This window comes from Ostrea edulis, chromosome 9, assembly GCF_947568905.1.
Source record: "Ostrea edulis chromosome 9, xbOstEdul1.1, whole genome shotgun sequence".
Taxonomy (NCBI): Eukaryota; Metazoa; Mollusca; class Bivalvia; order Ostreida; family Ostreidae; genus Ostrea; species Ostrea edulis.
The window spans coordinates 55,006,827-55,078,915 of NC_079172.1; the positions used below are offsets into that span (position 1 = coordinate 55,006,827).

At 36.3% G+C, this 72,089-nt stretch overlaps 3 protein-coding genes across 9 annotated transcripts in view; 2 read left to right on the forward strand and 1 right to left on the reverse strand.

The window, feature by feature from the left end:
* Positions 1-10,760, forward strand: part of LOC125658087 (rho GTPase-activating protein 19-like) — a 16,881-nt gene extending 6,121 nt beyond the window's left edge. For 3 of the 4 annotated variants that reach the window (XM_048889186.2, XM_048889185.2, XM_048889187.2), the window contains 9 exons: positions 1,833-1,925; positions 2,098-2,307; positions 2,584-2,804; positions 3,956-4,042; positions 4,258-4,383; positions 7,645-7,875; positions 8,350-8,538; positions 9,410-9,721; positions 9,869-10,760. In XM_048889186.2, coding sequence (XP_048745143.1) covers positions 1,833-1,925; positions 2,098-2,307; positions 2,584-2,804; positions 3,956-4,042; positions 4,258-4,383; positions 7,645-7,875; positions 8,350-8,538; positions 9,410-9,721; positions 9,869-9,952 — 1,553 coding nt within the window. In that variant the 3' untranslated portion in view covers positions 9,953-10,760. Of the gene's footprint in view, positions 1-1,832; positions 1,926-2,097; positions 2,308-2,583; positions 2,805-3,955; positions 4,043-4,257; positions 4,384-7,644; positions 7,876-8,349; positions 8,539-8,804; positions 9,213-9,409; positions 9,722-9,868 lie in introns of those variants that run through there. The other variant, XM_056149649.1, reaches the window with a different exon arrangement.
* Positions 10,761-18,888: 8,128 nt separating this feature from the next.
* On the reverse strand, positions 18,889-51,612 carry LOC125658103 (cytosolic purine 5'-nucleotidase-like). Of its 3 annotated transcripts, none has more exons than XM_056149652.1 (18): positions 51,487-51,612; positions 43,609-43,725; positions 42,964-43,037; positions 42,604-42,721; positions 41,931-42,026; positions 40,954-41,042; positions 40,536-40,593; positions 36,301-36,394; positions 34,022-34,101; positions 31,933-31,993; positions 31,791-31,823; positions 30,563-30,664; positions 30,366-30,432; positions 29,987-30,209; positions 25,036-25,096; positions 24,864-24,921; positions 23,412-23,530; positions 18,889-20,607 (listed from the first exon to the last, which is right to left on the reverse strand). In XM_056149652.1, exons 2-18 carry the CDS (start codon positions 43,701-43,703, stop codon positions 20,389-20,391), a joined length of 1,647 nt encoding a protein of 548 aa, XP_056005627.1. In that variant the 5' UTR covers positions 43,704-43,725; positions 51,487-51,612; the 3' UTR covers positions 18,889-20,388. The 3 variants fall into 3 exon arrangements, with proteins under 3 accessions (XP_056005627.1, XP_056005625.1, XP_056005626.1); XM_056149650.1 differs by having other exon boundaries at positions 43,609-43,728; positions 51,487-51,606; XM_056149651.1 differs by lacking the exon at positions 51,487-51,612 and adding an exon at positions 44,000-47,840.
* A 19,384-nt stretch (positions 51,613-70,996) lies between these two features.
* The window catches only part of LOC125658080 (uncharacterized), a 72,128-nt gene continuing 71,035 nt past the window's right edge, over positions 70,997-72,089 (forward strand). Inside the window, exon 1 of one of the 2 annotated variants that reach the window (XM_048889167.2) lies at positions 70,997-71,055. The gene's annotated coding sequence lies outside the window, so the exon portion shown is untranslated. The remainder of the gene's footprint in view (positions 71,056-72,089) is intronic. The other variant, XM_056149655.1, reaches the window with a different exon arrangement.

Sequence of the window (72,089 nt, forward strand, 5' to 3'; positions counted from 1 at the left end):
CTATTGCTATCTGTTTTCATCCACTCTTCAAAAAATCTTCTTTACTCTTGGACATTAAGCAATCAAACTGTTTGCATGATTATGATAAGCAATAATTGAGAAATTCATAACCCTTGGGTTTAGGGTTCAGGATGAGGCTAAGTTGGTCTTATATTGAGATACATTAACTACTTCTTTACTTCTGGACATAAGGAGGAAAAATGATTATATTGAGCATCGATTCATCTACCATGATTGTGAAATTTATGTCTCCAGGGCAGGGTTTGACACTAAGGCACGTCTGACCAACTGAGTCTACTAAATGACGGGTAAAATGTCGATTTACTAGTCCGACTGGTCGTGTTGAAAAAGTAAACAAGAAACTTTAAACAATAAGATATTTTATTCTTAACTAAGAAAATAACTGTAAAGAGTTTGCGAGCAATTTTGAACCGCGTGATGACATAATTTCTATTATTTTCTAATTTTCTAATAAATAAGTCGCGATCGGAAGTGATGTTTTACGACATCTGCTCGATGATGGGTGTAAAGTTGCGTTTCAGATAAATAGATATAAATTGAATTCATTTTCATTTAAGATAAAACAGTTTATTTGAATTAAATATAAGAAAGTGTTTATCAAATTAATAAACTACGTCGTAAACAGCCATTTTTCGGTGTTGAGATATGTGCGGGAATGTCTCTATATATTCAAATACGACTTCTCGTCCTCGAGGAAAGATGTCCCAAGAAAGAAAAGAAAAAGGTTGGGAAGAAACAAAGCAGGGATTATGAAATAGAAATTCAAAAAAAACAATTGAGGTCATTTTATTCTAAATGAACTAAAGAATATCCGTGCCGGATAGAATTTAAAGAAACAGAAAATGTGTTTGAAAATAAAAGCATATCAGATTGATTGACAAGACTAAAGATTTTTTGTTGTTGAGACAATCAGATAAGGATTAGTTCAAACTGAACGTTTGTAATTCGAAGTAAGTAATTAAATATGGAGAAACTATCACTTTTTTCTGTACAGTTGGTCAGGGCTAGTGGATGTAAAGTCAGATCTAGTAAAAATCATTTGAAGTAGCCCGATTGGTCTAGTGCTCAAAAAAGTAAATGCCAAACCCTGATAGGGTTCAGGATTTATTATTACATGAGCAAGCAAGCATGATTGAGCTTTCTACTGAATATTCATAGAGAAGATTTGGACCCTATGATATGATGGAAATGTTTGTGTATTAGTGATTTTTATGCTTCCCTTAAGAGAAGAGGGGCATATTGCTTTACACCTGTCAGTATGTTAGTAGACCACATGTTGTCTGCCCAATATCTTGAGAACCATTCACTTGATCATAATGATATTTCAATTGTGGTTGGTTATGAGTAGAAGAGGACCCCTATTGATTTTGAAATCACATGGTCAAGAGTCAATCCATTCTGGACATAGGAAGATGCTGTCTCCACAATATCTTGAGAACCTTTGCTTGACAGACATCAAACATGGTACACTGGTACATCCTAAGGAGTAGGTGATCCCTATTGATTTTGAGGTCACATGGTCAAAGGTCAAGGGTCAATCCACCCTGGACATAGAAAGATATTGTCCACTCAATATCTTGAATTGTTTTGGCACTACTGTCAATTAAATGATACATGTGTAACATGTATATCCCTATTCAATTTTGCACCATGAGGGGGTACATGTTTCTGAAACATTTCTGTTTAAAATTTCATGCTCTGACAGAAGACATGGGCTTTGGAAAATGATGCATGGTGCTCGGGTGCTTGTTAAGGCCCATAGGCTTCTTCTTATAGTTAATTATTCTAAATGTATAAATTTTCTTTTCCAGATAAACACACCAGTGTTCTATTTGGGGCTCATTTAAGTGATGAAAATATCGCTCGTATATATCCGCTGATAGAGTTCCTTAGCCGTCCAGACAGTAAGTGCAGATAAGTCATAGGTGTACAAATTGAATATTTCCTGAATTTTGCATAAGACTTATTGACTGCTTTTGTGTGCATTTGATCTTGAATTAAGATTTTCAAGTCATTGTAGATAATAGTTTCACTTCAGCAATACTATAGATGTTTTGTGACTGCTGTGAATTTCAGATTTAAAGACTGAGGGTTTGTTCAGAAAGACAGGAAATGTTTCTCGCCAACGCTTGTTGAAGGAATGGCTAAATGAGGGGGTGGATCTGTGTTTTGACCAAGAAACTTTTACACCCCATGACTGTGCAACAATCCTGAAAAACTACCTGTCTGACCTCCCCGAACCTCTGCTCTTGGACAGACACTACCAGGCCCATCTACAAGTTGTTGGTAAGTGGGACACTCTTTCATGTTTCTGATTCAGTACATCTATTCCAAGATTATGGATATTTTAACCCTCAAATATATCGGGTTTTATGCAAACCATTATGATTTGCTTTTTATTAATGACTTTCCTTACTAAGTAATATAAATGCTGATTGAATACAGGTATATATATGAAACAGAATGGATAAAGTAATGGTCAAACTATTATAGCAATATCTTAGATCCGTAGCTCTTTAAGTAATGTTTTTTAGTAAGTATTGTTATCTTTATAATTATCAGACATGATGTCATGTGCTGTGTTGGAGACAGAGAAGATTAAGGCCCGCAGTAAACAGATGAAAGCTCTGCAGCTGATGTTTCTGGCTCTTCCCCCAACAAATGCCCTTCTCCTGGAGTGCCTCATTGATATGCTTCATCGAGTGTCAAGAATCTCGGAAAACATGATGACATCACAGTCGCTGGGAACTGTGTTTGCTCCTTGTTTATTGTGCCCAAGAAAGGTGAAGATCTGATGTTTAATACAGGGTTCGACACTCATCAGAATTTGGACTCGCCATTTGGGCAACCTAGGTACTAATCTCAGGTTGCCCGAATGGGTTTCAGGTTGCCCAAACAAATAGTACTTCAGATGTATTCCTAAAATTTATTGCATTTCTATTTCAGTTTCAAACAGAATCTCAATAACTCTCTTCTCGCAAACATCGCTTTCTCACTCTTAACCATCTCCTTACAGTCACTCTCATTCTCTCCAAAACTTTCCATGCTCTCTACCACTGCATTCTTCTCACTTCACTCTGAGCAACATTAGTCTATTTGCAACTTCATTCACACTATATTTCAGATGGAATAGCTGAATGGACCCAAAATTGAAAGAAAAAAACCCAATCAAACACTGTTTTCATTCTCAGATTTTTCACTTTGTTTCAACCTAAATTGCTGTTTCTGTCTTTAAAGTATACAATTGTCCTTGTCTTGTGTCTGGAATAGGTAGGTTATGTATTTTGTTTTACCACTTAAAGTCTGAACGATGATGAGCTAGGAATAAAGTCGGAGATAACGCAAGCATTTTGTCATCTTCATAAATGAGCCACAGACATCCCTGGGTGAATGGTGTCTCTTTAAGGTTTCCTTTATAGTTTATCCTTTTCTTAGATTGTTTAGGCATCGGTAACCCTGGTTTCTTTACCCCAACAAGATTGAATGTCCATGTTCTTTAACCGGATGTTTTGCTCTTGCGTAATAAAGTGCAAATTGGACATCTCCGGAATTCTTAAAGACGACTTCCGTTATCGCACCAGACCAAAATACTAATGAAGTATTACAGACTGGATTTATTTCTTTTCACATTATTTTGAATTGTATTCATTTTCTAAATGTATACAAATTTTGTCACAATCCAAACTCGTCACCAGCTTGCCATTTGGGCGAACTACCAGTAGGTTAACAAACGGGTCATCAAAAATCATTACTGGGTGGAAATGATGAGGTGACGAGTGTGAACCCTGTAATAGGTTTTAATGAATTACCCTTTGTAATACAAATTCTAGAGCTATTTTTTGATGGGGGTAAAATTTATGAGAATTCTTTTTATGATTACAATCAGTTGTGCAGTATATAAATCTTTCATTTCCTGATTATTTGGTTATTTCAGATGCCACCTGAAGAATTGCAAGTTATCACCCCTAAGCTTAGTCAAGCCATATCCTTTATGGTAGAAAATGGTTCTAAAATTTTTAAAGTGAGTCAAGCCTTTGACAGATATTAACAGATACTAGTATACAAGGCAAATATTAACAGATTTGTTATCATTTATTATGTAAATGTGTATATATGATAAATTTCATATATTGATTTTTAATGCAATTCTCTAAAAATATAATCAATTTACATCAATTGACAATTTGTTTTTAAAATTTATGTTCAAGTACATGTATGTGTACTTATATTCTGTAGCCACCAAAAGAACTAGCAGCAGACATAGCCAACTTTTGGCGAGAAATGGAAACACCTAGCAAGTGCAATAAGGTCAAGAGTGATGGTGACCATGAGAAATCCAGCTCCAGTCTGTACAGTGCCAAGGTACACTTTCATTGTGACACAATATTTCACAAATAGCTTTCATATGCTACAGAAAGGTATTTATTTATTGAAGGGAGACATTATAGAATATTTTGTGTCTGTCTATCTGCCTGTCTGTTTGTCATCATCTGTTTTGTTGTGACTCAATGTCTTGAACAGTTTTGAACAAATGTAGTTGATAATTAAAGGAAGATGTATACATTTTTTAGATATTTTTGAAGTCAAGGGTTGCAACAGACCTTCTCACTAAGTTTACAACACTTAGCGCTTTCATTTTTTATACAGAGGTAGTTGATCCTACAATTCTGCATGGAAATGTCAATCTAAGAAAAGAACCTACTCACTACTCTCTCTCTCATTACAAACATGAATGAATTCTGTTTCATTAGCTTTAGTAATACACATAGTTCTCCCCTTCATAACTGAGTCAGTTTAAAGGACACATCTCGTGTTTTCAAAGTATACAGAATTATATGCATTTGCCTTCCTTATGCTTATAGAAATTAATTGTAATAGTTTGTTCGCTGAAGTATTGCGATAATTAGCCACAATACGGACTCAAATCTAAGCCCCAATTTCAAAAACCCTAGTTGATTAGATAGGTAGTCACGTGGTACAGTGACATCATATGCGACCTTCGTCGATCAAGTTGTTGTAAAAGTAGTGTTAGATATTTTTTAAAACATAGGTTTTAGGCGCCTAATTTATTTACCATGGATAACATTTATTTCGATGTTGACAAATTTCCCGAGTCTTATATCTTTTAGCCACCCAAATGTAGCGAGGAAAGCGAGTATGTTCAATCTGCATTTGTGAGTAAATAATGTTTACATGGGATCGCTGTCTAAACACTATTTGGTAATGCCATTTCTTTAAACAACTGTAATTAGCGTTGTTACTTTTCTAAAATAAACAGTGCAATTATTATTAAATTATTTTTGGATAAGTTAGATAGGCCTATATTATGATACAATTATGTATCATTGACAACTAGGCCTATTGCCATGGGTGTATTTCGAAAAAGGAAAGAAAAAAAGAAAAATGATCAAATTTATAGTGAAAATCACAATACTTTTAAATCATTTTATTCAAGCAATTTTATTCATCATTTTTTTAATCTACACGTTGTTACTTTAATTAGGAAGTGGGAGCGCGGCGTGCTGTTATTATTATTATTATTATTATGTTTATTCAGGCAAAGCATCAGATAAATTACAAATCTTAATCACATACATTGTAAAATACATTAATAATGTCAATTAGGGATCACAAATGAATTTTTGGCACATTGCTATCATATGTACGCAATAGCACTCCAGATATTATCACAGCTATAGCCACCAACAACATCATTATAAAAAAAATACATGTTATTGTTACGTATGCGTTCCTTTAAAAAATGAAAGCATTATAATTCAATTCAAAGTTGGGAAATATCATATTTTATTATTTATAATTGAAAGTTCAATTATCTTTTATCTTTAAATTTCTTTTTTAAAACTACCAGTTGGTGGAAACTGCAAACACAAGTTCTGCCTATATGTTGTTACAAGGTGAAGGTCAGTTTGTGCGAGTGTGTATTGAATTTGAGAGCAGGACGGAAAGCATATGCCGTAGGCCTATATGTAACAGTGCGTAGCTTCGACAGAACCATTTTCTCACAGTTTATCTACATCTTTGTCCAAGTGCTTGTTTGAAAAAGTACTGGGACAAATTCTACTGATTTTTTTATGGCAAAGTCGTTGTGCCAACAAAAAATATTCACATTTTGTCCATACCTTCCTTCAAAAATTGAAAAAAACAGTCCAAATCCTCTCTACTGACAGCAAGTATATCCTTAAACGGCACAAAACATCCTAATGCAGTGTTATTTACAAGCCGTTAATGTGATAATTGGTTTTTTGTCAATTAAATCTAATCTGTTTATGAAATGGCTAACAACTGTTTTCAAATCGTCTCGCTCGAGGTCGCATATGACATCACAGATAATGGCGCGGAAAATATCGAAGAAAATATGCATATTGCAGGATTTGAATTTCATCGCTTTCAAACTCGAAAACTACACAAACTGTTTCATTTAAAACACATGTAAATTAGTTTTAGGCATGAAATGAATTAATTTTGCTGAAAAAATTAAAAAGTTTAGAAACATGCGATGTGTCCTTTAATAGTTTATGTGTGTGTTGGTTGATCAGCATTGTTGGATACGAGTGAGTGGAAGACGAGATCAGCTGCAGGTATCAGACAGTGGTTAATTTGCTGATTTTTTCTGTTTATACACATCTTTTTGAAGAACACATACATGTAAGATACATGACAAGATGCAAGTACCTGAATTCATTGTAAAGACATAAATAATGCAGTATTGCTAGACTAAGCCAGCTTTGATATCTACTGAATTCATTGTAAAGACATAAATAATGCAGTATTGCTAGACTAAGCCAGCTTTGATATCTACTGAATTCATTGTAAAGAGCGAGTAATTTATTGTCGGGTTCGACTTGCAGCCGCGACAAAATTGGCGAAGCGAAAAATGCATGCCTCGTCTGATACGGGTTTTCTTTTCACACCATGTATTTTTCCGTATCAGGTAACTAACTAACTGTGCAACGAATTTATCATGTCGAAGACTTCTAACTGTACATGTATATCGCTTTGCCATTTTGTCATGAAAACACCCTGTACCAGGTCTCTAGATGTGACAAATCTACCCCACTGATAATCATAATCATGCAGGAATAATACTGGGATGAGTCTTTACAACGATGAAGGAGATTTTAGACACTTTTTTTTCTTTCTGTCTCAGTGGTTCCAGAGAAAGGAAGATATCCGTTTGAAAGGACATGACCCTATATTCTAAATTGATTCCCCTATATTTTAAATTGAATCCCCTATATTTTAAATTGAATCCCCTATATTTTAGATTGATTCCCCTATATTTTAAATTGAATCCCCAATATTTTAGATTGATTCCCCTATATTTTAAATTGATTCCCATTTCCCCATGGATGGTTTATGCACAGTATACTATACTTGAAAGTAGTCCCAATGTCCAAAGTAGTCCCAATTTCAAATGTTTCAATCATTTGAAATGATTTTGCTGAAGAATGATCAGAGAAGCTTGGTCAAGCATCTGGTCCAGGTGAGCAAAGAAAAGAAAACATTTTTGTTGTAAGAAACACTTGCTTATATTTCAGCCACATGAAGTTTTTCATGTGTTTAATCACATTGCTAAATGTTATATTTGAGGGTTTTTTTTAGAAGTACGGAAGTACGCAGGCGGTAAACACAGTGATTTGTTTTGCTGAGAGGAAGTCCTCCAGTGACTCGGATTCTGATACCCAGGTTGCTCTGGCCAAACTGTATGCTCATGTACAAATGATGCCAGATTCCTCGAAAAAGAAGAAATTACTCAAGCAGTTCAACCAGGCCAGTGGTACAGCTCCTCCCAAAAAACACTCCAGGAGCAGGACTTTGGGGGAACAAATAAAGGTATCTATTTGTTCTACATTTAATTAAGCATTTGAGTTTTTATATGGAAAATATTCATACGTGTACCTTCTACACAAACATTCTATAGTATTGATGTGAATCAGGATTGTATTCCCTCACTGAATTGTTAGACTTCTACACAAACATTCTATAGTATTGACGTGAATCAGGATTGTATTCCCTCACTGAATTGTTAGACTTCTACACAAACATTCTATAGTATTGACGTGAATCAGGATTGTATTCCCTCACTGAATTGTTAGACTTCTACACAAACATTCTAAAGTATTGATGTGAATCAGGATTGTATTCCCTCACTGAATTGAATGACTTCTCACTTTGGTATAGTAAGCAGTAATTGTAGCTGAACATTCAGCTAATTTTATTTTGATGGACAAACATCGAGAGAGAATGCAATGTCCAGAGTTACACATGATTTATGTTTTAGTTTATTTTAATTGTTTTCCTCCACAGAAACATTTTGGAGGTTTACACAGGCATCACAAGAGGAGAAGCTCCAATGAAGCCAGTAAGCTGACAACAGATTTACCCTGGTCACTTACAAAAACCATCAACATTGATGAAAATGATAATAATATCCACCACAATGATGTGTTCATCACAAAAACTCCAGATGGCAAGACAAAGATAGGACTGAAACAGGTACACATCTTGTCAACAAAAATTCAGAGGCAAAAAATACATTCTTTGGTATTAAAAAGTTTGGATACGTTTTGTCTGAAAATTTATGTAACCATATACCATAGATGTCTGTATCTCATATAAATAGTTACAGTATAATGATGACAAGGCAAGGTATTTCTCTTCTCTGGAATTTAAAACTTTAATGTAAAAAATTATTTAATCTATTACATGTTTGTTGCTAAGTCTTTGTTTTGTCATTTCTTGTTTGTTTCTTTGTTTGTTAGCCTGGCAGTCCTGTTACATGTATGTTTGTTTCTTTGTTTATTAGCCTGGCAGTCCTGTTACATGTATGTTTGTTTGTTAGCCTGGCAGTCCTGTTACATGTATGTTTGTTTCTTTGTTTGTTAGCCTGGCAGTCCTGTTACATGTATGTTTGTTTCTTTGTTTGTTAGCCTGGCAGTCCTGTTACATGTATGTTTGTTTGTTAGCCTGGCAGTCCTGCCGTTACATGTATGTTTGTTTCTTTGTTTATTAGCCTGGCAGTCCTGTTACATGTATGTTTGTTTGTTAGCCTGGCAGTCCTGTTACATGTATGTTTGTTTGTTAGCCTGGCAGTCCTGTTACATGTATGTTTGTTTCTTTGTTTGTTAGCCTGGCAGTCCTGTTACATGTATGTTTGTTTGTTAGCCTGGCAGTCCTGCCGTTACATGTATGTTTGTTTCTTTGTTTATTAGCCTGGCAGTCCTGTTACATGTATGTTTGTTTATTAGCCTGGCAGTCCTGCCGTTACATGTATGTTTGTTTGTTAGCGTGGCAGTCCTGTTACATGTATGTTTGTTTGTTAGCCTGGCAGTCCTGTTACATGTATGTTTGTTTCTTTGTTTACCAGCCTGGCAGTCCTGCCGTTCATATAGTGGACCTGAGCAAAACCCCAACCCATCACAAAAAGGTTAAATCAAGAAAGAGGCAGAACAGTGGTAGTAGTGAGGGGAGTATTCCGGAAAAGCGACCTTCACCTGAAAAGATCACCAAGGTTCCCTGCACAGAGAATGAGATTAACTACCTTGCCAGCATACCCCATGAACGTAGACACTGCCCCTGTACCCCAAAACAGCTGCACATCAAACCCATAGCCATGGTGTCACCGATGAACCAGTCTCCAATATCCGAGTCTGTCAAAAAGATTTCCTCCAGATCACAAGTAAGACCTCATGCAATTGTTCCTGACTCAATAATTACTGATCCAGGCTTTATTTAAAGCGTCATTCCAAATTCACTGGAAAATATAGTGTGGGAGAATACACCTTTAAAACATGTGTTTATATTTACATGTATTTCCTTTTTCCAGAAAGCCATGCACACTCCTCGTTCCAGAACACCTCTTCTAGTCATCCAATCACCGACAAACATTTCTAGAGAAAGTGTGCTGTGAAAGATCTTATAGTGTCCAATAGCTAGTGCTAAACATTCCATATCAAAGTCACAAATATTTGTTGTGTGAAATTGTACAGAAAGTGCTGTGTATATCCTTTGTACAGTGTATATAAAATAGTGGTAAAATGGGGAGACAACTTCATAAGTTGCGGCATGTCTGTGAAGACAGTGGCAAAATCTCCCTGCATTATAATTATATGTAATGTGCCATTACAAACTTCTCACAGAGGATTAACATGTGATCATTAGACAAACTTCTCACGGAGGACTAACGTGATAATTAGACAAACTTCTCACAGGGGACTAACATGTGATCATTAGACAAACTTCTCACGGAGGACTAACATGTGATAATTAGACAAACTTCTCACAGGGGACTAACATGTGATCATTAGACAAACTTCTCACAGGGGACTAACATGTGATCATTAGACAAACTTCTCACAGGGGACTAACATGTGAAATGCATTAAAATGCTTTAAGCTCATTTAAAATGATGGGTGTTGAGAGAGATTTTTACATTGTAGTGCTTAGTTCTCTATGCTGATCTGTTCTCCTTTCTACCTTCACAATCTTATCTTCATCTATTCTTAGACTAAGGCACTTTGATAATCCACTGTTCCTCACACCAATACTCTATGAATAGCAACAATGCTGTATGATGAATTTATATGTAATATGGTCTTGGTGTGTATTCTTTTTGTCAGGAGATTACTAAGTACATGTATAAAATAATTATTACCTCATATAAATGTATTAATACTATTTTGTCTTCTGTTTAATACATAATTAAAGATGAAAATTACTGAATTTCTATTTTAATGTGTAAGGTTAAAGACTTGGAACACAACCACAATGGCAAAAAATTTAGCACATGCAGTGCACCATTGAATATTTAAGAAATGAACATCACTTTTGAGCTGTTCATGGTCAGTATGAACGGATTTGGATTTGAGGCAAATTCTGTGAATCGCGCTAGCGATTCACAGAGAATTTGCCTCAAATCCAAATCCGTTCATACTGACCATGAACAGCTCAAAAGTGATGTTCATTTCTTATATTCATATTCATTTACTAAAACATCGTTTGTTTACATTGCTTTTATTTTGTTGCATAAAACGAACTCCTAGCCTCTGTCACAGTAGTTATTGTGACGTACGTCAACACATAGATATGACGTCACATTTCGTCTCACCCTGCCTTTTATCAACATTGCAAGGTGCACTGTATTTTGGAGGTAGGAGACCGCAAGATTGGGATGATAATCCACGTAAGTTTACAATCTTAATCCAAAGGTGTGACTTGCGAGATCTTTGTAACAGATGTTCTATTTTTTTCAAACCATTACGCTCTCTCGGTCGTGTGCTTTAAGCTAGTTCATAATCCGTTCATAGTCAATGTGAACGGATTGTGTCGCGCGCTGAAATTTGTTGGTTCATAGAGGAAAATGTGATTTGCAATATAAATATTCTGTTATGAAAGCATTCTCATGTGCTTATGTAAACTCCAAATGCCAAATCATCAAGAAAGGATAAGGATGCACTTCTACTCGGTACACCTGATCAGTTATGCATCTTCACAAGCCAAAGGTTAAAAATGATTCACTCCTCTCTAGATAATAGCAAATTGGAACCATTGGCCAGTAAAGATGCAGTAAAACACACTTATAATAAAATCATGCTTATTGCAAAGTGATATTTATTCCCCTATGGGAGGAAAATATTGTATTGCATATAACAAAGTTTGGTTATAATCTGCCTTTATGCACCCATCTTTATGGTATAGTGACATCTGTCTGTTCATTTAGGGTTTTCTGTTTCTAATTTCATTTCTCTGTCACATATCAAGCTGGAACTTGCTATGTAGCTTCTTTGTGGATCACTCTAGGTCATGTTGCAATTTTGATCCATTTCAACCTCTCTTGCTGGAGTTTTGCCCCTTTGTTTGAAAATCATTGTCATATGGAGGGTAGATAATTTGTCCAGCAAACTCCTCCCACAATTTTCAAGTGAGGATTATCTTGTTTTACAGAGTGTTTGTATGGATATTGAAGATGTGCATGTGGCAAGGAAATTGATTGTCTTCAATTTTTTTTTAGAAAATTACAGGTTGAACTCAGTATTGAGGAATAGTTTAATAGAGAGTACATGATTTCTCTGTCTCTACAGTTTTAAATTGAGGACCTTATTTTACAGAGTATTTGTATGTGGAAGATGTGCACGTGGCTTGGATTTTGATTTTCTTCAACTTTTTTAAAGAAAATTACAGGTTGTTGAACTTGGTCCATTTTGAGGAAATATTATATTAAATAAAGGACATGGTTTGTCCTTATAACTCCTCACAGTTTAGAAGCTTGGGTATTTGTAAATAACTTGAAGATGCGCACAGTGCAAGGATTTTAATTCTCAACAATTTTTAATTTTCTAAGACATTTCGAATATTTACAGGTTGTTAAATTTGGGGAAATATTTTACACACAGAACTCTTGGTTTGTCTATCTACCACCTGTCACAGTTTTAGGCTAAGACCCTTTAATCATATTATGCAAAGAAAGTATGTCACAGCCTGGTGATGGCTGATACTACCTGAAGCAAGGTTCTACAAATTATGGCTTAAGATAAACACCTTATGTAAGCATTTTCACGGATGTATTGTGTACCGTTTGTGGTACTCTTGTTCGCTGTAGGTTTGCTATAATTGCGTTTTACAATACATGTAGTAAACAACAGTGCAAATACTATGAACTTAATTGAGACCCTACAGAAAGTTGAAGAAGCCTTATAGTTTTCAATTTGTCTACAATTTTTATGAGCATCAGTTTTCCTATAGCATACACAAGACTGCGGTAGCTGACTGTCGGATTACACCGAGGGGACAAGATTCGCAGTCTAGGACGAGGCTTTGCCGAGTTCTAGACAGCGAATCTTGTTCCAGAGGTAGAATTTCCCTATCCCACACAAGTAAATAATGAAGGATTATTTTTCATATTTTACCTACAGTTTAGTGCATAAATTTAGGAGCTTTGAGAAAATTAAAGATTATCAAAATCCTCAATTGAACTTCAATGCAAAAACTATTTAGACGGGCAGAAAGAGCATACCCGAAAATGGTTTACACTGCAAGTGTAAACTAAAAAACCCAAAGTTGTCCACCAGAAAGTATACTGCATTAGAATATAAAGAAAACAATGCAAAATATTTTACTTCACCATGTAACGTAAATCATAGAAAATATATGACTGCGACAGCAGTGCGAGACAGAAAATATCAGATGGCTGTCTTACATGAGTAAAGTCAATCTCACACTGGTAATTATGTGAGAAATTTACATCCTTTTAAGAGTCATTCGGGTGATTGCAATTGGCCTGTCATCATCTGTTATGTGTCGAGTGTTAGTAATTCATAAACATGTCTAACTTCTTGATTACTACCATTTCAATTCTTTCAAATATGTTATGAAGCATCTTTGGGACAAAGGAATATAAATTGTAAATTTCAAAACTCCTTCACCCCATGGCTTTAGGGGTGGTGCAAAAATTGACCACTTTTCACAAATCTTCTCTGTAAGACAATCTGATTAAAATCAGATCCTCGATCCGCTCCTCTTTCTTCATATTGTCGCTACAACGACAAGGGGAAAAAAAAGATGCAGAAAAAGGAGCGGATCAAGGATCCGATTTTAATCCGATGGCTCTGTAAGAAAAACTGAATGCATAGTAGTAGACCAGGAAGGATTTTACCAAAATTGTATAAATTTCATGATCTCTAGGGGTAGCAGTTCTGACTCCAGGGAGGGGCAAAACTTGTTATACAATAGTGTTTATGTGTAAAACAGGAATATATCAGCCCTGTAAATAAACTGGTAATCCGATGTCACCATGTCTGTACATAACGTTTCGTTTACTCAAATTCTCTAGTGTTTGGATATCGAGTATTTTTTCACAACATTTGTAGATTTCATTCTTTTGAAGTTCTAATATTCTTTCATATTTCTGTACTTTAATAACTTGGGCATGGTTGAATATCGTAAGCAATGATATACAAGTAATACACATGTGCTATAATTGTCTTTGAAATTTGAGGATCATGCCAGTTCCTATTTGACACGGTGGTTACTCATGGCATTCTTTTATGGTACAATCCAATACAAGTTTCTGATGCACAAATCAAAATTGTAAAAAATCTTGTAAGTTTTAAAGTGCGAGGGGGTTATGGTGTACCTGTCTAGGACACGCATTTAAATCAACCGTAAAACATGCTTATAGTGAACTGCTGGACATGAATCTTGATTCGTTATAAACAACATTCATTTCATCCCATGAGTTCATATAATTATACCCCCTGAACAAAGTTCTGGGGGGTATATAGGAATCACTCACTCTGTCTGTCTGTCTGTCCGTCCGTCCGTCTGTCTGTGCAGATTCGTGTCCGGGCCATAACTTCTTTGTTCTTTGACTTAGGCATACCATATTTGGCACACAGATAGATCACCATGAGACGATGTGTCGAGTACCTTCATGACCTTGACCTCGAGGTCAAAATTAAAGGTTTTTTACAATGGATTCGTGTCCGGGCCATAACTTCTTTGTTCTTTGACATAGGCATACCATATTTGACACATGAGTGTATCACTATGAGACGATGTGTGATGTACCTTCATGACCTCCATGTGACCTTGAACCCAAGGTCAAAATTAAAGGTTTTTACAATGGATTCGTGTCAGGGCCATGACTTCTTTGTTCTTTGACATAGGCATATCATATTTGACACATGAGTGTATCACCATGAGACGATGTGTTGAGTATCTATATGACCTTGAACTTTGACCTCAAGGTCAAAATTGATTATAGGGTTTTGACAGTCATACCATAAGACATGGGTGTATCACCATGAGACTATGTGTCATGTACATTCATGACCTCTTTATGACCTTGACCTTTGATATCAAGGTCAAAATTATAGGTTTATGCCATGGATTTGTGTTCGGACTATATCTTCAATTTTCTTCTACAAAGGCATACCATATTTTTACACTCAGGAAAGAGGTAATTTATACCTATTAACAACACCCTTTGGGAGATTGTGGTAAGCGGGGGGTATTCTTAGTGAGCATTGCTCACAGTACATCTTGTTTAAAACTACAGGGAATAAAAATCACTTTGCTGTAAGCACGAGTTTGCTGGAAGTGCAAGTTCATTATAAGCACAAGGTCGTAAGCATGAAATAATTATAAGCGTGTGTTCATTATAAGCGCATGTTCATTATAAGCACAAGTTTGTTGTAAGCATGAGATCATTCTTAGAGTTCGTTATAAACACAAGTTTGTTATAAGCACGTGTTCATTATAAACATGTGTTCATTATAAGCATGAGTTCATAAATATAAGCACGAGTTTGTTGTAAGCGTGAGTTCATTATAAGCGCATGTTCATTATATTAAGTGTTGTGTTCATTATAAGTGTGTGTTCGATGTAATCGTGTTTCACTGCTGGCATCGTTACATTGCTCCATATCATTCCCTCCCCAAACATTCAGAGTCAAAAACTTACCAGATAAGCAACTACCCTATAAGACGAGAATAAAAAACTTACCAGATAAGCAACTACCCTATAAGACGAGAATAAAAAACTTACCAGATAAGTGACTACTCTATCAAACAAGAATAAATAACTTACCAGATAAGTGACTACCCTATCAGACGAGTAAAAAACTTACCAGATAAGCGACTACCCTATCAGACAAGAATAAAAATTCCTTTTTAATCATTATGGATTCACCAAAAGCACCTTTAAGTTTTGTAAACTGAAATATTGTATCACAGTCACACATGCCACACAGGAAAACTTGGCTTCTTTTTAGCGAGTTTTTTGGTTTGTGAATACAAAACAATGTAATTCATTATAAGGAGGGAATGAAATTTTGAGCATTTTTTAACTTTATTTTATCCATTGTCACTGCTACATGATGCCCTGATAATGGATTCTTTTTCACTATTTGAAAATGTCCTGTATAGAAATAAGTTGTTTTCATTTATCAGAAACAGATTTAAAGTCACGGTCCTCTATCCAATTTGACATCAGAAGAAAAAAAAGTTCAAATCTCCATGAATATATTTTCATTTTACTTTTAATTATCCAAATTTTTGGTAGGAGGGTTTGTAAACCTTAAAAACAGCTGTCCTACTTTGACTTTGTGTGATTTCATGATATTTAATACAATGTTTCTGCTTTTGACATCTTTACAAATTGTAACCCGTTTTATTCACAATGTGCTGCAGTTGTGAACTATTCATGGATGAATCATGTTAAATATAGTACATATTTAATCCCATGGGGATCCGGGTTAGAATAGGTCCTCGGTACCCTTTGCTTGTAGCAAGAGAAGACTAAATTGGCAGTCCTTTGGATAAGACCGCAAGAACAGAGGTCCCATGTCACAGCAGGTGTGGCATGATAAAGATCCCTCCCTGCTCAAAGGCCACATGTGCTGAGCATAGGCCTAAATTTTGCAGCCCTTCAACAGCAATTGTGATGTCTCCATATATGAGTGAGATTCTTGAGATGAATGTTAAACAATATTAATCTATTTTTAACTTCTGGGGAATTCTGACAAAAATGGAAGTAGAATGTAGATATGAACAAGATGTGTTTGTGAAACACAAATGCCCTCGATAATGGCCAATTCCGAAGATGGCCAAGGTCACAAGGACAAATATCTTGGTACCAGTAGAAAGATCTTGTCACAAGAAATGCTCATGTACAATATGAAAGCTCTAATATTTACCATTTAGAAGTTATGACCAATGTAATTTTTTTGAAAGTAGGTCAAAAGGTTTAGTACCAACGGAAAGGTCTTGTCACAAGGAATATGCATGTGAAATATCAAAGCTCTACCACTTACTGTTCAAAAGTTATAAGCAAGGTTAAAATTTTCAAAAAGTAGATCAAACTCCAAGGTCACTAGGTCAAAAATGTTCAAAAGTTGTTAGCAAGGTTAAAGTTTTCAAAATATAGGTCAAACTCCTAAGGTTAAGGTCACAGGGTCAAAAATGTTGGTACCCACGGAAAAATCTTGTCACAAGGAATACTCGTGTGCAATATCAAAGCTTTATCGCTTACTGTTCAAAAGTTATTAGCAAGGTTAAAGTTTGTGACAGACAGGACAAAAACAATATGCCCCCCGATATTCGATCTCAGGGGCATAATAAATTTCATTTTTGAAAATACATGAGGATATCAACATGCAGCAGCACTTCACACTAGCATACTTTTCATTAAGCTTGAAGTTACCTGTATGAAACGTCACAGTTCATACCGTCATGTATTCTCAAAAATGAAACATTTCTTAAATAACTAAGCAGATTTCACCACTTTTTGCAATGCCAGCAAATCTTATACGACGACAGGAAAATTGCCATAGACAGCAACAGTTTCAAACATATGCATGAATACCCCATGTGTCCAGTGTTGAATGGGTTACAACTAACCCAATACGACGTGTTCTTATTCAAGGGTTTTATATACCACAGCCTTCATCAAGCACTTGTTACTCCTCATAGTTAACATTCCCCCAGTCCTTATGTACTGTATCTTGTTAAGCAGAAATAAAAATAAAATAGAAGAAAATAAAAATGTAATCAAAAACATAACAAAGAGTACCGCCAACGGTACATAATACGCCCGTGAAAAGGTAATATAGGGCGTTATTCTTACAACATGATTTGTAGAACTTGGCTTCAAGTAGTATCAGCAATCATCAGGGTGTGACATACTTTCTTTGCATCATAAAAACAGATAAATCATATACTCTCTATGTACTATTTTCATTTGACACTTTCCATAAGATGTATGGGGTACACAATTTGATGGTCCTAGCCCCAACGGTTTGGTCTGTATGCTGTTACTATGACCTTGAGAAATAATAAGCATCCTTCACTCGGCATAAAGTGTATGTATACTTAGTTTGATGGTCCTCGCCACAATTCGGCCTACAAGGTTTTCTTACAAAGTGATACTGCGACCTTGAAAAATAATAGGCATCTTCCTCTCATTATGGTGATCAAATGTACCAAGTTGCAAAATTCTGGAGCTTATGATTTGGTTTGTATCCTGCTATAATGTATTCCTAACCAGTGATACTGCACCCTTGACCTCTAACCTTGAAAAACAATAGGCATCTTTCTATCATTATGGTGATCAAATGTATCAAGTTGTAATATCCTTGAGTTTACAGTTCGGTTTGTATCCTGCCTACAATGTTTTCCCAAAGTGATACTGCAACCTTGAACTTTGACCTCTAACCTTGAAAAACAATAGACACGGTGATCAAATGTACCAAGTTGCAATTTCCTGGAACTTACAGTTCGGTTTGTATCCTGCCTGTAAGGTTTTCCTACCAAGTGAACTACGACCTTGACCTTTGATCTTGAAAAACATTAAGCATCTTCCTCTCATCATGGTGATTAAATGTACAAGTTGTAAAATCCTGGAGCTTACGGTTTGGTCTGTATCTTGCCCACAAAGTCTGGACAGACAGACGGACGATACCATACCATAATATGTCCCATCTCTGACAGGTGTATAAAAATACAAATAACATAAAATAATAGCATCACCACAGAACCCCTAGCTGGCTGGAGTAAACCTCGGTATGTTGAGAACATTTCACTCAATATCATTCACAGATTAAAACATCCCATTCCGACATGTCCTATTTTTAGATCAATTACACCACTGTTGGGTTGTGTGTTCTCTAGCACTTTGAGCTTAAACCATTACATTATTTTTATACATGAAATGAAATCCAATCAAATTGCCAAAAATCCCATATGGTGAGAGCACATGTATATTCCAATTGTGTACCTGATTTAAATTTGCAGGAGAAAATGGTGAACATACACATTAAGATCACTTCAAGGTTGTAAGAAGAATGAGAAGTGTGAGAAGCACCTTTAATTCATAAACATCTACAGCATTATCAACAATCTACTAGTGCATAAAATAAATAACAAATACATGAATATGTAAGTTGTAGCATAAACAAATGCACATATAAATAGTATGCTCTTGTGCACATCAACAATCTCTCTTCAAAACAGTAATGAATTATCTAGAAATCTGTACCCGTTGCTTTTGTGAAACAGTTTCATCATGTTTTAAAATAACTGACATATATAATGTAATGCCTCTGGCACTTCAAATTGACCACACTTACATATACATGTAACAATTCAAAATCATTTTCTTGTACAAAAGTGTTATAATTGCACTTGTGATTTTCACAACAAGAATTTAGAAAACAATTATACACACAAAAACAAAACTGTTTCTAACAACTATACCAACAAAACAATCAATCATTCATATATATATATAATTTTATATATTTGTTTAAAATTCTGATAATGAAATGCCAATTAGGAAAATGTAAAACTTTGTAGCACATTGAAGGTCACCAGGTTTCTATTGCACATGGCATTCTGAGGTAAAGTTCTAAATTATGAAAAGGTTCAACACATATTTTTAAAACTGCTATTACAATCTGTATTTTATTACACTTGGTAATACCCATTACATTGCAATCCTTATGAATAAACCTGTTCATGACTTCGTAAATTGACTTGAAAATTTTAAGTATCAATCCAAAACTCTAGGGCAAAATAATGAAAAGAGAAGTTTACAGAATCTGCATGGTCCCAATGTAAATGAATGGCTGAACATCACTAGTTTAACATATTGAAGTATGGCAGACATAGCACTTAAGTATCAGCAACTATTAAAGGCTCAGTTCATTTTACCAATATATATCTAACAGGCACCAAAGATGGAAGTTGAAAAATTTCATTTTTGACTAGAAAAGTTTTCATTCCAAAATTTTGATTATGCACTCATAGTAATGATACTATAAATAACTCCAGACATTGTGAGGCATACAATCAAAGTGACTAAACTGAACAAAAATAAGAAAAAATACAAATTGACACCACCACATTATAAAACTCTACATAAATGCAGTATATCTATCAGCATATTAGCACAATTCTGAGGTAAATACATCTTGGTTTACAACCAGCATTAAATAGAATACATTTAAGTATAGCAACAGCTTTTTTATACTTGGAAAGGTTAAACACAGCTTGCTAGTGGTGAAGTCAGAGACAGACAATGACCCATGTCATTTCTATCAATGCACTGCAGGCAACATAAAAAGATATTAAACCACCATCCCTATATGACAAATATTCACTTGCCTATAATTGCACTATAATTATATTGGACGAGTCATAAAATTGTTCTCACATAGACTACCGGTATGAAAAGGCGCATTTACTGGTAATAAACAAGTCTGTCATCCGACACTTTCAACCTGTTTAGGCTGCACATGAAAATCCCCAGCAATGAATACTGTCAAAGTTAACAATTCAACTGTTGACATGATTAGGATGACTTATCACTGCTGTTGCTACTGGTTTCTTCAAAGTCATCATCGTCATGGTGATGAGTAACTTTTGTGGGTGTCTCAGGACGTACATGTGGCACATGTTGAACTCGGGCACATTTTCTGGTCCCAGAATTCACAGATCGTTGTCTGGCAATAGTAAAATCATCTGCAGGAGCTATTGTCTCACCATGTGATACAGTGGACTCGTGAGGCAGCTGCAACAAGCAAGTTACTCAATTTACATGTACAGGTATGTCAATACTACTCCCTCATCTATAAACAAATTTGGAAAACTCTCTTTACTGATCATTCATCAATGACCTTGAAAATTAATCTTTCCCAACAATTGAAATTTCTCTCCAGAAGGATATACTTGCTATACTCGCCTTGACCTTGAGAATCAATAACATATTTGTTCAAACCTTAAAGTTGGTATCTGACTCCAAAGGATGAGGATATAAAGACTGAGGATATAATGACTGAGGATATAATGACTGGACACAGACTGAGGATATAATGACTGGACACAGACTGAGGATATAATGACTGGATACAGACTGATAATATAAAGACTGGACACAGACTGAGGATATAATGACTGGACACAGACTGAGGATATAATGACTGGACACAGACTGAGGATATAATGACTGAGGATATAATGACTGGACACAGACTGAGGATATAATGACTGAGGATATAAAGACTGGACACAGACTGAGGATATAATGACTGGACACAGACTGAGAATATAATGACTGGACACAGACTGAGAATATAATGACTGGACACAGACTGGACACAGACTGAGGATATAATGACTGAGGATATAAAGACTGGACACAGACTGAGAATATAATGACTGGACACAGACTGAGGATATAATGACTGGACACAGACTGAGGATATAATGACTGGACACAGACTGAGGATATAATGACTGGACACAGACTGAGGATATAATGACTGGACACAGACTGATAATATAAAGACTGGACACAGACTGAGGATATAATGACTGGACACAGACTGAGGATATAATGACTGGACACAGACTGAGGATATAATGACTGGACACAGACTGAGAATATAATGACTGGACACAGACTGAGGATATAATGACTGGACACAGACTGAGAATATAATGACTGGACACAGACTGGACACAGACTGAGGATATAATGACTGGACACAGACTGAGGATATAATGACTGGACACAGACTGATAATATAATGACTGGACACAGACTGAGGATATAATGACTGGACACAGACTGAGGATATAATGACTGGACACAGACTGATAATATAATGACTGGACACAGACTGAGGATATAATGACTGGACACAGACTGAGAATATAATGACTGGACACAGACTGAGAATATAATGACTGGACACAGACTGATAATATAATGACTGGACACAGACTGAGAATATAATGACTGGACACAGACTGAGGATATAATGACTGGACACAGACTGAGAATATAATGACTGGACACAGACTGAGAATATAATGACTGGACACAGACTGAGAATATAATGACTGGACACAGACTGAGGATATAATGACTGGACACAGACTGAGGATATAATGACTGAGGATATAATGACTGGACACAGACTGAGAATATAATGACTGGACACAGACTGAGGATATAATGACTGGACACAGACTGAGGATATAATGACTGGACACAGACTGAGGATATAATGACTGAGGATATAATGACTGGACACAGACTGAGAATATAATGACTGGACACAGACTGAGGATATAATGACTGGACACAGACTGATAATATAATGACTGGACACAGACTGATAATATAATGACTGGACACAGACTGAGGATATAATGACTGGACACAGACTGGGGATATAATGACTGGACACAGACTGATAATATAATGACTGGACACAGACTGAGGATATAATGACTGGACACAGACTGAGGATATAATGACTGGACACAGACTGATAATATAATGACTGGACACAGACTGAGAATATAATGACTCGACACAGACTGAGAATATAAAGACTGGACACAGACTGAGGATATAATGACTGGACACAGACTGATAATATAATGACTGGACACAGACTGAGAATATAATGACTGGACACAGACTGAGGATATAATGACTGGACAGCAAATTGTGACGATAATGAATATGCTAAATGCCTTAAACAAAAAGTCAGCTGACTCACGTTGCTCATACACAAAGATTCATAAGTTTTGGGCACTTTGAGAATCAATCCTTAAATCCCCATTGTGGACCTGCTTTGGCTTCAGGGTTATAGAATTAAAACAATTGAATCTATATAGCACATCTATTAAAATCTCAGATCATATTAACCAAGTTTCTATGCAAACGAGCCAATCTTGAGAAGAACATTTTTAAAACATCCAACCTTGTTCTCAACATTTCCCAATATTCTCCCCTTGATAAAGAGCACAGTCCCTCATTTGAACAAACTTGAATTCACTATACCTAAGGATACATTGTGTCATGTTTGGTTAATATTAGCCAAGTGTTTCCAGGAAATGTGAAAAATTCCAATGACAACAGATGAAGGATGAATCTTGATCAGAAAAATTCACTTGAGCCTATTGCTCAGATGTCAAAGCTAAACAGTATCTATTGAATGCAAACTGTTAAAGCATTCTTATAAAAAAATAAACAAATAGAAGCCAGTTCAACATAGAGTATTTTGTAATATCAAATTATGCCTTTCTGAAATCCTCCTTGTATTAAAAAACCTGTAACTAAACCATAAAAACTATTCATGGTAACATACGATTTGTGTATTCCCCCCTCCACAAACACACACAGTGTTGGATACTTAACGCCAAGCAAGAATAACCATTTCTAATTGTACCTACATGTAAATACCAAGATATTTACATAAGACAGTCAGTGTTATCTCTTTGAATTCAAATAATAACAAAATCGTTGACCTTGATTTCATTTGTTACGCCCTAATATTATATGAATGTACAAATCCTCACCAGCATTGCTGGAGCCTTGAACATGTAGGTAAAGGGGTAATGGATAAGGTTGATGACAGAGGCTGCATAGATATCTGCGAATCGCTGGACCTGAGAGGAGAAGAAAGTCAGACGAGAACCTGAAAAAGTAAATTCTTTGTTACATGTCTATCATACCATGTAAACCCAATCAAATACTTCACCAATTACAATTCATGCTAAAAAAAAAATGCCTTGATCTATATTTGCATTATTGAGTCAATTGCTATAGATTTAGATTTCTGTATTAAAATCATTACATCAGTGCAACAGAAGACAACAAAGCTCACCGGGAAGCGCGACTCGACTTAACCTATCCCCTTTGGTTCAAAAGGATTAAGTTTTTTGAAAAGTTGGTCAAAGTTTAATGTCACTAGGTCAAAAGTTTTGATACCATATGAAAGGCCTGGTCACGACTCACGAGGCATCTAAATATGAAATATCAAATCCCTATCCCCCTTATTCAAAAGATATATCCAAGGTTAATGTTTTTGAAAAGTAGGTCAAGTCCAAGGTCAATAGTTCTAGTAATAAAAGAAATGTCTTCTAATGAGACATCTATATTTGAAACATAAAAGGCTAAAAAACAAAAAACACTCTTGGTTCAAAAGTTATAACCAAGGTTAAAGTTTTTGAACAGAGGGTTGAAGTTCAAGGCAAAGTTCATTAGGTCAAATGTCTTCTACCAAAACAAAGGTCTCTTCATGAGGCATCTAAATATGAAACATCAAATCCCTATCCCCTTGATTCAAAAGACATCGCCAAGTTATGTGAAATATCAAAATCCTATCCCCCTTGGTTGAAAAATATAGTCCAGGTTAAATTTTTTTTTAAAAAGGTAGGTCAAAGTCTGCAGTAAAGGTCACTAAGTCAAAAGTCTTGGTACCAAAAGATGGGGTCTCTTCATGGGCCATCTATATGTGAAATATCAAAACCCTATCCCACTTGGTTCAAAAGACATAGTCCAGGTTAAAGTTTTTAAAAGGTACACCAAAATCCATAGTAAAGATTACTAGGTCAAAAGTTTTGGTACCAAAAGAAAGGTCTCTTCATGAGGCATATACATATATGTAAAATATAAAAGCCCTATCCCCCTTGGTTCAAAACGTGTAGCCCAGGTTAAAGTTTCTGAAAAAAGGGTCAAAGTCCAAGGTCAAGGTCAAAAGCTGTGGTATCAAAAGAAAGGTCTCTTCATCTGGAATCTATGTTAAATATAAAAAATATCAAACCCTATCCCCCTTAGTTCAATAGATATAGCCCAGGTAGTTTTTTCCTTAAAGCATGATGCTGACACCAGAGTCATGACAATAGCTCCCGGTGAGCTAAAAAGACAATTCTATAATGATTTATTTTTATGAGCAACACTTTTGTGAATCCATCTACAGCAAAAATCACACCCCATCTACAGTGTTTAATCTATATATAGTGACATACCACTTCGGAATAAACTTCCTAACATTCCATAAGACAAGTCCAACTCATGCACAGTGTCCTGAAATCAAGTAGTAGTACTCATATGATCTACAGTTTGATAGGAATATTTCAGAGTTAAAAAACTGATACGTGCATATCAAAATATTTTAAACTTGCTGAATCTGCCAATTACCATCATAGCTCTCTGGATTTTGGAAATATCTGGTTTTTCCATGTTACTACTGTCTAAGTTTCTGTAAAGAAAGAAAATTAAGGGTGAAATATTCAGTGAAATCTGTGAACATTTAAAACAAAGTTACCACACCACCTTAACACACAGCATTTCTTTTTCTTTATAAAACCGAAATCGATAAATTTCCCATTCCCAATGACAAATGCTATTAATTTTTCCTAATTCTGTGGCTAAAAAATGCCCAGTAACAAATTACTATCATAATTTGGGGCTCTTATCGATTTCGATGAAATGTTTTACGGGTTCACTTCTTTCTTCGCTACATTTTAAGTAGGAAATAAAGGTCAATAAAATAGCACACAAATACTTGTTTATTCTTTAAAACATACATGTAGCAGAGACTAGCTTATTCATTGCAATGGAAAATTCCCAATTTGTTCTATCTTTACAATATTTTCCCCCAAATGAATGGGTATGGACAGTATTCCTATATGTTACAAAAAATCCTGACACATCTTTGCACCATAGTCTCTTTTCCATATCAAATCAAATTTTCCACAGGTAAACTAGTTGCTGGCAGGCAATTAAAAACAGAATACACTAGTTTTCTGATACCTTTTACGCATCCTTTCTGATTGGTGGTGATTGTGAAATTCATAAACATTAATGTATGCAATAATCTTGCTAAATTGATTGTTTTCCCCTAATTATGGTATATGTTCAAAGATAAACTACCATCATGTTCAGGGATCAAAATAAACATTTTTCACTACTAGCAAATTTTAGCCAGTTGCTAGCATTTTTCAATCAATTGATTTTTTACAGGAATTTAAGAAAATATATCATTGGTGTATGGTGAGTTTCATAGGGTGTATTTATGCAGCATACTCGCTGTCCAGAGATCTACCACCTACATGTATTTATAACATAATGTGATTTGAAATCTTGAAGACTGTTAGCGTAAATTCAATTTATATTTTTAAAACATTTGTGAAGATTTCATTTTTTAAAAATCTAGTTGAAAAACACTTAACAAACAGCTGAAAGTGTTTGACTAGAGATACCAGACAGCAGGACACCGCCTGAAGTAAACACAAACAAGATCAGACGCCTCTGTAACACTTGATGTATGACTAGAGATACCAGACAGCAGGACACCGCCTGAAGTAAACACAAACAAGATCAGACGCCTCTTTAACACTCGATGTATGACTAGAGATACCAGACAGCAGGACACCGCCTGAAGTAAACACAAACAAGATCAGACGCCTCTGTAACACTTGATGTATGACTAGAGATACCAGACAGCAGGACACCGCCTGAAGTAAACACAAACAAGATCAGACGTCTCTGTAACACTCGATGTATGCTTGGGCTTAGTTATTTATTTGATTCACGTTTACTTTTTCAATATATTTATAATCATCCTGTAAAGTGTTACTATGCACGAGATGAAATTATAGTTAACTTCAAAGTACAGTCAATAAACCAAGGAAATCCAGATAAAAGATCTTTTTTTCACTCACAAAAAACTGTGACCACTTGTGATTTTTCAACCGCAATTCAATTTTTAACACGTATTGAGTATTAACATAGAATATATCTATCAACTACAATTGTTGTATAATTGTTATGTAACATAGAATATATCTATCAACTACAATTGTTGCATAACATAAAACTGTTCAACATTACACCCGCTGTGCAATTTTTTTTTCACATGATGATTATATATATATAAATCAAAGGCCTGAAGGGCCTGAGAGTCGACTCGCTCTTCATTGTCAACTGGAATAGGTAATCTTGAAGGAGCAATATAGTAGTAATCAAGGATAACGAACATTGTGTGTGTGAGTTCGCATATGCACAATTCTTTTAGCAGGATTTATACTTTAATGCATCATATCTGTGTAAGGTGACTAAATTTGACTAAGTCATGACCACTGCCATTTAAATTACATGTACATATCCAACATGGATGTAAAGAGTCATTGCTAACTGATGATTGTGCTAAACAATCCATGATGTACAAATGCTAAGAATTGGAGAAAAATCATTATGTAGTCATATATAGTACATTATATCACAACAGAAAACCCTCAAATAAGCACCACAATGGTTGTAAGAAGATACCATCCAACAAAAAAGTTTATCAAATCAATTCCTTGAGCTTAAACTTTAGTCAATGTTACAATGACTATGCAGTTGACATCTGTAAGAAACATTGCTGTTTTTACTGTACTGACTATCTGTGCATATTTTGAGAGTTTATTCATCAACTAGTCATAAAATGCTACCATCAAAACAACAAAGAAAACAAAAAATGTTTGTAAAACAATACAAACATACAACAATACCCCCACTCCCAATGTGGTGCAGAATTGTAAACGGTTATACACATGCATCATTTAATTGATAATAGTACCAAACCAATGCAAGTAGATGTTGAGTAGACAATATCTACCTATGTCCTGAATGGACTGACCCTTGGCCTTTGACCATGTGACCTAAAATAGATAGGAGTCATCTATTCCATAGGATGTACCAGTGTACCAAGTTTGGTGTCAGTCAAGCTACTGATTCTTGAAATATAGGAGACAATATATCACTATGTCCAATTTGACCCTTGATCTTTAACCATGTGACCTCAAAATCAATAGGGGTCATCTACTTCTTAAGATGTACCAGTGTACCACGTTTGATGTCCGTCAACCAAAGGGTTCTCGAGATATTGAGTGGATAGTATATTCCTATATCCATTTTGACCCTTGACCTTTAACCATATGACCTTAGAATCATAAGGGGTCATCTACTCCTTATGATGTACCAGTGTACCGAGTTTGATGTCTGTCAAGCAAAGGGTCCTCAAGATATTGAATGGACAGTATATTCCTATGACGTCCAGAGTGGACTGACTTTTCACCTTTTGACCTAAAAATCAATAGAGGTCCTCTTCTACTCATAACCAACCAACATTTGAAATATCCTAACCATCAAGTGAATGGTTCCCAAGATATTGAGCAAACATGTGGTCTGCCGACCAACAAGTGCAAAGCACCCCCCCCCCCCCCCCCCCCCCCCCTTCTCTTCTTTGAAAGGGGGCATAAGTAATTGTTTACAAAATCTCATATGTATAGTTACATGAATTTAGAAATATGGCTGAAATGGGTTTCCATACTTCAGAAAAACGTAAATACTGACTATCACATTGACATTAATGGGCTTCCATAATTCTAGAAAAAACTACAATCGGAATAATGCATTATGCTTATTAATTTACACTGGTATTTAACCAAATATAATATTTTTTTATGTGAAGGGACACATTATACATACCACTAAAGGCTTTTGACTCATTTTGTTTTAGTCAATGCAATGTGCACTTATAATTTTTCGCCGCGTTGTTTACCTATCTAAAAGCCTAAAATTGTTTTGTTTTTTTAAATTATCTTACACCCTGTAACTATTCATTATGAAACAGCCAATTAAAATTTATCATCGTGCAATTTTTAAAACTGCCATGATAATATGATACCGTGACTAGCATATGTTTTGTGTACATGTCCTTTGTCACTTGATTTTGTCAGATTTCTGCATGTTGCACGTTTTTCATGGGTCTGGGAATATGCGATTACTTTTGAGTTTTAACTTTCCTTTTGCAGTAAACGACTGATGTACTAACCCATCTAAATGCGGCAAAATTTTAAAGGGTTATGCTTGAATTCTTCATTTAGTACCAATTAAATTACTGGCTTTGATTATTGATATGTTTATAATTACCGAGGGGGGTCGTTATATCGCACCTTGGTACGTCATTTTTCGAAGCTTGGGTGATGTTTTGATTACAAAACATTGAACGCTCGCATCGGCTATTTGAACTTTAAACAAAGAAAATATCGAGTCTGTTAAAACTTTATTGCTACGAACTCTCGTGCTTTGCTAAAATTAACATTATTTCCCCGAAAATACTGCTATGTAGAGTGTATAAGGACAAGATTGCCGTTTTCTTAAAAAACAAATTTGCTGCACTGTATACAAATTCTAGTTCATGCTATTTTGAGAACCTGCATTATTTCCACAAAGATTTCTCGTGAATCTAAATGAGTAAATGTGATTGTACACACGAACAATGGTATTTCCACAATTTACAGGCCCCAAAACTTGGCAAAAGGGGATGCGTAATAAATATATTCGGCAAAATACGGTAAATCAACGTAAATGTGATTATCTATATCTGACTGTAGAAAAGTCTTAAAGAGAAAACATAACAAACTGAACGTGCATTACTCATATCACCCCGGTAGATTCCTGCAGAAATAGTCACATGGTTTAAGCTTTGGCACACTTTCGAAGAGGCCTCGACGGGGAGAATGATCAGTCCTAATATACCAATTATACCATTTTCAAATATTTACTATGCTTTTCCAACCTAAGAAAGCGAGATATTCCTTTCTTCACTATGAAATATTTACTTACAAGTTATTTGTTTCATGTTTACAAATCTATTTTTGTAGTTGATATATTTATACACACGTACGTCGCATGTAAAAAAAAAAAAAAAAAAAAAAAGTACAATCGCCTTTTGCTTACATCATGTATTCATGCGCACTATGTTTAGTTTCTTTAAACGTATTGAGGGGACTCATTTAAATTACATTGTTATAAGAATGTCAACATACATGTATGATATGTCTTCAAAATTTAATGAAGCTGTTCAAAAAGCAAATGAACAATATTTGAAGATCTTTGTGCGCGGGATTTATTTGTTGTTGGTGTAAGAATAAACAGAAAGTTTGTGATACACGATAAATCCGCATGCCATTGATAGCAAGGAGCATCTCGCTTCGCGAGCCGACTCAAAAATTAATATTGTTAGTTAACATTTTAGACAAACTCCATGAACAAAAACACACTATTATTCATCTAAATATAGAAATTTTCTTTGCCTTACTTGTAAATCTGACTGAGGGTATGTTCCAGAGATTTAATTTTATTGAACAGATCTGATTGGTCCGTCCATACGTGGAGTTCAGTGGACAGCTCTGGGACAACCAAGAATGTCCTCCATCCTCGCTGTTTCTTGGATCTCAAAATATCTCCAAATATGTGGTCTCCTACATAGAGCACGTCCTTACCCTGGGCTCCAATCATCTGAGATATCACCTCACAGGAGCCTAAACAATTCAAGTCAAACTTATTTTCATATTCCTTAATGATACTGCCACGAGGTTGGGAATGAGAATTTAAAATATATAAATCATTAAAAAAATCCGTTATATTCTTCCGAATCAATTCTATTTGCTGCTGACAGACATATATGTGTCCTTTACCTCCTGAATAAGCACAGTGTTGTTCCAGTTTCCCCACATGATGACCAATACTTAGTTTATTGGAAGTCTGAAGGAGAAAGTCTTAGTTTAAATGGCTGCACAACATCCAAATACATGTGGATTTATAAGAAATTTCTTGAACTATTGAATTGGTAAAATCCTCAAAATTAATTGTACACAATTGAGTGCATACTCACCCTGTCCACTTTTCTAAGGATTGTTCCTTCTTCAAAAAATAATGGTTTTTTGGCATCCACCACAACATAGTCAAAATAAGATGTCCACTTCCTGTCCTTAGTCTGTCACAACAAACAAATCTTAGTGTACCAGAGCAGTCTGTCTAATCTAACAAGCACTTAGAATCAAATCTGTGTCGGATTAGAAAAAGTGTTGGATTGCAGTATGAAGAACATAAGATTTTAGATTAGACAAAGTGTTGAATTGCATAGTGTGAAGAACAGAGTCAGATCAAAGTGTAGGGTTGTATAGTGTGAAGAATAGAGTCGGATCAGACAAAGTGTAGGGTTGTATAGTGTGAAGAATAGAGTCGGATCAGACAAAGTGTAGGGTTGTATAGTGTGAAGAACAGAGTCGGATCAGACAAAGTGTAGGGTTGTATAGTGTGAAGAACAGAGTCAGATCAGACAAAGTGTAGGGTTGTATAGTGTGAAGAACAGAGTCGGATCAAAGTGTAGGGTTGTATAGTGTGAAGAACAGAGTCGGATCAGACAAAGTGTAGGGTTGTATAGTGTGAAGAAGAGTCAGATTAGACAAAGTGTAAGGTTGTATAGTGTGAAGAACAGAGTCAGATCAGACAAAGTGTAGGGTTGTATAGTGTGAAGAACAGAGTCGGATTAGACAAAGTGTAGGGTTGTATAGTGTGAAGAACAGAGTTGGATCAAAGTGTAGGGTTGTATAGTGTGAAGAACAGAGTCGGATCAGACAAAGTGTAGGGTTGTATAGTGTGAAGAACAGAGTCGGATCAGACAAACTGTAGGGTTGTATAGTGTGAAGAACAGAGTCGGATCAGACAAAGTGTAGGGTTGTATAGTGTGAAGAACATAAAAACAAGTGAAATGCATTACATAGGAGAATAGACAGTTCTAACTGTATTTACAGGCAATTGTGTGATTGAAATCAAAACTTGATTACACCATACAAGAAATTCTAAATCTACTAAACAAGAATATGGAGCTTAATTTTGTTTGTTTATATGTACAAACATCCCTGCACCAAAATGTTGAGTAGGAGTGTTACAATAGGCCAATCAATTACTATATTGCAGTTCAGAACAAAGCTGTACTGCAAGGCTGTGATACAACTTAAGTCTCTTCATTAACCCTTTGTCACTTCTTTCACCTTCACAGCCAAAAAGCCATTTTAATAGTTGGCCAGCTTGAGTCCACCCCAATATTCAAATCTCACCTCTGGAAAGTCTGTCAGATACTCCATAATTTTCTGAATAAAAAAAAAATAATTTTGAAGTTTGCAAGACCAATCAAATCAAAGCTTTCAACACATTTTAATGTCCATCAGTTTCTCAAAGGTATTCACATTCAATACTTACATTTGTATACTCATATTCACTATTTGTAATAATGATTGTCTTCTTTCCACTTTCTCTGAGTCTAAAATTGGCAATAAAATTTTTATATTTCACATTTCCTATTGTATCATAAGGTCTAAATATCTTTTACAAATATCTTGAATTTGTTAAACATCATAGAGGTAAATTGTTCATTCTGATATTTTATCAACAAGATCATGTTGTCATTTACATTTTTTAAAGTGGCTAGACAACTAAATTGTATGTATTTAAAATTTTAAAATGTGTTTCCAAGAATTTAGTCTGGAGGCTTAAGCAATATAGATGGTTAATGTCCGGATTAACAACTGGCTGTACAATGAATTGTTGATGTCTGGATTAACAACTGACTGTACAATGAATTGTTGATGTCCGGATTAACAACTGACTGTACAATGGATTGTTGATGTCCGGATTAACAACTGGCTGTACAATGAATTGTTGATGTCTGGATTAACAACTGAATGTATAATGAATTGTTGATGTCCAGATTGACAACTGACTGTACAATAAATTGTTAATGTCCGGTTTAACAACTGACTGTACAATGAATTGCTGATGTCCGGATTAACAACTGGCTGTACAATGAATTGTTAATGTCCGGACTAACAACTGACTGTACAATGGATTGTTGATGTCCAGATTATCATTAACAACTGGCTGTACAATGAATTGTTGATGTCAGATTAACAACTGACTGTACAATGGATTGCTGATGTCCGGATTAACAACTGACTGTACAATGAATTGTTGATGTCCGGATTAACAACTGACTGTACAATGAATTGCTGATGTCCGGATTAACAACTGGCTGTACAATGAATTGTTAATGTCCGGACTAACAACTGACTGTACAATGGATTGTTGATGTCCAGATTATCATTAACAACTGGCTGTACAATGAATTGTTGATGTCAGATTAACAACTGACTGTACAATGGATTGCTGATGTCCGGATTAACAACTGACTGTACAATGAATTGTTGATGTCCAGATTAACAACTGACTGTACAATGGATTGTTGATGTCCGGATTAACAACTGGCTGTACAATGAATTGTTGATGTCTGGATTAACAACTGAATGTATAATGAATTGTTGATGTCCAGATTAACAACTGACTGTACAATAAATTGTTAATGTCCGGTTTAACAACTGACTGTACAATGAATTGCTGATGTCAGATCAACAACTGGCTGTACAATGAATTGTTGATGTCCGGATTAACAACTGACTGTACAATGAATTGTTGATGTCCAGATTAACAACTGGCTGTACAATGAATTGTTAATGTCCGGACTAACAACTGACTGTACAATGGATTGTTGATGTCCGGATTATCATTAACAACTGGCTGTACAATGAATTGTTGATGTCCGGATTAACAACTGACTGTACAATGGATTGCTGATGTCCGGATTAACAACTGACTGTACAATGGATTGTTGATGTCCGGATTATCATTAACAACTGACTGTACAATGAATTGTTGATCTCCAGAATAACAATTGACTATACAATGGATTGTTGATGTCCAGATTAACAACTGACTGTACAATGGATTGTTGATGTCCAGATTAACAACTGACTGTACAATGGATTGTTGATGTCCAGATTAACAACTGACTATACAATGGATTGTTGATGTCCGGATTAACAACTGGCTGTACAATGAATTGTTGATGTCCAGATTAAAACTGACAGTACAATGGATTGTTGATGTCCGGATTAACAACTGGTTGTACAATGGATTGTTGATGTCCGGATTAACAACTGGCTGTACAATGAGTTGTTAATGTCCAGACTAACAACTGACTGTACAATGGATTGTTGATGTCCGGATTAACAACTGACTGTACAATGGATTGTTGATGTCTGGATTAACAACTGACTGTACAATGGATTGTTGATGTCCGGATTAACAACTGACTGTACAATGGATTGTTGATGTCCGGATTAACAACTGGCTGTACAATGTTTCAGTAGCTGTAGCTGGATAATAGCCTAAGAGCGAAACTGTTTTTAATGGTAAGATTTATCTTACAGTTAAAAGGAAACTAAGAGTTTGTTACCTGTCCAGAAGAACTGGTAGTCTGCGGTCTTTATGGACATACTGCTCCATATTGGCCACCGTGTCACTTTTCAAATTACCCTATTTTTTAAAAAAGTAATCCATTATAACATGAAAGAAATTTAATTACCATACCTAGAAAAGATTAAAATAAACATCATAATGCAGTAACTACTCAAAAATTGTACATGTCCGTACTTTGAGGTGATTTAAGCTTACTTACCCAAATTAGACCCAGTCTATGTGTCTATAGTGCAACTATGAACAAACTGAGCTAACTTCACCAGAAATGGACCCTGTTCATGTGTGTGTAACTATACACAGACTAGGCAAACTCAATCAGTAACTTATATAGAGATGAACCCAGTCCATGTGTAACTATACACAGATTTAGCTAACTCAATCAGTAACTATAGAAATGAACCCAGTCCATGTGTAACTATACACAGACTAGGCAAACTCAATCAGTAACTTATATAGAGATGAACCCAGTCCATGTGTAACTATACACAGATTTAGCTAACTCAATCAGTAACTATAGAAATGAACCCAGTCCATGTGTAACTATACACAGACTAAGCTAACTCAATCAGTAACTTACATAGAGATGAACCCAGTCCACATGTAACTATACACAGATTTAGCTAACTCAATCAGTAACTATAGAAATGAACCCAGTCCATGTGTAACTATACACAGACTAAGCTAACTCAATCAGTAACTATAGAAATGAACCCAGTCCATGTGTAACTATACACAGACTAAGCTAACTCAATCAGTAACTATAGAAATGAACCCAGTCCATGTGTAACTATACACAGACTAAGCTAACTCAATAAGTAACTTACATAGAAATGAACCCAGTCCATGTGTAACTATACACAGACTACGCTAACTCAATCAGTAACTTACATAGAGATGAACCCAATCCACCTGTTACTATACACAGACTAAGCTAACTCAATCAGTAACTTACATAGAAATAGACCAGGGTTTGACATTTACTTTTTTGAGCACTAGTCCAGTCGGGCTACTTCAAATGATATTTAATAGACCTGACCTTACATCCACTAGCCCTGACCAACTTTCCAGAAAAAAAATACCTGGGGATTTCTTCATATATAAATACCTAATTTAAATGAAGTTTGAAATAAAAAGTATTTAATAGTCTCTAAAAAAAAAAAAAGTCTCGTAATTCAATTTGATGATTTTATTTTCAATTAAACGCATTTTCTGTTTCTTTAAATTCTATCCGGCGCAGAAATTCATTAAGTCCATTTGCTAAAATAAAATGACCTCAACCGTTTTATTTTTTTTTCTATTTCATAAGCCCTGCTTTGTTTCATCCCAACCTTTTCCTCTCTTCTCTGTTCAACGTGAACCAGTCCCTTTAACATTCAAAGTATTTGAATAAATGTCCTAAAACATCAATTCCGACAGTGACTAATATAGTAGAACTGAAAATAAAGATTATGTCATCAATCGGTTCAAAATTGCTCGCAAACTCTTAACAGGTATTGGGGGGTGGGAGTTAAGAATAAAATATCTTATGGTTTAAAGTAAAGTTTCTTATTCATCTTTTCAACACGACCAGTCGGACTAGTTTATTAACATTTTACCCGACCGGACCTATCATTTAGTAGACTCGGTCGGTCGGACGTGCCTTAGTGTCAAACCCTGCAGACCCAGTCCATGTGTAACTATACACAGATCTAGCTAACTCAATCAGTAACTACAGAAATGAACCCAGTCCACGTGTAACTATACACAGATTTAGCAAACTCAATAAGTAACTTACATAGAGATGAACCCAATCCACCTGTAACTATACACAGACTAAGCTAACTCAATAAGTAACTTACATAGAAATGGACCCAGTCCATGTGTAACTATACACAGACTAAGCTAACTCAATCGGTAACTATAGAAATAAACCCAGTCCATGTGTAACTATACACAGACTAAGCTAACTCGATCAGTAACTTACATAGAGATGAACCCAATCCACCTGTAACTATACACAGACTAAGCTAACTCAATCAGTAACTTACATAGAAATGAACTTTGTCCATGTGTAACTATACACAGACTAAGCTAACTCAATCAGTAACTTACATAGAAATGAACTTAGTCCATGTGTAACTATACACAGACTAAGCTAACTCAATCAGTAACTTACATAGAAATGAACCCAGTCCATGTGTAACTATACACAGATTAGTAACTTACATAGAAAATGAACCCAGTCCATGTGTAACTATACACAGATTAGTAACTTACATAGAAATGAACCCAGTCCACCGCTGCCCTGACGTCCTGGAAGATGGACTTGTAGGACATGTACAGTTCCCCACATCTGACTCCTTCTACAGTCCTGTAACATAAAGCATCATAGACTTCATTACAGATAGAGGCCATCTTCTAAATGAAGTGTCAAAAGGGTACAGAAAACTATAAATCTAGCAGGTACAAAGCTTAACTTTCAACTTCTCCTCTACTGAATGCTCTGCAAATATTACACTCGTACCAAAAACTACAGAATTTAATGTATTTACAATAAAGGTTTTGAACATGAAATTAAAAAAAATTGAGTAACGTTTAGTTAACATGTTTAATGTGAATTTGACCAGGTGAATTTAGATACATGTACAGGTACTGTAAAAGAAGTTTGGCATTACAGTTCACAGACATATTGTATTAAGCATCAACTGAAAACCTCCACCTTAATTCCAAAGCTTTGTACAATGTTCTGTTACAAATCTGTACAAAACAAAATTAGTAGATGCCTTAATTTGAAAGCTACTTGTCAATTTTGAAATACATGTGTTTGCATTAATAAATAGGAGAAATGTTTATTCAACAAGTCAGACCATGCACTGTGTTTTCAGCATGCATGCATACCTGAACCTGTCAGTATCATGGAGTTACAGTGAGAACCTGTCAGTATCATGGAGTTACAGTGAGAACCTGTCAGTATCATGGAGTTACAGTGAGAACCTGTCAGTATCATGGAGTTACAGTGAGGACCTGTCAGTATCATGGAGTTACAGTGAGAACCTGTCAGTATCATGGAGTTACAGTGAGGACCTGTCAGTATCATGGAGTTACAGTGAGAACCTGTCAGTATCATGGAGTTACAGTGAGGACCTGTCAGTATCATGGAGTTACAGTGAGAACCTGTCAGTATCATGGAGTTACAGTGAGAACCTGTCAGTATCATGGAGTTACAGTGAGAACCTGTCAGTATCATGGAGTTACAGTGAGGACCTGTCAGTATCATGGAGTTACAGTGAGAACCTGTCAGTATCATGGAGTTACAGTGAGAACCTGTCAGTATCATGGAGTTACAGTGAGGACCTGTCAGTATCATGGAGTTACAGTGAGAACCTGTCAGTATCATGGAGTTACAGTGAGAACCTGTCAGTATCATGGAGTTACAGTGAGAACCTGTCAGTATCATGGAGTTACAGTGAGGACCTGTCAGTATCATGGAGTTACAGTGAGAACCTGTCAGTATCATGGAGTTACAGTGAGAACCTGTCAGTATCATGGAGTTACAGTGAGAACCTGTCAGTATCATGGAGTTACAGTGAGAACCTGTCAGTATCATGGAGTTACAGTGAGAACCTGTCAGTATCATGGAGTTACAGTGAGGACCTGTCAGTATCATGGAGTTACAGTGAGAACCTGTCAGTATCATGGAGTTACAGTGAGAACCTGTCAGTATCATGGAGTTACAGTGAGAACCTGTCAGTATCATGGAGTTACAGTGAGGACCTGTCAGTATCATGGAGTTACAGTGAGAACCTGTCAGTATCATGGAGTTACAGTGAGAACCTGTCAGTATCATGGAGTTACAGTGAGAACCTGTCAGTATCATGGAGTTACAGTGAGAACCTGTCAGTATCATGGAGTTACAGTGAGAACCTGTCAGTATCATGGAGTTACAGTGAGAACCTGTCAGTATCATGGAGTTACAGTGAGAACCTGTCAGTATCATGGAGTTACAGTGAGAACCTGTCAGTATCATGGAGTTACAGTGAGAACCTGTCAGTATCATGGAGTTACAGTGAGAACCTGTCAGTATCATGGAGTTACAGTGAGAACCTGTCAGTATCATGGAGTTACAGTGAGAACCTGTCAGTATCATGGAGTTACAGTGAGGACCTGTCAGTATCATGGAGTTACAGTGAGAACCTGTCAGTATCATGGAGTTACAGTGAGGACCTGTCAGTATCATGGAGTTACAGTGAGAACCTGTCAGTATCATGGAGTTACAGTGAGAACCTGTCAGTATCATGGAGTTACAGTGAGAACCTGTCAGTATCATGGAGTTACAGTGAGAACCTGTCAGTATCATGGAGTTACAGTGAGAACCTGTCAGTATCATGGAGTTACAGTGAGGACCTGTCAGTATCATGGAGTTACAGTGAGAACCTGTCAGTATCATGGAGTTACAGTGAGAACCTGTCAGTATCATGGAGTTACAGTGAGAACCTGTCAGTATCATGGAGTTACAGTGAGAACCTGTCAGTATCATGGAGTTACAGTGAGGACCTGTCAGTATCATGGAGTTACAGTGAGAACCTGTCAGTATCATGGAGTTACAGTGAGAACCTGTCAGTATCATGGAGTTACAGTGAGAACCTGTCAGTATCATGGAGTTACAGTGAGGACCTGTCAGTATCATGGAGTTACAGTGAGAACCTGTCAGTATCATGGAGTTACAGTGAGAACCTGTCAGTATCATGGAGTTACAGTGAGAACCTGTCAGTATCATGGAGTTACAGTGAGAACCTGTCAGTATCATGGAGTTACAGTGAGAACCTGTCAGTATCATGGAGTTACAGTGAGAACCTGTCAGTATCATGGAGTTACAGTGAGAACCTGTCAGTATCATGGAGTTACAGTGAGGACCTGTCAGTATCATGGAGTTACAGTGAGAACCTGTCAGTATCATGGAGTTACAGTGAGAACCTGTCAGTATCATGGAGTTACAGTGAGAACCTGTCAGTATCATGGAGTTACAGTGAGAACCTGTCAGTATCATGGAGTTACAGTGAGAACCTGTCAGTATCATGTTACAGTGAGAACCTGTCAGTATCATGTTACAGTGAGAACCTGTCAGTATCATGTTACAGTGAGAACCTGTCAGTATCATGGAGTTACAGTGAGAACCTGTCAGTATCATGGAGTTACAGTGAGAACCTGTCAGTATCATGGAGTTACAGTGAGAACCTGTCAGTATCATGTTACAGTGAGAACCTGTCAGTATCATGTTACAGTGAGAACCTGTCAGTATCATGGAGTTACAGTGAGAACCTGTCAGTATCATGGAGTTACAGTGAGAACCTGTTAGTATCATGTTACAGTGAGAACCTGTCAGTATCATGTTACAGTGAGAACCTGTCAGTATCATGTTACAGTGAGAACCTGTCAGTATCATGTTACAGTGAGAACCTGTCAGTATCATGTTACAGTGAGAACCTGTCAGTATCATGTTACAGTGAGAACCTGTCAGTATCATGTACAGTGAGAACCTGTCAGTATCATGTACAGTGAGGGAATAAGTTTTAGGTGGTTGTGTCACAGTTTATCATGGGATAAAAAATTTAAATTCATTTCAATTTTACAAACAACACTTGCTGCCTCTATGGTACCAAAGGAAAGTGAAACTTTTAAGACAATGTCTTAAATTTGAAAATTGATTTGAGATTAGAAAATTGAAAGCCAAATCTCCTCCATGAATAAGTGGGCAGCACCTGTTGTAGAAGTGACATTTTGAATTGGGTCAAACATAGTGTGATTTGAATATTTTGAGGGTTTAAACATCACCATTTAAAATCAGACAAACAGAGAGAATCTTTGAACTTTTTCTGTAGATCTCTTTGAGAGAATCTTACCTAGGCATACTTAACTGCCTTACTGAAGGGTAACAAGGCTTTTGACAGCGCTGAGGCACCCAGGGGGTGTCTGCTCCGTCTACCTGTCAAATAGCGGAAGAAAAAATCGTCCTATCTATCCAAAGGTGATCATCACCAATATAAAGTACAACAGCACTGCACAGTCTTCTCTTACCACGTTCAATATTCTAGTATACTGACGTGGGAATTTTCTCTCAAGCTAGATATATACATCAAGTCTTAATAAAAATATGATTCCTATTTCATAAATGTGTGAAAACAAGAAATGAATTACATTATACTGTAAATCTATTCTCATCCACTTATAGATTTCCTCCAGAATCAAAAATATGAATGTGTTTATGTTGCAATTTAAAGACAAGAATTAGAACTGCAACCACACCTGTCTATATTTGGGTGTCATTATCTCCTATGACGATTTTGAAAAATCACTTTTCATATAGGTTTACAGTATTTAGGAGAGTGACCTGATTAAATTATCTAGCTCTGAGATCAAGAGGAGTAACTCTGCACTGCTAAACCTTTGTGTCCCTTGATTGACATATGAGTGATGTAAGAAACAGAGAAGAGTATATATATATAGGAACCTACCTCTCATATTCTGTGCTGGTTGTGAAGTAATCAATTAGACAGGCAAGCATGTATGTTTCTGTCAACAAAGAAATCAAGACTCATTATGTGGCTGTACTTAGTATTACATAACATTGTATTGTAAAACATTGAAATAGAAGCTGATTCAAACCTTCACATGTTACTCACACCTATATATAAAAGAACAGATAAACTAAGCTAAAGCTTTTAAAATTTTAAGTTTCATGATAGATGTGGGATTCTAGTACCTGCCTCCTTTAAAATAAATCATGACTTTTAAAACAATTAGACCATTCTGAACACACCAATTATCATAAAATTATAATTTTCTAATAAATAAGAGTTCATTAAACTTTTCTATGCTACTTTACATACAATCAAGTTTCTCTCGTGTCACAGGCTGAATGTAATATTATACCTGGCAGGTGAAACAATGTATTGAGAACATAAATTCTCTTTTCATCCAGATTCACAAACTTGTTTGGGTACAACTCTCCTATCTCTAATCTGAAATCAGAATTACAAAACCCGACAAAATTAAAGTGATTATTAATCATTATCAATCATGTATTATACATACATTGTATATATAGGGATACAGTGTTCATTCAAACAGGATACTGTTTATATGAATAGCATTTATTTACTTTGTGTGTGAAAATACATGCATTTAGGTCACTATGAATGAAAAACTACAGAAAATTACAAATAAATAATAACGATAAATGCATGTATTTCATTCACAAGTGAAATGTGTATATCAATACTAAACAATGTGATTAAACCACAATGTCATAAGAAACAATATGTCCAGCAATTCATAGACAGAACATATGATTTCTTTGAACAAAAAAAAACCCACACCTTACAATAGATAAATGACATATAGTCTATGCTTTAATCAAATGCCAAATTATCAAAGCAATAGAATCACATTTAATAAAAAGTTATAATGAAATTTACATTAAAATTTTTTAAAAAGTGTATACATGTAATTTGAAACTTGGGAAAATACCAACTATCACATGCCTTTGAAATTCATATTCATGTTTAAGATAAAAGCATACTTACTAGAAGGGAAATAGACATAATATTCATGTTTAAAATAAAAGTATACTTACTAGAAGGGAAATAGACATAATATTCTGTGTGTATTTCATCATGCATCCTGTAGTAATCATTCAACTGACAAGTCAAACACAAAATAAAATATGGACCCCACTTTGGGGCATCCCCTCACAACGTGGAGCTACAGTAACCAGAGTTACACAAATGCTTACAAACATACCTAATCAATCATGTACGACACCCCCCCCCCCTTTTCTCTCTCTCTCCGATGTAAGGGGACTAGATCTTCATGAAATAAGAAGATCAAATATTCTCTACTCTACCTACCCCTTCAGAAATTTGAAGCCATGCACACACACCAAAATATTGCCATAAGCATCCACTTTCAGGAGGTTCCCATACTGCTTGTCAAACCAAAGGCCCCTGAAAAAAATTAGTCAGTTTAATTTGCACATGTGTCTATGACACAAAACCTGCTCTATATTTAAGACTGCCTGGTTAACTTTGATGTAGCTCTCTCCTTGATAAATGTTTCATCATTGGCTTTCATTGCAGTGTCTCATTTCATTACAAAGACTGTATTGCAATTAACTTTCAACATATGGAATTTTAGGGAAATAGAATTTAGAAATATTTATTATTAAATTTTATTTAGAAATAAAACTATTTCTCAACAAAATAACCTCCTCATCATTGCAGAGTCACAAGAGTGGGCCAGAACACTATCTCAATCTCATTCATTGATACAGAAAATACACAGTGGAGCCTTATTCATCAGGTCACTTTTTGTAATAAAATCTGACTATCTGAAATCCAGAATGCAAATTTCTTGATTAACGATGCAAAATAACATGTAACAATTTGGTTTCCTAAAATAAATTATTCATATCAAAAGTGAAAAATCTGTCCAGATTAATGAGGCCTCACTGTATACATTTCAATCGAGCAATGCACATGATCCTATTTACCTAAATTCATAAAGACAATAAATATAAATTACCTGCATGGGAATGTGGGGTCATATTCAAAATCTTTGATACCATCTGGATAGCCAATAGTTACCAAGCGATCCCTCAACATGTTGAAGCCCATGGTCTCATACTGAGGAGATTTATACACTATTGTAAGAAATGAACATCCGTTATTAAGTGGACTGTGAAACAAATAGAAAGATGATAACATGTGTTTCTGAAATATTATGCCCCAAGATTTATGGTAGCAAAAAAGTGCTACATTTGGCCCCCAGAATTATGAAAAATGAAGTAAATTGTGAAATACACATACAAATGCGCATATTATTATGAAGTTAATGATGTTAAAATATACATGTGTATTACTTAAATTTTCAAAAGGTTCAAACCTGCAAGGGTGTAATCCATATCAAAGCCAAAGAACTTGATCTTATCCAAGTTCAAACTTCTGTTGACAAAAACTCTGAAAAGAACACAAAAATGACCTCTGCATTATTTCAAAATGATGCCCCTTGTGGACCTTCCAGGTTAACTTAAAACCTTGTGTATTCTTTGGACTGCGAGAATTTAAACAATTCATATTTCGTGCCTTAAGTACATGATTATGTATTAGGTGGTCATCATATATTTTCTCTCTAAACCAAATACTTACTGATACATTACAAAAAAATTTACATCATATTACACAGATCAGGATAATCATCTAATTGATATGACAGTGTGGGACTGCCCTTATACAACTTTCTGATGACATATACAAGAAATAGGAGTGGTTTAAACTGATTCATAAAATCAATTGTAGCAAACCACTCTAAACAGAATTACAACTATGGTGAAGTATTAACACACCATCAAAGTTGTTAACAAGTTACAAACTATTGCTAAGAATTTGCACGCATCTGAACACATTATAAATATATTTTCTATTAAAACAATATATTATTGGAATAAAATGGTGTACTTATGAAACATTACAGAAATAGTGATATTTTCCACAATTCCAACAAATTAGATTTTTATCAAATTGTAAATACCTGTGAGGGGGTTCTCGTTTCCACATCTCTGTGTCAGGCAGTCCATTACTTAGACTGCTCTCTAGCGATCTTTTTGCTGAGGTCTGGGAGTTCATTTTTAATCAACACCAAGTAAGTCTACTAAAGAGGAAAAGCAAGACCTGTAGTATGATGTCTGTCAACTAGAACTCCAAATCTAAATTATTCTGCTTAGTGTACAAAAACTCCTGCTGCTATTTTTGACACAATTATTCAAAAATAAATCCAAATGATATTCAACTCTATATAAGTAATGATACTTGTAAATAAATCTGTCCACACTTCCCTGATTTTCTAAATTGAAATGAACCTATTATTCCTCTAATTAACATCTTATTTACATGCCCTAGATCACGTACATTGAAAGGTTTACCTGTGTGACTCAGTTCCTGTACAGTATTATGCAACAAGCTGAAAAATTCCAAGTTCCTCAAAAAATTGTCAGAAATGAAACACTGTTCAACAATCTGCCAACTGAATGAGCAATGAGGATAATCCTGTGAAGAATAGACATATGGATCATGCACACTGCCTACCTCTCCAGTGTGGCCCATACCATCTATGATCATAACATCTAATTGCATACTAGTATTGTGAAAAAAAAACTAATTTAATTTGTTGCCCATGCAATGTTTTATACCTAACAGAGGCCAGGAGAGAATTCTGGGGTCTGGGAGAGAATGAGAGAATAAGGTTTGTAATTTTACATACCCACCATCTGTAGATCTATATCTCCCTGGTCGTAAATTACTGTGACATCTCAACATTTACAACCCAGGGAGCCACAGCACTGCTGCTACACACTTGTCAGTTTTTAATAAATTTAAAGGGATATTTTAAAGGATTATCCCAAAATATTCAAATGCAAAATTTAACACACATGTTTCATAATTTCATTCTGTGCTATTTTGATAAAAGTTTTTTTTCTTTTTTTGTTTCTTGAGTACTTCAGTCTAATTATAATTGGATCTTTCACGCTCTCATCTTTAGATCTGTGATGGTGATATCAAAAGACCAAAGCGTGAAAGATCTATTACTTATATTGAGAACTTTTAATTAATTATGTTAAACAGATGAGATGCATCTTATACATGGAAATATATCTCTTTAATAGCTCTTTTATTTTATGCAGTCCTTTAAGGATATCATTGTAAGTATACAAATTTCTGGAAAAACTATCAGGCCATTAAAAGCACCAAAACTGGTAATTTCACACAATCAATGAAGAGTTAATTTCCTAGTAGCAGCACCCAACAACAGGAAAGTCATTGTGGCAAGCATCCAGTGATTAAAATGGAACATCATAATCAATAGATTCACATGTTGCCTTACAACTACTCGAGTGTGTTCAGTTGGGATCATGCAATTACATTTATACCGTATATATTTGTACATAATCTCTTGATCACTTCCAAAAGTTCAGGTTGTACAGTTTGAAAAAAATAATTCAAAAGAATATTATTCCGCAGTTTGGTAGAATTATAACAATTTTATACGATACATGATTTATATTTATGCAATAGATCTGTTAAATAATTTCAACATGAATATTGCAGTTCAAGCATTTTACACCACACTCACCATGAATAAGATAAGTTTATTCCAATTTTGGGCCCAGAGGGCATAACAGTAAGACAGTTTATAAAGAAGGAAATTCAAAAAAGAAAGAAAGTTTACAACATTAACTACAGGTTACATAGACTGCAAACTGCATGTGGATGCAGCATGTTGGGGAAACAAGTACATACATATATGAATTGCTAATCATGTATATACACAAGTAAATGGACAGTATCAGTATTATACCAACATATGAATAATAAACTATAATGATTTTTGCAGTTTTAAAGCATCACTTCTTTTTCTGAAAGTTTGCACTAAATATTCACTCAATTTGACAATTACTGGTTTGTCTTCATTAATCATCAACCAAGTAAATTTGTCCTTATTTGTTAGATAGATAAAAATTTTGAATATGTACCTGTACTTCCACACTCAAAATGTGATGTCCCCTAATGAATGAAATACGATGTACTTTCAAGATAACACTGTTTGCAGTATGTGTCATTAAAATGCACATCTATGTCACAGCACGGATATAATGGTAACAGAGCACAGAACATAAAATAGATCAAGGTAAATCTGGTCATCACTGAAAAGAAGCATGATAAATATATATCTAGGACCTTACATGATCATCAGTGACATGTACAGTGTCATATTAGTTGTACATATATATGAGTAGTCATAAACCCACAAAGCCTATCCACACAGAACACATATATTTATTCATATAATGTATATTGTGCTTTGAACTTGTGACTATACTTACTGTATATGTGCATAGTCCTTTATCCTATCCAAGCCATCAAGCACTAATTGCCTGTTAAACTTCAAATTAGGGACATAGGCCAAACACTAACTTTACACATATAGACAACCATGTTCACCATAGATACAGTATAAAGTTTTATTTATAATAAATAAGTAATAAAATTTCACCACAGAAATAAAGTTTTACCGATAATAAAATCTGCACAAAATTTCACTTTAAAAATATAGTTTTACCAATAATATAACATCTATTTTAATTCTGAGTATCCATTGTCCTTAAGGTAGTTCCACCCTAATGTGACATGATAAGTGTTTGCAAAATCTTTATAAAACTTTGTGTATGATAGAAATATATCTACTGAATGGGTAAGCATTGAATAAGGATTCTGTTAGGCGGGCATGTGTTTATTCCTATCCAGTAAGCATGTTTTGTTTGTATTTTGGTAGTTTATAAGTACTTTAGTTCTAAATGAAAGGGTTTTTTAAATTTTTATTTCTTGGTTTTCTATTCATTAATACAGTTGTAGCAAGTTGTTAGTTTTTAAAAAATTAATTTTATAACATGGGTAGATATCAAATCCAATTTAGACAGACAAGGCTTGTGTACAGTACAAGAGTCAACTCTACAGAAGATCAGGCGAGTATTTGGCAGAATATAAAGGGTGGCAGGATTTCATTAAAGAGGAGCAAGAGTAGGAGGCGTTGGAGTCTGGGGCATACAGTCGGAATTGTATTAATTTTCTCGTTTCACAAAGTGTCTTTAGCATGTGTTGGTGGGTCATCAGAACAGAGTTTTTTCAGGGTACACTCAGTGAAATAAAACAAATTAAGTGACACAAGATATTATAGCGGACAGTATAGAAGGAACTTATACTGCCTTGACAGTGAGCTAGCTTTTCTAGTGATGTGGTAGAGTCTCTCTCTTTATCACGAAAGTTAAGCAACGGTAAGCGTGATCAGCCCTTGGATGGGTGACTGCTACACTTTACAAATTGGTGGCAGTATAGTGACTCTGCTGTTTGGCCTGCTTCAGAAAGAGTACAGATGTGGTTTTGTCCGGTGACAATGGTGGTTGTTGTTGGGAACAGCGGATGCCGTTGTTGAAGAGGTGCCAAGCATACAGAGAGAACTCACTTTAAGCTTCGAGGCGAAGCTTCCCAGAGTGGGGGGAAGTGTAGCATACAGTATAGACTAGAGGGAACTTATACTGCCTCGCTAGTGAGTTAGCTTTTCTAGTGATGTGAGAGTCTCTCTCTGAAGCCAACATAGTCCAATCCTTTTATGTTGGATCTAATGAGTTTTATAGACAGGAGTGTTGTACACTGTATTTAAAATCAAACTGAAATAAAATAATACCTTCCAAAGAAAAAAATTCCCTTTTCAAATACCGTCATTTGCGTAAAAAAAAATCTATAAATTAACACTACAGAGTTTCCGGAAGCTGGAAGTTAATATCATTCCAGGAATTATCTTTTCCTGTGCCTGATCGGCGACAATACAGACAGCTTGAATTATATTCGTTTATAAAAATCATTAAATTAAATATGAAAGGATTGGACTATATTGGACTTGTATTAGGAGATGTTTAATGCCCTTTGAATAGGAAGATTTGATCTGTTTCTTGGAACTGAGGTGATTTTGAGCTTTGTAAATTACAACTGGTATCCTATTTTCGTGTCATCCCTTGTTAGATATTCATATATATATATTGACTGAAACAAATGGATAAGAAGCCCCTGTGTTTGGACCGAGTGCCCCCTTATCTTAAATTTAGGGACCTGAGCACAGGACAATGGTCTCACTGACCCACTTGGATGTTTTAGTTGATTGGCTTACGACTGCTTTGAACATCGTGTATTGCAAACAATTCATCTATTATTCAAACAATTTATATCCGACATCCGATATTATCGGTCAGGATTTGTTGAAGGTTTGATGAATAACAATTCAGGCATTATCCTGTTATTCGCTCCGCGGAGCGAATAATATTTGACGTTGTTGACGTCACGCTAAAATCGTCAATGGAGGAACAATAAGCAACTGAAACAAAAAGCAAACCTTGAGTACAAGGTCAAGTGTTAAAAATAGGTGAAGGTGCAACTAAATAGAGAGAATATACCTTCGTAATAAACATGAAAATCTGAAGTTTTATTTTATTTGTAACGTTTGTATTCGTAGTGTATTTTAAAGATAATATTTATTCAGAAATCTATGAATGATATTTTGAAAGATCATCCTTATAATATATAATATACTCCTGTTATTCGCACCGGTGCGAATAACAGGAGTATATATATACAGACGAGGTTTACATTTCAAGCTAAAACGCTCTAAAAAGGGAAGAATTCCCGGGAAAGGGGTTTCTTTGGGGGAGACTATATAAAAAATGGGGCTTGGAATTTTTGGGGGTGAATTTCAATGAATATGACATTTAATGAATTAATATAGTGCTAAAATTATTCGCACCGGTGCGAATAACAGGAGTATATACAGACGAGGTTTCCAATTTCAAGCTAAAACGCTATAAAAAGGGAAGAATTCCAGGTGAATTTCATTGAATATGACATTTAATGAATGAATATAGTGCTAAAATTATTCGCACCGGTGCGAATAACAGGAGTATATATATACAGACGAGGTTTACATTTCAAGCTAAAACGCTCTAAAAAGGGAAGAATTCCCGGGAAAGGGGTTTCTTTGGGGGAGACTATATAAAAAATGGGGCTTGGAATATTTGGGGGTGAATTTCAATGAATATGACATTTAATGAATTAATATAGTGCTAAAATTATTCGCACCGGTGCGAATAACAGGAGTATATACAGACGAGGTTTCCAATTTCAAGCTAAAACGCTATAAAAAGGGAAGAATTCCAGGTGAATTTCATTGAATATGACATTTAATGAATGAATATAGTGCTAAAATTATTCGCACCGGTGCGAATAACAGGAGTATATATATACAGACGAGGTTTACATTTCAAGCTAAAACGCTCTAAAAAGGGAAGAATTCCCGGGAAAGGGGTTTCTTTGGGGGAGACTATATAAAAAATGGGGCTTGGAATTTTTGGGGGTGAATTTCAATGAATATAACATTTAATGAATTAATATAGCGCTAAAATTATTCGCACCGGTGCGAATAACAGGAGTATATACAGACGAGGTTTCCAATTTCAAGCTAAAACGCTCTAAAAAGGGAAGAATTCCAGGTGAATTTCATTGAATATGACATTTAATGAATGAATATAGTGCTAAAATTATTCGCACCGGTGCGAATAACAGGAGTATATATATACAGACGAGGTTTACATTTCAAGCTAAAACGCTCTAAAAAGGGAAGAATTCCCGGGAAAGGGGTTTCTTTGGGGGAGACTATATAAAAAATGGGGCTTGGAATTTTTGGGGGTGAATTTCAATGAATATAACATTTAATGAATTAATATAGCGCTAAAATTATTCGCACCGGTGCGAATAACAGGAGTATATACAGACGAGGTTTCCAATTTCAAGCTAAAACGCTCTAAAAAGGGAAGAATTCCAGGTGAATTTCATTGAATATGACATTTAATGAATGAATATAGTGCTAAAATTATTCGCACCGGTGCGAATAACAGGAGTATATATATACAGACGAGGTTTACATTTCAAGCTAAAACGCTCTAAAAAGGGAAGAATTCCCGGGAAAGGGGTTTCTTTGGGGGAGACTATATAAAAAATGGGGCTTGGAATATTTGGGGGTGAATTTCAATGAATATGACATTTAATGAATTAATATAGTGCTAAAATTATTCGCACCGGTGCGAATAACAGGAGTATATACAGACGACGTTTCCAATTTTAAGCTAAAACGCTCTAAAAAGGGAAGAATTCCAGGTGAATTTCATTGAATATGACATTTAATGAATGAATATAGTGCTAAAATTATTCGCACCCGTGCGAATAACAGGAGTATATATATACAGACGAGGTTTACATTTCAAGCTAAAACGCTCTAAAAAGGGAAGAAATTCCCGGGAAAGGGGTTTCTTTGGGGGAGACCATATAAAAAATGGGGCTTGGAATTTTTGGGGGGTTAATATCAATGAATATGACATTTAATGAATGAATATAGTGCCATGATTATTCGCACCGGTGCGAATAATAGAAGTATATATACAGACGAGGTTTTCATTTCCCAAGTAAACTAATGACACATTTACTTAAAACATACATTTTTATTATGAAAGTGAAAAGGAAACAGTAGCATACAATCTGTAATTATTCCTAAAAATACACACACAATGAAAGATTTTACGATTTTTAAAAATATTTATTTACATAATAAATGTTTTAAAACAAAATCCTGAAAAGTGAAAATAATTTTAAACATTTACTCGGCCATTTCTACTCATTTTGCAAAGGTTTTAAATTAAGTAATAAAAAAAATTAATGACTTTATTTCTTAAACTGTTTGATCCACCGTTCTTGAAAGTAAGATTTCCAATATGCGGGACTTGAACTTTGCATGGTTTTTCCCTTTCTCACGCAATCTGAAAACGCCTGTACCTCACTTGAATAGAAAGCAATTGTTGAATGCAAACAATGAGAAAAATTGAACACTACTCATGCAATTGTTTGTAAAGGAAGGTCATTGTTAGTCGAAACTTAGAAACGGAATAAATGTGTATTTCAATACAGTAATACAAGAAAAAGGATATTATTGAACTAAGAAAGTTTTTTAACCCGTATTGACAAAACAAAGACGAAATTTAATGCAAGAGACAAGTACATAAGCATTCAAAATGAATGATTTTTAAAAAATGAAACAAATTATTAGACGGTTTATTCCGTAACATTACTAAAGATTAATTTGGCTAGCTATCATTAATTTTGTATTCTGATTTTTTTGTAAGTAACGGAATAAACGCTATACTCAAACTTTTCAAATATTATAAAAATTGAAATACATTATGATAAGGTTTATTCCGTAATATTATTTTAGATATTTAGCAGTTTAGTTGGCCTGTTAGTATTAATTTTCTTTCCTTGGGGGGAGGGGGGTATTCACGGAATAAACGCTATACGGTTTATTCCGTGACATTATTTGGAGATTAAATTGGGCAGATATGAATTTTCTATTTATTTATTTTTTTTGTAAATCACGGGGTAAAGTTATTGGGATTTAGGGGAAAAAAAGATCATTTCTTATAATAAAACTTTTAAAATGCACAAATTTAGTACGAAAACAAATTAAGAAATAACGTCAACAACGTCAAATATTATTCGCTCCGCGGAGCGAATAACAGGATAATGCCACAATTCATGATTAAATATTATTAACTAGATCTATATCATATTTCATAAGTCAGCATGAAAACTGTTAATATACTGATATTCATGAACATTTCAACTTCAAGGAACAAAAAATTAATTTTCTTTAATTTTTTAAAAACAAATCAAAATCTTTTTTGGAAAATCGTTGGGGTTTTTTTCACTATGCATTTAATCATACACTGTGTTATAATACACTGTGTTATAAAGGACTTACCTTATTTTGATTTGACGTTTCTTAGCGAACAACACAGCAGCAATCTTTATCATGAACGGTTACCGTTATGACTTATCTTATGTGCGTCTTAGCAAACTAATTACAAAATTTCACATCCGGTTATTGTGTGTAATATCGAACCCGAGCAATTTATGAAAAATTCCACCAACAGGATTTTACATCTATCAGAAACATAAAGTATATTCACCGTACTAGACAGTTACAGTGACCTGTACAGTGTGTATATATGTATATATATATATATATATATATATATATATATATATATATATATATATATATTTATATATATATATACACACACACACACAAACCTTGTGGTTATTTTTGTTGTTCATTAACTATTTAATTGTTGTTTTCTATTTTGGACAAATGCATGAGCATGGATTCCTCATTAGTAAATGTCCATTTGGATTTTAATGAGTAAACACATTGAACTTGAACTATATTGACGGAACGAGCGCAATTACATGCATAGGAGTCAATCCAGAACATTTTCCCCAGGTTTTACCGCAGTGTCGTATCCAGGATTGGGGGGAGGGGGGGGGGGGCTAGCTCTGAGTTTTTCTTTACGTCCTGTCGAAAAAAATTCATCACCAGCTTGCAGCTATAGGTGAAGTACCATAAATTTAAACATATGTTTAGCACTCAAGACCATACCATTGACGGTCTTAAAGTTGCCAACTGGACTCCGAATTCCCAGGATTATGAAATATCTTTTAAAGCTAAACTAAATATTGCAATGAAATGATTGAGAAGTCAATGATTCGAAAATAAAATTCTTATCCATATTACTTCCTCAAATTGCTAGTGTCTGTCAATTAAGAGTTTCAGTTAAAAAGTAATGAACATCTTAGAGATGATTGAAATTTTGATTTGTTAAATGATCACAAACGCTAGAATACTATCTAAATCTTGATCTATACCAATTACAACTAAAAAATGTAAACACTTTGAATTTGATATTTCAGCAAAGTTCCTATGAATTCGATACGCATCATAAACATTTAGGAGTTATTTTTTGTCAAGATCTAAGTTGGTCCTATTATACTAGTACTGTAGTTAGTCAAAGCCAAAATTTGGGGTTAATGAAAAAGTTGAAATTTAGGCATAGACTCAGCTGAAAATTATGGAGCGCCAAATTAACAAAACTCATATAATTGAAGAAATCTTTACTAGTAATCATTTGAAGATAGCTATCAATTCATTTCATGCACGCAACAATTCAGTTTAAAGATATCTTCAAATAATTAATGAGTATCATTAAAGTATTTCAATAATAATTTTCGACCAATTATTAATGGTTATATGAGTTCTTGGATTAATGCTCAATTCAATTGATTCTTTTAGAAAGCACAGCTATCTAATTAAAAATATCTTCAATTCAACATGAAATCAATTATTGTTCAGGGGCGGATCCAGGAATTGCGGTTACGGGGGGGGGTACTTTATGAGGCAGGGGGTCGGCCCTGATGGGGGCCCCAGGGGCCTCTGGAAACTTCTGGATTTTTTAGGGCTTGAAATATGTCTCCTATTTAGTCATTTCTACTATTTTCTATCATTTTTAGTAAAATGACGAAAATATTAAGGGTCTAAGTTGGAAATAATTAAGTTCTCCCAATAAAGTAATTCAAGAAATCAAAAGATTTTGCCATTTAATTCTCCGGGAGTGGAAGAAATTATTGCTTCTTTTATCGTTTAGTATATTTTTCTGAACAAGACACCATGATTTACCTTAAATTTGAAAATTTTAGGGGGCTTCTTCTTCTTAAATCCACCACTGTTGCTCTCATCAATCCAATTGATGACCGTGTAAATGTGGTGAAATTATTGCTCGAAACATTGACCTTTCAAAAATTACCTTGGTTGACCTTTGTCTGAAAGCCATGGTTCTACTGGTAATGACCTTAGCTCATTTTGGTGATTTTTTTCTTTCGTTCTCATCCCAAATCGCGAGTTCCTATCTCATCGGAATTTTTAGCTTTTCTCTTTATGATTTTTACACTAAAATTAATTTTTGGGGGCTATATTAGACAAACTTTATACATGTACAAGTATTCATAACATTGTGAAATTTAACGAGAATTTGCTACACTGATCTGATACTAGGCGTATGATTACACGGATTTGGGCTTAACCTTGCTCTATAACACTACATTTTGCTACCCTACAAGTCTTGATCGATGTTAAATCATATCTATGAAAAGGTGAAAGTAATGAACAGTGATCAATCTCTTAATTCCTATAAAGAATACAAAATCAAAAGTAGGGCAAATACGGACCCCTGGACATACCAGAGGTGGGATCAGACAAACACGGACCCCTGGACATACCAGAGGTGAGATCAGACAAACACGGACCCCTGGACATACCAGAGGTGGGATCAGACAAACACGGACCCCCGGACATACCAGAGGTGGGATCAGACAAACACGGACCCCCGGACATACCAGAGGTGGGATCAGACAAACACGGACCCCTGGACATACCAGAGGTGAGATCAGACAAACACGGACCCCTGGACATACCAGAGGTGGGATCAGACAAACACGGACCCCCGGACATACCAGAGGTGGGATCAGACAAACACGGACCCCCGGACATACCAGAGGTGGGATCAGGTGCTTTGGAGGAGGAAGTGTTCAACAAAGTAATGTCTTGGATGACTGACCACATAACATAATTTTTATAGAGTAAACAACATCTGAACCTTTTTGAAATGGGTTTCATTGGGTGCATAGGATCACCGAAATTACCGCCAATCACCCAAATACCAAAGAATGACACATTCATGAAGACATGGCTATCATTTGAATAGGTAATGGTATTTAGAAGGTAAAAGTTAACCCATTGGATATTGTCACAAGTAGCATAAAATCATTGATAAAGCTTATGCTTATAATGTTTTAAATACAAGGTTAGCAATGATTTAAAATGCAGCCAGTTTTCGGGTATTTTAAAACTGTAAAAACAACAGCTCGTGTTTGTCCGATCGATCGAGCGGAAAAATTACTGTTTCGGCAGTTTCCGTGAAGTATTTACGTCCTGTCCATCATGCCGGTCGTTATGTTAGACAGCAACGGAAGTTTTCCACTCCTGCCGGTCACAATCGTCTCTACTAAGCACCAAATCACGTACATTTCCTTTAGTTCGGCCCCCACTGTTCGTCCACAGATGTGTCTCGACCTTTTCCTCTTCCTCTTTCCCTCTGGTGTCCATCTTAGAGCTGTCTTAGTGTTTCCAGATCACATGACCACAATCCATCTCCTACGCTTTTTAAGCAAGATGATCTTCATGCTCTCCTGGCCACATATTTGCAGTAACTCCTCATTGGTTGGTTGGTTTTATAGTTTAACGTCCCTCTAGAGAATTGTTCACTATTATGGAGACTATGGTCTAAATTTTGCAGTTTGCGGTTTTTGCGGTCTTATCCGAAGGATCACCCCCATTTAGTCGCCCCTTACAACAAACAAGGGGTACTGAGGACCTATTCTAACCCAGGTCCCCACGGGACAACTCCTCATTGGAAATGGTTCGGGCCAGATGTCACGTAGGATTCTTCTTACTGACTTCATGTGGAAGGATGGGTTTCATCATGTCACTCTCTGTCGTTCTCAGCACTCTGACCCATACAATCGCATCAGGCCGTGAGTGTGGGACAGGATGGCGAGGTCATCCGTAAAGTCCAGATCTTCTAAGGTGTAAAGGAGTCCTTCTAATGCTCCTGATCTGGTCCTATGTGGTTTTTCTCATCACCCAGTCAATCAATATGATGAAGAGCACTGATGACATCAGACATCCTTGTCTCACTCCAGTCATCACTTTAAAGCTGTCACCATTATATCTGACAGCTGAAGTTGGCACAAAAAATTAGATTAACCATCTTCCTGGATATTCCATGTGATCTAAGAATGCACCACAAGATGTCCCGTGGCCGAGTGGTTAGAGCATCGCGCTGAAAATCACACAGCCTCTCACCTCTATTGGCGCGGGTTCGAGTACCGCTTGCGCCGGTAAGTGAGAAAGTTTCCCAGTTTACTTTCGGAAGGTCGGTGGTCTCTTCTCAGGTACATTGTATCTGGGTTCTTTCTTCCACCAATGAAAACTGGGCGCCACCAGATAACTGAAAAATTGTTGAGTGTGGCGGAAAACATCAGTCAATCAATCAACAAGATGTCCATGTGCACAATGTCGAAAAGTAGAGCTGTATCTGCCACTCTATTCACTGTTGTATAATGTTTTCTTTGGTGGAACCTTTCTCGGGATGGTTGTATATTTTTAACGTCCCTCTCGAGAATTTTTTACTCATATGGAGACGTTGCCGGTGAAGGGCTGCAAACTTTAGGCCTATGCTCGGCACTTACGGCCTTTGAGAAGAGAGGGATCTTTATCGTGCCACATTAGCTGTGACGTGGGGTCCCGGTTTTTGCGCTCCCGTTCGAAAAACCTCCCCATGTAATCGCCTCTTACAACAAGCAAGGGGTACTTAGGACCTATTCTAACCCGGATCCCCACAGGATTTCTCGGCATGGAAAGCAGGGCAATTCCTCTCAAGTTGTTACAGTTTGTCAGGGCGCCTTTTTATCTATATTATGATTCTTTTATTCCAGTCGTCTGGTATTTCTTATCCCACACAGCGTTAAATAAGGGTTGGAATATCCTTGCTGATAGTTTCGTATCCACTTTGAACTCTGCATTCAAACCATCATGGACAGATGTCTTCAAGGATATGATGGCCTCAATCATCTTTACACTTGGCTAATCTGTACTCACGTCCAAGTCCATTTTCTGCGTCTGGTATGTCTGCATCCACACTTGGTGCTGGTCTGTTCAAAATTTAAGTGATCCGCCCAGCGTGCTTCCTGTTCCCTGAGTGAGCAGATTTCCTTCCTTACCTCTAACAGGTCCACCATGTTTGCTCCGTTGCTTGCCAAGTAACTTCTTCGTGATCCGGTATAGCTCCCCGTGATCAACTTTATCAGGTGCTTTCTCTGTCTGCCTTGCTACATATAGGTGCTCTAAGTAGGCTCGTTTGTTTGCTCTTGCCTTTTTCTTGACCATTCTGTCACCTTCCTCATGCTGTGCTTTGTAGATCTCCCGCAATCTCTCCGACAATGGATCAGTGTATTTTTTGTCAGCAATCATCCATTCTCTACAGATTGCCCTGTACTGTCCGACATCCAGTCTTTCATCTTTACTGATTGCTTCACACCTACAGATGGCACCCTCTGTTATTGTTCGTTTTATTGTTCGTTGATCTGCTTCATCATCTAGGTTCACCAGCTCCTGATACACATTTCTAAGCTGTAGGTTGAAGGTGCTTTTAACAGTAGGATTCTGGAGATTCTTAATGTCGTAGCTTTGACAAGTTGTGGGCTTACGTCCAGTACTTCAGAGCTTGAGTCTGGTTGGTTGGTTGTATATTATCTAACGAGAATTTTTCACTCATGTGGAGACGTCATCATTGTCGGTGAAGGGTTGCAATATTTAGGCATATGCTCGGCTCTTATCTTTATCATGCCACATCTGCTGTGACATGGGTCTCGGTTTTGCGATCTCATCCGAAAGACCATCCCATTTAGTAGCCTCTTACGACAAGTAAGGGGTACTGAGGACCTATTTTAACCCGCGGGATCCCCACGGAGCTTGAGTCTGACATTGCCTGTCACAAGGTGATGGTCACTCTTCTCACATGTACGTCTAGCAATGATCTCCACCATCTCCTGTTGACCATTATATGATTAATTTGATATCTGTCCCTGTCATTCGGCGAGCACCACGTGAGCTTGTGGACTTCTCTGTGTGGGGAAAGTGCCCATCCTCTAATTAGACTGTATACAGTACAACTCTGCCAGTCGTTAACTATTGTTATTCATAACGCCACCTCCCTCCTTGCCCGTCGCTCATTCATAATGCTTGTTATCTTGCCCAACCTTTGCATTTAAGTGGCACATCACAATCAGCATATCGTGACGTAATGCCGCTCTTACCTCAGTCTGCAGTTGTTCGTATACAGAAGGCGTCTCTTACATCATCGTCACTCCCATTTGTTAGAATATAGCACTGTATAAAGGTAGCATTGAGCTGTCTTCCTCCGAATCTATTGATCATCATTCTGCTGTTTATCGGTTTCCATTTCAGGAAGGCCTACGAATTTCTGTAAAATGATGGCAACCTCTTGATGGTGTTCCCCGTCAACTCTGCCTGAATATGATACCGTTTCACCAGTGGAAGTTATCATTTGCTCAGAGCCGGTCCACCTAACTCCAAATATGTGTAGACGGTAGCAGCGTGCATCTCAGCCGTAATTTGTGCCAGCTTGCCAAGTCTGAATATAGATGCTTCTACATATTACAATCACTCTTGTGCCTGAATATAGATATAGGAGTTATGAGATTGATCACTGTTCGTTACCTTCACCTTTCATGAAAATGAAATTCCGTCTGCTTTTACATTTTGCAATCACTCTTTCCTCTTTTTAACATTTTGTCCGGTGTCCGTCTGTCTGTCTATCCGTCTGTCTGTCTTAATCCAAAGGCGTGATTTGCGCGATCTTTGTAACAGATGTTCTATTTTTTTAGCTCACCTGAGCCGAAGGCTCAAGTGAGCTTTTCTGATCACATTTTGTCCGGCGTCCGTCTGTCTGTCTGTAAACTTTTCACATTTTCGACTTCTTCTCCAGAACCACAGGGCCAATTTCAACCAAACTTGGCCAAAAGCATTCTTGGGTGAAGGGCTTTGAAGTTTGTTCAAATGAAGGGCCATGTCCCTTTCAAAGGGGAGATAATCACAAAAATGCAAAAATAGGGTGGGGTCGTTTAAAAATCTCCTTCTCAAGAACCACGAAGCCAGAAAAGCTGATATTTACATGAAAGCTTCCTGACATAATGCAGATTCAAGTTTGTTCAAATCATGGGCTCCGGGGGTTGAATGGGGCCACAATAGGGGATCAACGTTTTACATACAAATATATAGGAAAAATCTTCTTCTCAAGAACCACTGAGCCAGAAAAGCTGATTTATACATGAAAACTTTTTGACATAATGCAGATTCAAGTTTGTTCAAATCATGGGCCCCTGGGGTTGGATGGGGCCACAATAGGGGATCAAAGTTTTACATACAAATATATATGACAAATCTTTAAAAACTCTTCTTCTCAAGAACCACTGAGCCAGAAAAGCTGATTTTTACATGAAAACTTTCTGACATAGTGCAGATTCAAGTTTGTTCAAATCATGACCCCTGGGGGTAGGATGGGGCCACAAGGGGGGATCAAAGTTTTACATACAAATATATAGGGAAAAAACTTTTTCTCAATAACCACTGAGTCAGAAAAGCTGATATTTACAAGAAAACTTTCTGACATAGTGCAGATTCAAGTTTGTTCAAATCATGGCCCCCCCGGGGGGTAGGATGGGGCCACAAGTGGGGGGGGGGGGTGTTCAAAGTTTTACATACAAATATAGGAAAAAGCTTTAAAAATCTTCTTCTCAAGAACCATTGGGCCAAAGAAGTTGACATTTACATGAAAGCTTTCTGACATAGTGTAGATTCAAATTTGCAAAGGGTAGTTTGGGCCATAATAGGGACTACGGTTTTACATGCAAATATATATGGAAAGTCTTCAGATATGGGCCAAGGTGACTCAGGTGAGCGATGTGGTCCATGGGCCTCTTGTTTGAAGAACAGGTCGTTCTTCAGGAAAGCCAAATTCGCCGTAAATTGGGAATTAATTTTATTTCGTCCAAAACAAAATCGAGGGAAGCTATTCAACATTAAACCTTTTCTGTAAGTGATATGGACTTACTGAATACAAAATATGATTACTTTATGTTACTATCAACTTTATGGAATACATCTATGGGACCATGGTTCTGTTTTGTATTAACTATGGGTGGGATGTGAATTGCTTGCTGTTCCAGCTGGCATTCCGTGGCATGAGGACCCATAAAAACACTGTCCAAACTCTGCTTCCCAGATTTCTGTTTTTACGTACAATGTAGCTAACAAAATGAGGCTCATTGACGAATATTGATTGACATTATGAATGAGCAGACTCTGGCTCCTCATTGACGAATATTGATTGACATTGACGAGTATTGATTGACATTGTGAATATTGATTGACATTGTGAATGAGCAGACTCTGGCTCCTCATTGACGAGTATTGATTGACATTGTGAATGAGCAGACTCTTGCTCCTCATTGACGAGTATTGATTGACATTGTGAATATTGATTGACAATATGAATATTGATTGACATTGTAAATATTGATTGACATTATGAATATTGATTGACATTATGAATATTGATTGACATTGTGAATATTGATTGACATTGTGAATATTGATTGACATTATGAATATTGATTGACATTATGAATATTGATTGACATTGTGAATGAGCAGACTCTGGCTCCTGTTTACAGCAATTGCAGGATCCTGTTTTCAAGGAATCTTTGTCAAATTTCAAAGAACAAATTGACAATTCAAATGCGCTGTTTTGCGGTCATATATTGACTTGTTCTTCATTTTTCTTGTAGAAGAAAATTGGATTTATATTAATTCTCTCTGTGCAATACTTCCATGGTCCTTTCGATACTGCTATACAAAGTATGCTAGATGGGGTAGTGTGTATCTTGTCGATTGTCACCAATTGTTTCAAGAAGTGTTTGAAGATTTTGTAGTCCAGAACATTCAATCAAGAAGATCGAGATCAAAGTCAAGAATGACTGAATACTACAGGTAAGTCGGGATCACTACCACTCCCTCTGCCCGTAGCAGGTGTATCCTACAATTTAACACCAGAAATGCATACGCCGTAAATCCAGATGATTCACTCAGTCACACGGGTCAATCACAGTTTGAGGATTCACTTGTTGGTGCAATGAAAATGTTTAGAGTACTTGACCAACTTATCAATGTTGTTACAAAAGGCTACTGATATTATCAGAAATGTTTTACCTTCCTTTGCCCATTTGGGACGAACATAGTTGGAGTATTTTGTTGACGAACGTTTAATTCCAAACAAAGGAACAGATACTTTAACATTCCTTTGCGTCAGGTTTTGAAAAAGAATAGTCCATTACATTTGAATCCTTTTACAAGGTACGGGTTATTCCGAAAGTTATTGCAGTGAGTAGAATTTCCAAGACTAATCGAAACATACTGCAAAGACTTGTCATTGCATTCAAGGTTGTAAGGGAACTGCCAGTGCCTATTTCATTTCTTTTGTCGACACTAGCGGTTCATTGAGACCTGAAAACAAATCGGCCATATTTGATGATGTGCTGAGGTGTGTTGACATTGGAATACAAGTTGAAATCATCAGCTTTGATTATAGATGTGCAGGTTTTGGTTCAGAGCATTAAAACCAGTGGTATTCAAACATTGTGGGAAAGAAACATCTACTGAGGGCAGAGGGAGTGCTAGTGATCCCAACTATACCACCACCGTTCTTATATATGTTTTGATGAATTTGTTTCAACTCTTTTCATGATAGGAAACAACTTGTCAGTGATTGCTGGTTTGTTTAATCGTTACAGGGGCCAATCAATAGAATAGGGAACCAGCAAATCTAACACGTACATGGCATTTTACGGCATCTTCATCCGACCCCCCACCCAGCTCCCCACGGTAACAACAATTGTTTTCCCAATGAACGTTTGGAGAATGATCTCCTTGGATAGCAGGACAGCACGAGTTCTTTTTTTTTTTCGTTCAAAGACAAAATACTCTTGCAGTTTTGGAATTGGAAGAAGGACGTCTCTATTTTCTACCACTAACTTACCTGCTCTAAATTAAGGCGCCACGTGAAGAGACGGGTACTACTAAAGTATACCTCCTCTAAAGGCGCCAAGTGAAGAGACAGGTACCACTAACTTATATCTGCTTTAAAGGCGCCAAGTGAAGAGACAGGTACTACTAACTTATATCTGCTTTAAAGGCGCCACGTGAAGAGACGGGTACTACTAACTTATACCTGCCCTAAAGGCGCCACGTGAAGAGACAGGTACTACTAACTTATACCTGCCGTAAAGGCGCCACGTGAACAGACAGGTACTACTAACTTATATCTGCTCTAAAGGAGCCACGTGAAGAGACAGGTTCTACTAACTTATCCCTGCTCTACAGGCACAGATACCACTAAATGATAAAATCATTCAAGGTGCGTACACCCAAATTATGATGTAAAATAGCAAACTCCAATACACAAAAAGACTTTGTACGAATTTTTAGCACAGTTAGTCTCGGGGATGTTTAAGATTTTAATGGTAGAGGTGGGGAATACTTTTCAATGAGTTTTTGTAGATATTCGGAAACACATCACGTCAGCGCGCAGAAGATAAACACCAAGATTTTGTATTGTGGACGATGCTGCACTGGAAGCCAGTGCACTATGCTAAGACTGGAGAAATATGATTCCGTGTCGTTGTTCTCGACACAATCCTGGCTGTGGTGTTCTATACCTTCTGTAAGCGATCCAAGGTGGTCTTGTTGATACCAAACAGAAGAAAGTTTGCATAATCAAATTTTGATGTAACAAGTGCATTGACAAGAGTTTTACACGCTTCTATCGTTATGAAACGGCGAATTCTACCGATATTGCTAATATGAAAGTGGCATGCTTTCACAATAGATGAAATATGATTGCACAACAGGATTTTTGACACACAATTCAGCAGATATGTTGTTTTCTCCAACTTTAAGGTGGTGTAATGGAATTTTTGCTGCATTATGTTTTGAAGAGAAAATGATCATCTCCGCTTTGTCCTGGTTCAGCTTCAACAGGTTTGTAGCCATCCATGAAGTAATATCTGCAATACAAGCTTATAATCTTAAAAAGTAATAATTCCATCCTTCGATTTGTCGTACTGCAACGTAAATTTGAGAGTCGTCCGCATAACAGCGGTAGTTCATTCCATGTTGTCGACATGTGGTTCCGATTGGTTTGGAAAACAGGCAGTAAAGTTTAGGCCCAAGAACAGACCCTTGAGGGACGCCAAAAGAAAGAACTTGCTCGGTGGATTTGACAGAGTTAATAGATACAGATGATGTCGCTCTTCTAAGAACGAATGGATCTATTTTGAGGCATCACCTGTAATTCCATAAGCTGTATCGAGTCTATCAAGTAAGATGTGATGGTCAATGACATATAATACAGCAGACAGATCCAGAAGCACGGGGACAACTGATGACCCATTATCTAATGCCTGTGTAAGGTCATGATGGACTTTAAGCAAGGTGGTTTCTGTATAATGCTGCTTTATGTATGCTGACTGCATGCTGTCACAGAGACAATTCAAATCAAGGTGATCGTCTAATATCAGCCATCACCTTTTCAAGTATTTTGGAAATGAATGGTAGATTGCTGACAGGTCTGTAACTTGAAAGGATTTCCTTATTTAGTCCTGGTTTCTTGAGCAGCGGTGTTATGACTGTCTCCTTGAATCTGGAAGGAACTCAATTCTCAGAGATGGATGTGTTGATTATGTTATTGCATGAAAAAGAGAGTATAAGTATCATTTTATCAGATAGGTGGGGAGCGGATCCAGCTGACAAGACTTGTCTGCCGACTTTTTGATGATCGACTCAACTCTGTCTACAGTCGTGAAATGAAAGAAAGTTCCCCAGTGAATTTCCCATTATAAGAGTGTCTGACTGATCGGCTTGACTTTGTTGAAGACAAACTCGGATATAAGCCACCTTGTTTATGAATGTAGTAAACTGAACATTTTTCCGGGTTGTTTTGTGCTTACCCAAGTCATTCTTATTTTATCGCAAGTATCTTCTATTGTAAAAATTCTATTGTTCTGAGCCCTATGAATTCGGCAGTTTGCCTTTTTCTTTGTTGGTCTGCGGACCTACCTTCTTGGCCATTTCAAGGTATTACTTTTTCTTCAATCATTTCTGTTAAATACACTACTTCTAGGAATTATAATCAATCACGGGGGTTAGAGAACGTATCCAACCACTGCGCTACCCAGGCCGATATCTACGGTCCGTATAGCCCTAAATACTACATTCCTCCTTCCTTACATTGTCTTCGCCCTTGAAGACACACACAACCCAAATTAAGTTTAATTGTTGGCCAGATAGATGTACCATCATTGTCTCGTTTACAGTCACTTGAAAAATCATTTCCAGTTAAACATGAAAACAAACAGATGAATCATAAAGACTCAAACAAACTACCCGATCACATGAAAGAAGGTTTAGACTGAATTTCAGAAAAGGTAAATGAGTCACAAAAATCAAAGAAATGCTCACTAATGGCACAATATCAAGACATCTTTGTTGGCCCGGTAACAGCTTGGAAGAACTGATATAGTTGAACATAAAACAGATACTGATAACTCCAATCCTTTTAAATTACATCCAAGAAGGATACATTTGCCCAAAGGGAAATAGTTGAGCAGGAAATTCAGACCATGCTAGATCAGGATATTATAGAACCTAGTGTTAGTCCCTAGACATCTACAATTTGTTTGGTCACCAAACGAGACGGCAGTATTCGCTTCTGCATAGATTATCGTCGTTTAAATGCTCAAAGAACGATGCATTTCCACTACCTCGAATAGAAGAGTCGCTTGCGTCTCTAGCAGGTGCACGTTGGGTTACAACTTTACAACGGCTAGTGGTTATTGGCAATGAACACGTCAAAGAAAGATAAACATAAAACTGCAATTACCATTCACAAAGGCCGTTACCAATTTAAAGTCTTGCCATTCGGGTTATGTAACGCCCCTGCAACCTTTCAAAGACTTGTTAACATAGTGCTAGGAAAATTTCAATGGCATAAATGTCTATGTTACTTGGACGATATTATCGTGTTGGGCGATTCATTTGAATCTGCAATGGAAAATTTGTAATGTGTTTTCCACAGCCTCCGGAACGCAAACCTGAAATTCAAACCAAAGAAGTGTGTTCTCTTTCAAACCTATGTTAAATTCTTATGGCCCTGTCACACTACATCACGACCTCACTACGTTCTATCATTTGTGGTCATCGTGAGATCGTAGTGCGAACGGCATGGATTTGTAATTTTGTCTGTCTTCACGATGTTACTGCGTTCTCACTACGCTCTTATCACGACTCCACTACGATTAAACTACGGCCTTGTTACGATTTCACCACGTTCTCACAACGTTCATTAAGTTCTTACTACGCTCCCACTACGTCCATCACGTTCTAACTACGCTCTCACCACGACTCCCACGACTGCAACACGAGTTTCCTACGCTTCTGCAACGATTGTACCACGATCTTACTACGATTCTACCACGATCTTACTACGGTTCTACCAAGTTTCCGCGCCGCTGTCGCCACGCTTTGCAGCCGCTGAATCAGATCCAGATTCAATATAAAAACAGCTCAGAACCTTGTCATCCATTTGTACCAATATTTCCATTGTAAAAGCATGCCGCCAAGGTCGTACCCAGCAAGATCTACGCTGCCTTACGATTCTCCTCCTCCTCCTTCGCCTAAGTAACAATATAGCAGCTTGGTCGTTAAGTGTCATATACTGATTATGCATCAACATCTCCATCAATATTTCTTGATCTGGCCTTTCCATGATTCCAAAGAAGCAATGGTCATATGCAACCTTTGTTCTGTTTTTATACCAGTGTATGGGGGAGAACAGAACGTGATTCGGTCGTGGCTTGCGCGCAGTGAAATCGTAGTGAGGACGTATTAAGGACGGGATGAGCTTGTTAGAAACGTACTACAGTCTTCAACAACATAGTATGGACGTGCCGTGATCGTAGCGGAAGCGTGAAGAAAACGTAGTGCAAACGGGATGATCGTAATGAGAACGTAGTGAAAACGGGATGGTCGTATAGAGAGCGCAGTGGAATCGCATGCAGTGCAGTCGTTTTCTTCTGCATCACGATCCCATTACGATGCTACTACGACCATGCCGATCTAAATACGACCTTAGTACGTCCTTGCTATGCTTCCACTACGATCAAATTTGACCACGACCTTACTACGTTTGTTTTGAGCATGTTCAAAGTTGCTCCACGACCATAAAGACCTTACTACGTTCTTACTACGACCTTACTACGACGTACCCGATCGCACTACGATCATCAATTTTTACATGGTCGTAGTGCGAACGTGGCCTAGTGTGATGGGGGTATTAGGGCATGTTTTTTTCTGATCAAGGAATAAGTTGTGACGGGACAAACTAAAGGCAGTTTCCACCTGGCCTGTACCCACTAACGTTAGCGAAGTGCGTGGATTCTTGGCTTTGGTGGGGTATTGTAGGCTTTTCATACCAATTTTTAGTACAATTGCCGTTCCCTTAACAAAATTGACTAAAAAAAATCAAAAGTTTCTTTAAGATGAATCGTGTCAGACTTCGTTCGAAATGTTGAAGGACTTTTGGTATCATCGCCAATATTATCGTATCCAACATTAAACGGCAAATTTATATTAGATACAGACGCAAGCTTAAATGGTACTTGGTGCAGTACTTTTGCAACTACAGGATGACCGAGTGTGTAATTGCTTACGCTAGCAGAACTTTGAACAGATATCAATGTAGATACTGTACTACACGCAGAGAGCTACTTTCTGCAGTTACTTATATTCAACATTTTCGCCACTTCCTTTAGGACCGCAAATGTCTTATTAGAACAGATCATGCTTCTCAAGTATGGCTAAAAATATTTAAAAACCCGAAGGAATGATTGTATGATGGATTAGCATATTGGATTCTTTCGATTATGAAATTGAACATAGGAGGGGTACATAGCACACGAATGTTGGCAGTCTCTCACGCAGACCTCCATCTAAACCATACACACGCCTCGATTGTCTCGATTGCAACGAACGAAAACCATAACTGCATTTCGAAGGAGACATTCCAGATTTGTTTTCCAACAGATAAAAGCGAAAGTTCTCATGAACCTGTTTCTATAAATTTGAAACCGATGTGAAACCGCCCAAAAGTATATTACCAGCACATCCAGTAGAACTAGATATCTATTGTCTAAGTGGGACTTGCTTTTTGTCAAAAATAATGGGGATGACATTCAGTTGGTAACACCTCAAGAAATATGAGATTTCATTTTTAGGCAGCTTCATTCTTCAAGGATAGGTGGTCATTTTGGTGTTGAGCGCACTGTTGAAGCAGTGAAACGTAGGTTCTATTGGCCAAATATGATTGACAATGTAACGAGATGGTGCAAACAGTGTGGTATCTGTGCTCAACGAAAGTCCGGACGTGGCCTTGGGGAAACCTCCTCTCAGAGTACTTGTATCTGACGTAGTGAAGCCTCTTGATAGAATTGGTATTCATATTTTAGGTCCTCTGTCTATTACACAAAACGGCAATGAATATATTTTGGTACATATGTAGTTTGCGATTATTTCTACAAGTGGACAGAAGCATACGTCATTTCTCAACACACTGCACTAACAGTGAAAGATGAATTAATGACAGAATTCCTAAGTAGGTTTAGTGTTCCGAAACAAATTCATTCAGATCAGGACAGGGAGTTCGAGTCAAATCTCTTCACATAATTATGCTGCAAATTATGTATAAAAAAGACAAGAACTACACCCTATAGACCCCAATCAGATGGTCTCATAGAAATATCTAACCGCACTATTCAGCAAATGTTGTCAGCCTTTGTAAACAAAAACGATTGGGATGACCACTTACCTTACCTAACAATGACATATAGGGCTACAGTACAGAAGAGTACAAACTGTACTCCCAATATCTTAATGTTTGGTCATGGAATCAATTGCCCCATTGATAGCATTGCAGGAACTTCTCCGCAATCAAGCGATATGTATCCTTCAGAATATGTATGCTACAAACTACTGTGCGTGATAAATTTGCATACGCTTATGAATAAAGCCGCCGTTAGGCAAAAGAACAATTACGATGTAGGGCTTAAACCCCGATCTTTTCAGGAAGATAACTGGGTTTGGAGGTGATACCCACCAATTTTCAAGGCCAAGGAAAAGTTAGGGTTAGGCTGGACAGGACCATATCTAATTATTAGAACATTTTCACTTCTCTTATTTGAAATTCAGAAAAACGAAAATAGTCCAAAAATTACATTTCATGTAGACCACCTACACCTTACGAAGGACAGCCAAATTTCTGCAATTGGCGACATACTCCTCAAACTAATGAGAACCAGTCACAATTAATTGATAAAGATCAAACAGAACCCGAAATTACTATGCCATCTCCTTCACTGCAACAGTATCCTACAACTACATGTAGATTAGGCAGGGAAATTAAGCCAAGGCAAACTCCACAATGACATTTTTATAATATGTTATTTCTCTTTTATTGCAAATGGATTCCATTAAAATTTACGTTGATGAAAACGACTTGAATAGCCTTGATGCAGATTTCGATCCATCAGTTTTTTTCCAGAACGGTATGGCTTGCCCTGTTCCGAATTGTATTTACAAAGGAACCTTCGGAAAATATTCAATTTTTTTTTTAAAATCGTCATTGGAACGATCTACACGAGAGGTTGGCAGTATACACAGATGTAAGCACTGTTCGAAGATTTTTAAAAATGGGAAATCGGAGTTGAAGTGCCGCCTGCTCCAAGGCTCACAACATTAAAGCCGAAAACGTTTCAAAGGAGTTAGAAGATAGTAAATTTGAAAAAAAAATCAACAGGTATATATCACCGAAGGCCATAACCATCCCAAAAACTTCAACCGTCTGTAACTTCACAACGACGTAATGAACAGGAAAGAAGACGACCTTTGATGGGAATTCAAATGTACCTACAGAGCACCTTAACATGCGAAATGGAGGGTGCATTGTGAAATCTAGGGAAGCCAGTGACTACATCTTCTGTAAATTCTAATCTGAACGCTGTATGAATTTTTGTGATATTGTGTAAAGACAGTATTGAACTTGGCGGGACAATATGAAATGAAACATTGTGGTTTATGGACTTCATGTTTGTACACACACACACACACACACACACACACACACACACACACACACACACATATATATATATATATATATTCAATAAATTATTTTTTCTTGGTATCGGGGTAGAATAAAGTAAAAAAAAATAAAATCCAATGCTCAAACTTTTATCTATAGCGCTTTCGCCCTGCGGGCTCGTCAGTAGATTTTTAAACAATGTAAACAAGTTCCACTTTCGCCCTGCGGGCTCGTCAGTAGATTTTTAAACAATGTAAACAAGTTCCAAAAGGCTGTCAGTAGATTTTTAAACAATGTAAACAAGTTCCATAATGGAACTTGTTTACATTGTTTAAAAATCTACTGACGAGCCCGCAGGGCGAAAGCGCTATAGATAAAAGTTTGAGCATTGGATTTTTTTTTTTTTTTACTTTATATATATATATATATATATATATATATATATATATATATATATATATATATATATATATATAGGGCCCCTACTGGACAGTCTGTACTATAAATCATCATCATCAACTAAGGGCCCTTTTCCTTGTTGGTCTGCGGACCGAGCTTTCCCTTCTTGGCCATTTCAAGGTATTACTTTTTCTTCATTCATTTTTGTTAAATATGTACACTACTTTTTTTTCTTCATTAATTTCTGTTAAGTGCACTATTTCTAGGAATTATGTTCAGTTATTGGGGGGGGGGGGGTGTTGTTAGAAAATGTATCTATTATAAACTTCTAAATGCATGTTTTCATTTAATAAATTATAAGCTGTGTTCCTTCTAATTATTTTGGAATTACACTGAAAACTGAGAGCCAATACACTATATGAAGAAATCTAAAAACGTCCCTACAAGATCAACACCAGCTAAAGTACACGGTAGCGGAGATTGCTGCTGTTTTTCCATAAGGTTCTTGGTAATCTTGAAAAGCTGCTTAAGATTTCTGCCACTTTCCTCGAATTTGCATGAATAGTAGTCCCTCCTAGCTTTGTAAATAAGAGTCCCTGTCCGTGAACACTGTTCCTTGAACGATTGACTGGTAAATATAATTCATACTAAATTAAGACATAACTGTTTGCTTAGCTATGATTTACACCGAAAAAACACTGTCAATTCTCATAACTGTCATTGTGGTATGAGAGAAGATGCATATAATTTTTTTTTTGTTTGTAAAAGATTTTCAGTAGTAACAAATGTTATGTTTAACGAACTTTTTCAAATACAAAAATTATCTATTATTGATACACGGATTTTACTTTGGGGCAGTGACAATTTGGGGTATGAAACTAACAGCAAAATTTTAATGCTGTTCACAAACTTATACTTAATTCAGGCAGATTCTCATGATAGTAATTCACTTTATGCTATGAGTACATGTATTTATTTTGTCTATACATATGTTTTATGACAATTGTTATCAATTAATCTAAGGTGAAAACCTCGTAAGTTGTAAGAACTTGTGTTCAAACCTGTTGTATATTATATATGCAATAAAACATGTTCAAACCAATTGATTTCCATGTCCGTACGTCGCCGCCGCCTTTCAGCCTCCCTTGCTTAGATGCACGCAGTTCCTCAGTAAACCAAGGTGCCTGTGGTCTGAGAATGACAGATTTAGTAATCCCAGGAGCGAACGTGTCTAGAATAGATCTTAGCTTAGTATTGTACAAGTCGGACTACGAGATTGTCACTAGTATTTATATCCCGAGTAAGAACAAGATATTGGTAGGTCCACATTACCATGGGTGTCTGTGTTATCTATCCAAGTTTGAAAAAAATATTCATCTAGCTACCCATATCACAAAAAATGTGATGGTTGTGAATCCGATTTTCTGAAATCGTGAAATTGTCTTTTCAATACTCTACCGATTTCAGGGGTATTTTTTTTCTACTTAAAAGTTCCAATCGGAAAAGGTGGGGAGAGACTACTAAGCTGGTATTGTAATATATTTTCCCATATCAAATAATAAGGATATACATTGTACATTGTAGGCTATTTGTCAGGGGAAAAAAAGGGCGCGTGCACCCCCCCCTCCCTTAACATACTAAATATATGTACGTACATTTTTACTTCGCAATGAATAATAAATTTGCACAATTAAACTAAATAAGATGATGTAAACTATATTGCGTTTATTTATATATTTAAACACCATTCTTTGTATGAAAATAATCATAAGCATACAATGCGGTGAATAAGTATTTATATCAATACTTATTATATACACTATCCCGACTCCTTAAACTAAACATGCTTTATCTATTGAATATTTTACCTTTCTATCTGTTTGTGCAATGAAACCAACCATTATATTAAAATTCAAACACTGCTTGCAGAAAATAAAAGTCGTAAAAATCTATAAATTCTAAGCATTTAAAATTACTATGATAGAAATTTTATGATTAATTAAACATTTTTTATAATCTGTACTTGCATAGTAGATAATATTTAGATATGGCGCTAGCCCTCTAACACACCCCCCCCCCCCCCCCAATCCTCCCAACACCCCCCTTCCAAATTCATGTAACCCGGAATATTGTCTTGTTAAATTCAGAAAGTGGGGTTATCACGTGGGTAGGAATTTCCGGTGAGAGTCTTGGAATATAGGAAGGTAAACATTTTACAAAGTGGGCCGTCAGAATGAATAGTGAAAATGTCAAATTGTGACAAAACTTTGCACTGTCAGATTAATCTCTCGTTTTCAACTCTTATCTTTATTTAAAGGAAAAAGAGATTAAATTGTCATTTCGAATTTTCTCAGTCATTTTACATATTGCTCACTCACTGTTACTCGTTGTCTTACTGTGATATATTTGAACTCACACCCCAGATACTACAGTTCAACCTGATTTTGATAATATGTCTCACGGCGTGACCGTGTTTGAGGGCGAAGTAAAACGTATTGGCATTAGTATCTATATCAGATTCCATAACAGGACAAAAAATGCCCCAAAGTTTGCACTTCAGGTGTGAGGACAGAGCTTTATCAAAGCACCCTAACACTTTAGACATTAGTCCGAAATATCTTACGTTTTCCTGGCTTGTTTTTTATGATTTTGATATTTAGTGTGCCAGGAAAACATTAGAACTGGCGCCAAATTACGTAAACTGGAAATCTGCCGCCTCCAGCTGGAGGCGGCATTCTCGGGCCGATTTTAAATACTTTGGAGTCGAATTCAATGTTAAACTAATAACTAATCAATAAAATGATGCTTCTTGTACTCACTAATATCGATTTTAAGGGTTTTTATCACAAATAACCTCATGAAAACATTTTAACTGTCAATCTTTGTCTTGAGTCACGTGACTCATTCGCTTAAATGACAGTGAAAATTCGGTTGACTACAATTGTGTGCTTTTATTATCGAATTCTGGAGTGATATTTTCTTTTAATCGATATTAGTAAGTACAAGAAGCATCGTTTTATTGATTAGTAATTTGACCAAAATTTTCATGTTTGATGGATATGGTTTTATTTTTCATTTTCCTTTTAAACATTATATTCATGTTACCTATAAGGAAAGCTCTAGTCTTATGACCCTTTGGGTCGCAAGAGGGCCCTCTACTAAGCAGCTTCTTTTCTGAGTGATGGTAAAGTATTAGATGACAGAGTGATTATGTTATCAAATCTGTATTTAATGTCTG

Coding starts and splice junctions, on each gene's coding strand:
- LOC125658103 (XM_056149652.1), bottom strand. CDS start 43,703: ATGAACTCCCAGACCTCAGCAAAAAGATCGCTAGAGAGCAGTCTAAGT. Junction 31,824..31,932: donor GTGAATATGAGTATACAAAT/GTAAGTATTGAA, acceptor TTTTTTATTCAG/AAAATTATGGAGTATCTGAC. Junction 30,433..30,562: donor TCCTTAGAAAAGTGGACAGG/GTGAGTATGCAC, acceptor TTTCTCCTTCAG/ACTTCCAATAAACTAAGTAT.